Source organism: Condylura cristata, unplaced genomic scaffold, assembly GCF_000260355.1.
Source record: "Condylura cristata isolate star-nosed mole 26May11 unplaced genomic scaffold, ConCri1.0 scaffold00009, whole genome shotgun sequence".
Classification (NCBI taxonomy): domain Eukaryota; kingdom Metazoa; phylum Chordata; class Mammalia; order Eulipotyphla; family Talpidae; genus Condylura; species Condylura cristata.
The window spans coordinates 56,221,140-56,285,881 of NW_004567110.1; the positions used below are offsets into that span (position 1 = coordinate 56,221,140).

Below are 64,742 nucleotides of genomic sequence, written 5' to 3' on the forward strand. Positions count from 1 at the left end.
AAAAAAAAAAAAAAAAAAGACTTTTTATTATAGAGTATTTCAAAGATACACAGCAGAGGAAAGAATAGTAGAGTAGTAGAATGACTCATATACCATAACCACTTCCAGTACCTCAGCAGTTTTATTCTGTCAGCCCCCTGCTCACCCCTACCCCCTTTCCTGGGTATTATTTTGATGCAGTTATTTCATATCATATGTATTTTTGGTGTATTTCTAAAATGTATATTATTTTTAAAGGCATAATTAATGACATGATTAACCTGCAAAAGGTAATACCTTAATATCATCAAATAGTGTTCAGCTCTCCAGTTTCCTTAAATTTTTTGGCACCTTTATGTAATCCAAACCCCAAAAGTCCTGTTAGTTATATCTTTTTTGACCTCCTTTTATTCCACCACCACCCGCACCCACCCCCAATTAAACTTTGTTAAAGAAATGAAAATTTTTTTGGTTTTGATTTTGTGTATAGTTTCCCATTACCTTGGTTCATATAAATGCAACCCCTGTGTAATTGCTTGATATTTCCCTTTCATAGACGATGTAGAATTCAGGTTCTGCTTTTAGCCTTCAAACACTATCCTAAAAGGAAAAGTTGGAAAGATTGAATGTGAAGGAAACAAACACTGAGTTAATTGCCTTAGGCAGTAAGAGTAACTTCTATATGCAGTAAATTTAGACATATGATATATACTTTTTAATTCTTTTCATTGTGGTAAAATTAGGATTCTCTTGATCAGGTATTACCACCTTACGGTTCCCTCCACCAAATTACCCATAGTCCACCACCGTTGTCCATTGTGCTTCTTTCCCTCTTCATTCCCATTCTTCCCTCTTCTCTCCCCCTTTCAGACGCTTAAGTTCTAGAGTCAGTTTTCAAGAGTTAGCCTTTAAGGTTGTGTTTGTCTATCTTAGTTTGTTTCTCTATATTCTACTTAATAATGACGCTATCCAGTATTTATCTTTCTCATTCTGGCTAATTTCACATAGCATCATCTTCTCTAACTCCACTCATTTGCTGCAAATGCCATGAGTTTAACCTTCCTGATAGCTGAGTGGTATTCCACTGTGTATGTGTGGATCTGTATGTATATTTGTGTCTTCATAATTGGTTCAGCTCTTTTTGGGCATTTAGATGGTTTCCATAATCTGGCTGTTGTAAACAATGCTGCAGTGATCATGGGTTTTCTTTCAAATTAATGTTTTTGTGTTCTTCAGGTAGGTACCTACCTAAGAGTGGGATTGCTGAGCGATATGATAGATCCACAAGTCTTGAGAAACCTCTGTAGGTGTTGGACCAGTTTACATTTCCAGCAACAGTGAAGGAAGGTTTCTTTTTCTCTACATCCTCGTCAGCACTTGTTTCTGCTGCTCTTGATCTAGGCGATTCTCACAGGTGTGGGATGGTATCTCATAGAGGATATGATTTGCATTTCCCTGATAATAAAGTGGTGATGAACATTTTTCATGTGCCTGCTGGCCATCTGTATAGACAAATAATCCCTATTTTTGGTGCCATATGATGTTCTGGTCTAACACTAATGTTCACATCATTAACATGTTAAATATTAAAAGGTTTTTTTTTCTGGTATTTTCTTTAAGCCTATGTAATACTTTCATAAACAGAATCAGGATTTTCTTGTTTCGTGTACTGCTACTTAGAAACTAACACTGTTTAAAGGTCTCCCATGTACTTACCGTCACTCCTTTGTAATCATCAGAAGCAAGACGACTTGGAAACAAGCACCACCGTTTAGCCTCCCCCCAGTTGGCGGCCCTGTGGCTTACGTCCAGTCTTTAATGGCACAGCGATGAATGATCTTGTGTGTAATCTTCATGATAAATGCTGCCTTTTGTGTGACAAAAATGGGGCCAATCTGACATTGGGGAGAATCTGCAGTGGTCGGTGGTTCATGGGAGCACCTATCACCTTGCCCCTTCCCAGTGTGAGCCGTGTCCACTGACAGAAACCTTGCATGCATTTCCCTTTCAAATGCTCCTCCCTGAGCAGTCACCTCTTGCTGCCATCATTTCATTTGCCTTTGTCTCCTGAGGTTGCTTGGCTTCATTTTACCGGCAGGGTTGGCACTTACTGAGAGTGTGCATGGTACTCAACTCCACAATAAAGTGTATACGGGTGTGTGTGGATTTGTATATCTGCTCTGGCTGTCAAAACTGTGTTCCTCTTCTCTGAGGCCATTGACATTGTGTGGAAGTGAGAGTTCTCTGTGTGATATTAATAATACTACAAGTTTATGTTAAGATAAAGGAAAAAAAAACTTACCTGCCACATTCTGAACTTATCAAAACTTAACAAACAAATAAGAGAGTAGTTTTTTGTATTACCCAGTTATTGTTTTCTTAAAAGGAAAAAGCCTGCACCTTTTTTGGTACCAAAAAGTGTTTAGAAAAAGATCATTTGAGAAATCCGAAGTATTGATAAAGTCATAAGCCTGATTTTCTGAAATTATAATACATGCTAAAAATATCACAAATTTGCAGAATGCTTCTCAACTTAAATTGTGGCTTACAAGTGCTCACCTCTGAATCTACACCCTAGGAAGGGTCCTGCTGACTACAGCTTTATGTCCTTTAATTCTGCACATGCTCTGCTTTTGCTGCTGCTGGTGATTGAGAGTCTCCTTTTCTCACGTTCTCTATTTCCTTTGACTTCATTTGCTCCCTGCTACCCTAGTACGCTCTTCTAGTGCTCAGTGCTGTGTTCCATCAACTGCCCTCTGTATCCATTTACTACTTTCCAACCTCTCTTGCTTTTTCTTTAAAAAATAAAAAATAAATTTATCTCTGTATACAAAAACTGGGGTATTGACCAGGGGAGGGAGGATTGAGAGGGTTCACCAGAGACCGAGTGGGAAGCAGAATAGGTAGATCTACTAAAATACACTGCTGAGGGGAGCCGTGGGCAAGACATGAGAGGTCTACTGTGCCATGTGGGTCACCTCCCTGGCCAGGGATCGAACTCAGGCCACTGTGGTGATAGCAGTGAGGCTTAACCCCTAGGCCACTAGGGAGGCCCTCTTGCCTTTTCTTTTCTTGGGCTTCTGGGTCAGTCACATTAGTAGGTGATTAGAAGTGGCTGTATAAATAATCCTGAAATGATAGCTGAGTCCAAAGCCAGTCTTGATGTGGCCCTAGTTATTCTTCCTACATCCCTCATTTCTTCCCTTCTCCAGCCCCATTTGAAAGCTCCACCCACATCTGACCTCTGTCCACTCCATTCTGCTGACCCTTCCTTCCCAAATTCTCATTGCCAAAACTTGGAAGAATCTTTTCTAGCAGTTCCCATTATTCTAATCTGTACTTATTTTGTGGCATTTTCTTCTATTTTCTGTTGTCAGTAATTTGTAAATATCATTTTGGAACACCTCCCTCTTAGATTATATGCTCTACGATGGTAGAACTCATGACTGGCTCATTTTCATGTGTTCATGATACCTTGATCATTAAATACAGATTTATTTATCTCAAAGCTTGTACTTACAGCCTGTTTTTAAGAAAGAATCTCTGTGCTGGCATATTAAGGAAGATGAACTTTCTAGACATGACCACAAGATGGCACAGTGACTGCAGTGCCCTAGTATCTGTTGAGGATGGGCCAAGGGAAGAGAACAATGTGTCCTTGATTGCTGGATAGTCCGGGAACATATTAGAAAATTTCAAGTTGAAAGTATCCAGTTAATTCCCAGTCATTCACAAAGGTAATCAAATAGATGGGGCAGTGGTTTTCTTCCTCAGACCCATGTGGCCAACAGATGGAAAACTTCCCTCCTCCCCTCTTTTCTTTTCTTCCGCCTCCTATCCATTCACTAATATTTAAGTCCCTCCCCCTTGAGACCACTGTTCTAGATATTAGGAATACAGAAACAGACAATAAAAGGCTGGATCTTTCCCAGTGGAGTTTATTCTGTGGTCTTCACTGGATCCAATTGCAGATATTGGAGACAGCCCCAGAGTTTCTTTGCTGTGTTTTGTTACTCCTGAAGTTACTTTTCCCCCTTTCCCATAGCCTAAGTTGATGTACCTTTTTTTTTTTAAATTATTCAAGCAGGTTTCAGTGTAAAAAGGACTATCAGTCATGTATTGCTGTGACCATTTTGTTTTAGCCAAGATTGTCTGTGGCCTTCCACAGAAAGTTCCTTCACTTAAACAAGAATTGACCTGTGTTCTCTTCACAGTTAAAGTTACTGAGATTCAGAAAGGCCCCAAAACACATCTAATATTGCATAGGTAAATACATGGCAAAATAGCTTTCATTGTATTATGAGCAGTATCAATACCAGTACATTTTTTAATAACAATAGTCCAGTGTTAATGGCTGGTATCTATAGATGAGTTTGACTATGCTGTTGCTGAAGGTAACTGAAAAGGTAGATCTAATGCCAATTTACGTAGTTCAAGTTATAGCTAGTACTTCTACAAGAGGTAAGCACAGATGTAAAAATAGTAGAAATGAGTATTTAGAAGCTTCAGACATCACACGCTGCTTGTTTTAAAACCTTGAGGAGTTACGACTAGAGCAGCCCTGTTGCAGTGTGTCTTATAGCTGACTCATTTGTTTCTACCATGGGCTCCCCAACCTGTATGCGTTCCTCCTGCCCTGATCGCACCACCATCCTGGCTGTGCCAGAAGGGATTCAGTTCCACACCCCACTTTCCAACTCTTGCTTCAGTTTCAGGAGGATGAGAGTGGATATTTTATGAAAGAGACATCCCCATATTAAAGAATTCAGTGTGGCCCATTTTTTCTAATGTGTAACTGTTTTCTCTGATTTTTAGTAATCTTAATATTTTCAGAGGTGCGTTATAGTCTTTACGCCGGTAAGCCACAGGCAGGGGTTCTGATAGACATAGTTACATATTACCCAAATTACCATGGAGTTCAACGCACAAGATGACAATTGGCTCCACCTGGATCAGGGTGATTTTTTTTATTTTAGCTGTGATTTAGAGTAATCTGTGACTCTGAGCACCATGAAATTTAAGATACATTCTGTTTATCTCATAGAGATGAGAGCAAAAGTGTACTCCTTCACCAGATGCCATTTTTCACATAAATCTCACATTACATAGAAGTGTATACTCTTCTTCAAATGAACCGTTCCCATTTGATTGTCTTTCAAAGATTTCTTTGGGTCAGTGATTCATGATTCTATATAGGGAATATGGGAAGGGGGTGGAGAAGTGGCCTTATTTTGTGAGTGTGTATCAAACCATTTAGGAACCACACTTATTTCTAAATATAAGAGCTTTGCATCTTGAGCCCTCAGAAATACATTAGAGACTAGAATACATCACTTTAATTCTTACAGTACTGCATGACAAGTCAATTATTCACATCCTGTAGAGGAACTGCTGAAGAAATTAACTTGTCCAAAGTTATGCTAAGGGTTCAGCAGGATCAAAACTCAGTTCTGACTCCTAAAAGCAAGTCCTTTGTCTTGCACCACCATTTCCCCTGTACTTCTCTGGGCTCTGTGAATCCTTTTAGGATTTGTATTTTGAGGCCCTCTCCAGGTCAACATGTTTAAGGGCCGTTTTCAAGACAATTGCCAGAACTGTATTGATTGAGATAATGGAAAGACCTTTCTGTAACACATGTCCTGGTCACAGTGGGGAGAGTGTATGCATCCTGCAGTGGAAAGGGGACTGCCCAGGTCCACGCTGAGGCTCAAAGGATCCTGAAGATCTGATGGTTTTGTCCTTTGTGTTAACCACTTGTCAGCAAACAGCAAAGGCCTAAGTGAGCATATAATTGAGGGGTATCGAACTTCTTTTAGAAAAAGCTAACCTAAATAAAAGTGGGAACAATAGTCACCACTGAATTTTGTTTCTGAAAACAACAAAGGCACACAAAAATTGGGTTGTTTTCTTAATCTGAAAGCATGGCTGGAGGTGAGAGTGAGGGAGAAAAGTGTATGGAAACCTACATTCAGAATAATTTTAAAATGTTCTGCTCTTGGTAACATGATACTTAAAAGGCTCCTCCACCCATGTCAAGTTTCATAGTTCATTCTCTCTTACTTTTGGATCTAAAAATAGCAAATTGTCTGAAGTTACCCAAACCCATCCTGTAGTTTCTTATTCCTCTACCTTGAGTACCTGCCCTATTTGCCTAGTCTTACTTGTTCTTTCATTATCTTGGCTGGAGCAGTGCTTCCTTTATATTTTTAATTAATCAGAAGCAAACCAACCAATTAGCATAACATGGCCCTTTTTAAGATTTCAGCTAGTTAGCATATTTTAAGGGTCTATACAGAGGCTGAATTAAAATGCTTCAGTGGGCATTTCCTTTGGTATTTGATAAATGGAACTAATCCCAGATGTGTTTATTATTTGTGGAGTTCAGTTAGAGGGTATTCTTGGATCCTTTAAATCATATAGTATGATGTCTGTGAAGCAACAGGTGAACTCCACCAGCTTCCTCTAAGGGCAACAGCTGAGAATGTGACTAAAATCTGCCTAAATGTGTGTTTTTTCCAATAAGGATTAAATGTGACTCTTACATTAAGGCTATACTCTTTCTCTATAATCTTGTATTTTTCTGTGTTCAAAAGATTTTAGTCATTTTGAGTCATTGCCTTTATGAAGGATTTTAGTTTATCATTTCACAGAAATGTGGTTTTGTTTGTTTTGCAGACTTCAGTAAATTCATATGAAACTTTTTCATTAATTTAAAGTTTTTCTCAATATGAAAACTTGGTCTTTCTATAGCTTTAAGCAGGTAGAATTGATCTTTAGTAAGTTGTACACATTAAAATGTGCAGTTTGCCAAGTTGTGACATATGTTTATACCCCTGAAACCATCTCTACAACCAACATAGTGAGCATAGCCATCATTCCCCACAGTTTGCTCATGCACTCCTTGGAGTGCTCCCTCCAGTTTCTGCCTCCTGTCCCCACATGATCATTGAGTTGCTGCCTGTCATGATAGGTATAAAATATGTACTTTTTTTTATCTGACTTCTTTCATTCAGCATTTTTTGAGGTTTATCCATGTTATTGGGTATAATCTTTACTTGCTGATTAGTAATACATTATATATATCTACTTATTACTATTTTCTCCAGTCACACATTGATGGACACTTAAACTGTATCTAGTTTTTTATTATAAATAAAGCTGCTGTGAATATTCATATAAGTTTCCATATAGACCTTTTCATATCTCTTGGGTAAAAAAACACACATGGAGGCCCTCTCTGGTGGCACAGCTGGCTAAAGCACAGCATTATGAAGCTATCCAAAGCCACTGTAGCACAAGTTTGATCCCCAGTCAGGGAGGTGACCCACATGATGCAGCAGACCTCTGTGGACCTGCCTGCTGCTCCCCTCTGTATTTCAGTACATCTGCCTGTTCTGTTCCCCACTCTGTCTCTGGTGAATCCTCTCACCCCCCTGCCCAACTCTGACCTGTGCCCTGGTTCTTATATGCAAAAATAAATAAATCTTTAAAAAAAAAAAAAAGCTAGGTATGAAATGGTCCATGTTTAATGTTTTTAAAAAGTGTCAGACTGTTTTCTAAAGTTCTGCCATTTTTATAATCTCACCAGTGGTATATGAATTTTGTTAGCTTTACAATCTCACCAGAACTTGGTGTAGTCAGATCATCAGACTTTTTTAACTTTAGTCACACTAATGGGTAGGTAGCACTAATAGTGGTATTCACTTGTATTTCCCTAGTGACCAGTGATGTTGAATGTTTTCATGTCCTTATTTGCTACCTGTGTATCTTCACTGGTGAAATGTCTTTTCAGACATTGCCATTTTTTTTTTTTAAAGATTTATTTATTTATTCATACAGAACTGGGGTACAGGCCAGAGATGCGGAGGGTGAGAGGATTCACCAGAGACAGAGTGGGGAGCAGAACAGGCAGATCGACGAAGTACACTGCTGAGGGGAGCAGCGGGCGGGTCAAGAGAGGTCTGCCAGCCATGTGGTCACCTCCGGGGCAGGCGGGAATCGAACTCATGCGGAAGCGGCCCTAGATTCTCAGTGCTGTGCTTTAACCCGCTGCGCCACCAGGGAGGGCCCATTGCCATTTTTTTAATGGGTGATTATATTTGAATTTTGGAAGTTCTTTATGAGATCCATGCTTTGCAGAAATTTTCCCCTAATCTTCTGGTGTCTTTTCATTCTCTCTTTCAATGTTTTCTTTTGAAGATCAGTTTAAATTGTTGATGAATCCAATTTCTCAATTTGTTACTTTGTAGGTTGTGTTTTGGTGTTACAGCCAGTGATGTATTAACTTTATTAACTGTTAGATTTTACATTTATGTTTATGATCCATTTAGGGTTAAGCATCTGTGAGGTATAGATCCAGATTCATCTTTAAAAAGGACAGCAAAGCCCTCCCCGGTGGTACAACAGATTAGGACACAGCACTGCAAGGTGGCTGCAGTCGCTTAAGTGTAAGTTCGCTCCCCACCCCGGAGGTGACCACATGGCGTGGCAGACCTCTCATGTCTCGCCTGCTGCTCCCCTCAGCAGTGTACTTCATCTATCTGCCTGTTCTGCACCCTGCTCTGTCTCTGGCGAATCCTCTCACCCCCCTGTATTTCTGGCCTGTACCCCAGCTCTGTATGCATAAATAAATAAGTCTTTTTAAAAATTGTTTAAAAAAAGGACAACAAACTTTTAGCACAATTTATTGAAAAGCTACTTTTGGGGTTTTTTTTTTCTAATTACAAAACTAAAATATTTGTAAAATAGAGAAGGGTAAAAAGTCTGTATCTTAACAAATTTTTATTGTTTACCTATATATTACCTATTGCTTGGGGTAGGATATAACTATTCCAAAAAATATCCTAAGTGTGTAGTTTACAAAATTGAAAGCATAACATACATACTTGTCCTATGTCCTTTTTTAAAGTTTAGCATTATTTCAGTAACTCCCCCAGGTGGTCTAGTATTCTTTAAATGCATGATTTTTTAAAAAGATTTATTTATGTATGCATACAAAGCTGGGATACAGGCCAAAGATGCAGGGGCGGTGAGTGGAGTCACCAGAGACAGAGTGGAGAGCAGAACAGGCCGACTGACAAGTACACTGCTGAAGGGAGCAGCGGGCTGGTCAGGAGAGGTCTGCCATATGTGGATCACCTCCCTGGCAGGCGGGATAGAACTCATACTAAAGTGGCTTTAGCTTCTTAGTGCTATGCCACCACGGAGGGCATAAATGCATAATTTTTAATGACTACATAGTTATTTTGACATCTAAGCATATCCCATTACCCCTTTTATTAGACATGATCAATTTTTATTATTGAAATGTACTTTGCTTACATTTAAATATTTGTTTTCCATCCTTTTGTGTTTAAATTAAACAAATTACCAAGTCAATATACATGAATATTTAAGATTTTGATTATATAGTTCTACAATATATTCCAGAAACATTTCAACAATTTTACTCCTACCACCAGTGACTACAAAATTTAATTCTTTATATCAGATTTTGTTTGTTTTGTAAAACCCTGAAGGATGACCCTAGATACCCTTGTTCTCCATAGTGTCCTTCTTAGCCACTGCTCTGTCCCCCAGCCAGGTAATCTGCTGCTCCCTCATTCACCAGGGACAGGAACCTGCTACTTGACACTGGCCTAGTAAAGCAAACTTCATGCAGCCCTTGCTGCTTGTACCAAAAAAAATTACCAGAATGTATTATGCTCCACTTAGATAAGTACCTTTTCTTATCAAAAAAGAAAAAGCTCTCCCTTCTCTCAATTTTCCTAAGCTCCCAGAATTGTCTGTTTTCTTTCCTCTCTCTTTATTTAAGAATAAAGACCCCTAGTGTTTTCTCATCTCTCTCTCACCTGGGATCCTGAGTTCCCCTTCAGCCTGTCACCTGCCTTTTTTTTCAGTGCAAAGCTCAATGAAAGTAAGTGTCCTCTTACAGGAAGTACTTTCCTTGTCAGTCAACTAGCCACCCACATTTAGGTGCATCATCCTCTTCCCTTCTCTCCCACCACCCTACCCTGTAGTATTTCCTGTTGCAGCATGGTGCCTTCGTGCCTGAACTGGGAATTCTATGTAAGACCTGCAGGTGATTCTCTGACTCTTAGCAGTTATCTTTTTGTGGGTTTTGCCACCTTCTTCTTCCTTCTCCTTGAAGCTCAGTGTCTGCCCTCCCTACTAATTACCTGGTTTGCTGATAGGTGGTTACCATGATTACTAACCAGAATTTGGGGTGAAGCTTTCTGTGTGAGTTAACTGTACAACTTTCTTCCTTTTATCCCCTTTTTCACTATTACCGAACAAGTAGGTCGCCTTTGTTTCAGGAAGTGCTTGGTTTCCCTGCTTTTCAGCTCTGCCCTGCACTACTTCAACACACATTTCTGTCTCACTGGAACAAGCACGCCCTCTTTCCTCACCTCTCCCCTGGTTTTCCTCCTTCCCTTTCCCCATTCCCAGTATTATGCTCAGTATGTTTTGATCTGGTCAGTGGCCTACAATAGCCTCATTTCTCATGTAGGGGGAACCTGAGTGTGAGTTGTCTCGTCCTTTTGGGTTTCAGTGTACTTTTCTCACTTGAAAGCTTACATTGTCTGTAAACTGCACTTTACTGTAGTCAGAGTTGTCTTAGAATCTGTGATGACCCACAGCTCTGTGGGATCTTCTGGCTAACTGATATGCCTCCCACATGCACTGCCTTTTATTCCTTTTTTATTTACATCCTTCAATGATAAAAATTACCAAACATCCATGGATTTGTCACTCTAATACTGCCTTCAAGACAGGTTTTATTTTATTTACTGGTAACACAGCTTAACTTGACATAAAAATTTCTATCTGGCATCTGCAACTAGTTGGTAACTGTTCTAGTGTGGGAGCTGTATCTGTTTGCAGCCCCAGTGATTGAATTCGGTGTCATAGGTAATAGATGTAGGTACTATTTATCACGTCATTGTTAATTATCTTAATGGAGTGGTAGCTACATACAGTTGAATGTTGACTCTCTGACCTAGGAAAATGAAGCAGATGATTTCTTCGTAGAACTCCTGACATTCTTGTTCTCTCTTGGTTAATTAGCCCATAGAGAGTCTTTGGTTGAGGATAATTCAAAACATTGAGTACTTCAGAATACACTTCAGATTTTCCCTGTGTGATGCTGAAGATGGACTTGCCACCTGCACAGTCCCATGAAAATGAATAATAGTCTCATCATAAAGACTGATAAGTCGGGAGCTGAGTAGTTGTCCATCTTATTCTGTCTCTACTTTTGGGTACCAATTATTTGCACCCTGTCCTGTGAACAGATGGCCCAAGGGAAACATTCATCAGGCAGGATTTCTCCCTCAGCTACTGTTCAAAACAAGATACACACTTTCAAAGACTTTTCTAAAAACTGTGGTACAGAAAAAAAATTAACTGTTTAGAATACAAATGAAGAAAATGTTCAGTAATTTGGGGTGATGGCAATAAACTTGAAAGATACTTTGCCAGATAAAAATATGAACAATAAAGATAACTGATTTGGGGGCAATATACAAATTTAGGGTTGTTTACTTGTTTAATGTTCATTTCACAGTGTCCTATAAATACTTTGTTTCACGTTTATTTCTAACAAGATTTTGGAATTAATTTTCCGATAAAGTATAAATATGAGTAGGTGATAATGAGTCAAAACCATTTCACTCATGTGCCTTTAACTAGGTTGGGTCTGAGATTCGGAATTTTAAACTAACTCTTCTTTTCTTTTTAGGTTGCGCCTTGGTGCTGCATTGGCGGTATTTTGGCACCAGAATGCTTCATTCTATGATGGTCTTTTGATAAGGTTACCTTGCTAGAGTTTGGAGCAGGGCTTCAGGTAGGTGGCTTTTACCATTATATGGCATGACTTTCAAAGTGATTGATTATTCGAGTTATATTTAAGATATAATATTAAAAGCTTTGAAAAGCATGCCACATAATAAGCATGCCACTTACTGTTTTAAGGTCTATTAATATATATTGTGTTCAGCAGGATCTCATTAATAGTTATAGTGTAAAGGAAGGACTGGAATACTGGCAAGTACACTCTTCCTTACTCTGCACAAAATGTGTAACTGCTGCAAAAGCTTATTTGTTCACATTCCCCAAAAAAGCCCACAGATGAACTCTTAAGCTCTTCTCTGAATCTTGGGATAGAATCTTCCATAGTACCAACATACCTTTTTCAGTCTGCTGGGTAGGATCTGATTAACAATGGGCATGAGAGAGAAGCTCCCTCTACTCCCTGGAAAAGACAGAGCTAGGAATCAGGAACACAGCAGGACCACAGTTTGCTACTCTTGTTGGAAAAAGGACACACAGGAGAGTGTAGGTTTCCTGTAGCTGCAGCTAAGGGACACAGAATCGAGATGTAGCAATACTTGGAAACCAGGCCCACGTGGAGCTGGCCCCAGGTAAGTCTGTCAGCAGGACTTCACACACAAGATGGAGGTTTAGATGCCAGGACCCTCAGCAGCCCTAGGATGGGAAGACTGTTGGAAACAAAGCTGGCTGTGCCAAGTATCAGAAGAGGGTTTCGAGCTCCTAAACTCCACAGCCGCCAGGCAGGGATCCAGCCCTCGGGGAAGAAGGACACAGGCTGAGCGCCAGACGGGGCCTCACAGTACATATGTACAGCTTTGTAACCAAATAAAAGGTTCATAAATTAACCTGGCTAAAGTTCTCTATGAGCACAGCATTCAATGGAAATTAAGCGTTACAATTAAGTCAGCATAAATCTTCAGCCTCTTGTATATTATAAACACTTAAAATATATGAAAAGCTGTTAATGGTTTTTTATTGTTACAGGTTAAGGGACTTTTTTTCTTCTCCTTTGTAGTTTTTAAACTTGTTAATAAGGAAGCTGGTTTTTAACAACTAGGAAAAAAAAATGTTACCAATTTTACTTAGCCAATTTTATGCTGATTTTCTCCTTTTGATTTCTGAAAGCAATCAAAAATGTCCTCTCATATTTCGCCTTCATCTTTACATTTTAATTTCACATGAAGAACATCTCAAAGGTTTTGAATTTCCTTTTCTCACTTGACCTTACTATAGTATTACATAGACTATTTCCAGGTGATAAATTATAATCAAAACAAGTTGCATGTGCTTAAGAAGCTATGGGATGCATGTGCTTAAGGAGCCAAAAGCAGAAATGTTCTGGAAATTCAGGCTGGCTAGGAGCCACCCAGGTGTGTCTGAGCCTGTCAGGGACACCTGCACACCTTTGAGCAGCATGTGCCTCAGTCTCCCTAGCTTTCAACACCCATTGACAGCAGCAGGACAGACTCCCAGGTGGTGGGATGCTGTGTTACGTTTTTGCCCCTCCACCCAAACAAACCAGCAGTTTCATTCTCTGGGTTTCTCTTCAGAGCCTGCTTTAAACAGGTTTGAGAATTCAAGATCTCCAAAACACACTTAGCTGCTTTTTGTAATTTCTGTTCCTTCAAGGAATTCTGGTTGTGTTCAACCAATATTTATCAGACTCTACCACTGCTAGGGCTCTCACCAGGTGCTGGGAATCTTGGGGTGAAGAATAGTTTCCCTGGAGGTGAATTTAGAGTCCTGAGGAAGAGACAGGTGATTTCAGGAAGATCGTGAGAGCAATATCACAGGTACACGACTGAGAGAAGCTAAATTCTGAAGTTCATTCTTGTGCAGGTAGAATCACTTGAATACAGTTAAGTTTCTTCTGATTAGTATAACTGGCAAAATGTGTGTGTCCTCTGGAGGCAGAGGGAGCGGCTACCCCCAATTTGGCAGTTTTACCTAGAACTGATATGAGTACACCTATGTGGGAATAAATAAAAGCTGCTTCCTGTAGTTTGGTCCAGGACAGCCATTTGGATATAACTTAAGGAGTAACAGTGATGACATGAATAGACCCTGACCTGGTTGGGGGTTCTGTTTTTATTACATTGTTTAGTAGTAGTCAAGATTTTGTACACACTTAACATTTATATCTTATTGAATACACAACACAAGCCTCTGCTTAACAGTTCATTTTGAACTGGCTTATTATCTGCATGATTATCTGCATGAACTTTTAAAATTAAGCAAAACTTTATCACTTTGGCTTTTAATGTGTACTATTTCTACCTTCCCATTTGAATTTATTACAGATTCAGTATGAGGGCTCGGACCCTAGATTATCCAGCAGCTGTAATTTTAATAGGCTGAATGAAATCATGTCCTCCAAATGTTTAGAGTCCTTCAGTGTGAACATTTCCATAGTGTCAAGCATGCTTTTTGTAACCCCAGGAAGTTAAGGAGTTTGTGGTAATAAAAACATAAACAACTCTTCACAAATTGGGAGATTTTTTTTTGGGAGATTGTGCTGACCTGTGATGTACTTCCTTTATAATTCTAGCCAGGGCACTAATATTTTGGAAATGCTTTATATCAAAACAAAACCTCTGAAATTAAAGTTTTGATTAAGCAATTATGCTTTCTGTTCACATGTCATTGTTGTTCTTTGCTTTCTCAGGCATCATTGCTTCCTTTTTATACAATTCCTCTCATTTCCTGTTTGTAAATACTGACTGCCCTTTGCTAAGAAAATAAGAATACCCTGGTGAACCTCTTATTTGTGTGTTTTTTTTGGTTTTTTTTTTTTTTTTCATAAAGAATGTGCAGTCATGGGGGCATTTGGGGGATGCAGGGAAATCCAGTGTAGTAGTAAAAATGCTAAATTACAAGTTAGGTACCATTAAAAGAGAAGTAAAAATTTTGACCTATCATGACATTTCTTCTGTAAAATAATTAACCAAGGAAGATATTTATGAATTGGAAGATAAAATTTATTTGAATATCCTATCTTCAGCATTTATCTCTCTGGGTATAGTAGGAAATGAGCAAACAGCTGTACCCACATGCAGGGTCACCCAAAAAGGAACTTAATTGTATCTACCAAAAAAATGACATTGGAATTTTTGTGTTCCAGTTTGGAATTGTTGCCTTTTCTATCTATCCTTAAATAAATCTGCTATTTCCCTTTACTTCTGTTTGCTTTTGCTATAATATTGTATATTATTATTGTATATTAGATATAAAGCTTTCTAAATATCAGTAAGAATGACTTTTATGATAAATTTCAAAATGATTGTCCTAGAACTATAAAATAACATCAAACTATCAAATATAGTAATGACAAAAGGACATCCTTTTTAAGTTAATTTTAGTTAGCTGTGACATTCACTACAGGAAAATAAATACTGCACCAATTTTCATTGTTTCAGGGAACAGTGAGTTGTTTGGGTCTCTACTGCAACATAAGCATTTCTGACAGTCTCTGCTCTTTTCCATTTGCTGCTCCTCAGTGGGCACACTTCCATTCTGCTCTCCTTGTGACTACCTGCAGCCTCTTGCAATCACCTAATGAACCTTCTAGTCCGGGCCAACATGGGCACCAGCATGGGCATGTTTCCAGTTTAGCAACTTTTGATAGGATGGAGGGACCACTTTATACTAATCAATTCCTTAGCAATAAGATAAATCAGATAACTCTTTCTTTCTGAAACAAACGTTTTAGAAGCTTTTATTGTTGCAGTTGCTATTGTTTTAGTCGAAGACTATAGCTCTTACGTTTCAAAAATATTTTGTTGGCTGAGTTTGTTATACCAACTTATACTAATACTGTACTCCTTTTGATTTGAGTATAGGTATATATATTCTATGCTTATTTATGTGCTGATTGAGCAAGCCTCTCATTCATTTTGTTGCTGGAAGGCACTTGCCCTGCTTTAATTTTTTCATTCTGAAATTTGAGCATTAATTTTTCTTTTTTCTAATGGTAACAGCAGATACAATTCCTGCACCGTGCTACTGACAGTTTACTTTAAAATCTCTTAGGTTTTCATAGTTGCAAGGATTTTCCCTCTTATTTCTTCTCTAATAAGTGATTTTACAGATCTATAGAAATTGAATGCTATAAAAATTTCCACCTTATCATACAGGATCAAAAAAATGTTCTGAGCATGCAGTTGCCCTTCAAAATTGACTGTCTTCAATTATGTTATCTTGTTGATAGAACCTTTCACAATATGCAAAGCTCTGTTGTTTTATACAGTAAATGAAAGTATTAACTACTGGTAAGTTTTCTTTTGCAAGCTACCTTATTTTTATTCTATATGAAAAAACATGTTTTAAACTGATGTTGACATTTTCTGCATTTATTTACAAATGGTGTTCTGTGGTTGCATATGAGTATAAAACTTGGATTATCAATGCTTTTTGCCTCTTAATTAGCAATGTCTGTGTTTGACTTTTAAATATGAAATCATTATTGATTCAGGTAAGTGTTATAAATATTCACAACTGTTACAGAAATGACTATCAGAACTGTGAAATTTAAAATATAGAAATAGTTTCAATACAGGCCTATTCTTTCTGCCTTCATCTTCATGAGGATTCGTTTTAGTAGACCCTCTGATGTATGATTCATTTTTGCTTGTTATTTTTCACTGTGAGTCACTGTTTTAGTATGTAAAACATAGGGAAATAAACCTCTGTGTGTACAGGCCTACTCAGTCTTCTCTTTAATTATTGTTTTTATATATGCAAAGTTGCCCCAGAAAAAAATGTTTGTGTTGGTACCAGCAAAAGCAGGGAGGATTTTTTGAAATACTTTTATCTCCAATGATTTGAAATGTACATGTGTACATTTTCCACTTTGCTTCACAATTCTTCAGGCCAAGGGAAAGACCTTTAATCATTTAAAAAGTATAGTAACCAACTTTTGATATTAAAAATGGAAAAATGGGTATTGTACCCATGTTGTAGGCTTTTAGAATTGTGGTTACAATGCTTAAAAAAAAAAAAAAACTTTGTTAATCCTTTAAAAAAGAATACACACATTTTAACATTATGCAAAATTAGGATTACATACAAACTATTTTTCTTGTGTTTATTATATCAAAGAGAATAATAGTGAACTCTGTCAAACTCCTGGTTTTCCCTTGTTTTGGGAAATAGCTAGCAGTCCTTTGGAATTATTTGGCCAAACATGAGACTGACAGTGTTAGGCTGAATTTAATGAAAGTTAACTATGACTTTGGGATTGTGTTTCATGATAAAATGAATGAAAAATCTGGCTTTATTATTTCATTTCATACTGTAAAATATGTAATAGATAATTTGTAAGCTATTGTAATATTTCAAATCAAAATATGTTATTTTGAGATATATTTAAAACTTAAACTCTAAAGTATTTTTATAAGTGCCATTGAACAGTAAGCGAAAATAAATTAATGAGTGTATTTTGAATGCAATAAAATCATATTCATAAGGAAAGGAAGAAAAAAATACCTATTTGCTTACTAGTCACTGATGGCTTTAAATTTTTTTCCTACCCAAACCGTTGTCTACTTAGAATAGCTGTTACTTAACTTTTGTTTAAATTATTTAAAATTTACTTTGCAAACTGTATTAAAAGAAGCTTTTTAAGTCTTAAATCTCTTTCCTTTTGGGAGTCAGCTATGACAGCTCAGAGAGAGAAAATAGACACTAACCCCATCCTTGTCTTTTAAACCATAAATGACACAATCTGTCCACTCACAAGTTGATTTGCCAGCCTGTCCTAGAATATACTCAGATAAGGGTAAAATAGAAAAGAGTATAAGCTAGTAAGATCTTGAGCTTCGTTGAGCTTCTTACATTAAAATGCCAATAATAATAAATGTAACTACCTGTCAGGTCCTTTGAATTCCAGGGAGATAATAAAGATGTAAATAAACACTATGCTTATACTGTATTTACATTATTAAAATAAAATGATACACAAAACAGGCTTTCATATTCCTTATTACCCTACCAAAACTCAGTTATGTGCCCTGGGCAAGTAAGTATTTACAAAGTTAACTTTATTATTTTGCAATTTTGATGTGCAAAGTTCAGTTCTTCCATTTATGCATGCCCTGTGCTTACAAAAGAATGGAGCTTTTGCTTTCACTTTTTAAGCATCTTTTATTGGTTTAAATTTTTATTTTTCTTATCTTTTAAACTATGAGAAAATGCTGCTTTCAGATATACTTGTAGTGTTTCTATAATGATGCTTGAATGTCCTCTATTAATTATTTTATTTTCATCACCAAATTCTTTAAAGTACGGGAACATTTTTATATTGGGGAAATGCATCATTTAGCTTGTCATTGGTGAATCCTTATATTATCATGTTTTGACTATTTGATTTGTATCAGACCTCTGAAGTTCTATTATGATTTCTGGTTAATCTTTATAATATTTCAAGTTTACTAACTTTCCTGTGTGCCATGTATACTGTCTTATAGATCATCCTGTTTTTTTCTGCCTTTTGACTATTATTCTTTTCAAGTTTTTTGTTCAGCCAAGAATTATTATGGTTTTATCTTTGTGTTCTTAGTCTGCTGGGATCATGCTACAAATGGACATTGTTGAGAAATACCACATTTTTCAACAATGATCTCTTAAAACCAAATGACACTTTCTTCCTAACACCCCCTTCCAGTATTTACTTCCCTTGCATGCTTTTGAAATCTAAAGAGCACAGCGTTGTTGCTACATTTCAGCAATTCTTGCAGCATTCTGAGAAGTGAATTGACAGGTACTGCAGGTACCAAAAATGTATTCAGAGAAGCCTAAGTTGCACAAGTTTGTGCAGTGTGGACTGTGAGTGCTTCCATCAGGTGTTGCTGTGCTTTGGTGAGGTTCCAGATGCACTGTCTCAGGAGATAACTTAGCGTTTCTCTTCCATGATATTATGAATGAAATTTTCATCAGTTTGGTTTACCCATAGTAACCCTAATATCCATTTCTTTTAGTAGACAAATTAGATTTTAAAATTGTAATGAATTTGGGAAAGAAGTGGGGAATCATTCAGCATCACAAAATGCCATTTATATAGGTAATACTATTTTACTTTTTGTGTCTGCATTTATGTGGTCCTGTAAATGTGCTTAGAACTAATAATTTGCAATTGGTGAAAATTAATGCATGACTCATAAGCAGAATATGGAATGTAAGCATGTGCCATGAAATTGCAATTCTTTATCCTTTATTTTCCATCATTTACATGCTGTTCTATTTAGAGTGTAGTCCATCCTTATTTTTTTTTGTTTCATAGATTGGCCAAAATGGGAAGGACTGGATTCCACTCTCTTCCACGAAGAGTCAATGGAACTGGCTAAGATCAAGGTCTGAGGCTTTTTCCATCTGTCATCAGGTATTCGTTGAACAAAAATCACTACAATTCTATGCATGTAACTTTAAAGTACTGTACTTGTTTGATATACATATCATGAATGTAAAATTTGATTTGATATTGAACTCACATTATCCTATAGTTTAAATGTTCCTGTAACTAATTTGAGTTTTGTAATATATTAAAATAAAAAGGTATTATTAGCCATTAAAGATTTTCAGCTGGTCTTAGAAAAGTGTAATATTTGAAATCTGCAATTCTTCATTGCTCAGTATGTACATCAAAGATAATAATACCTCAAGGATTATTACTCCATATTATCACCAATTTTAATATAATCAATATTTATATATTGTTTCATGTTGCACTTTTAGTACATTTTTTTTCAAAATAGAGAAATGATCACTGTTCTCAATTGGAATTCTCTGCCCATGACAAGTATGACCAGTCTTTAAAATATTTCTGGATATTAGTTATCTATAGGTATTTAAATACCCTGTACTCTGTGCTATTTTACAACTGAAAAATTTACCAGCTTGTTTTTCACAATTATCAATAGGTGGATAAAAGTGTCATGTTAGAAAATCATGTAATCAGAAGTACTTTTTTTCCTTTATTGCTTTATACCAGTTTACAATGTCATTACTGGTTATTGCAGAATAGCTATTTAGATGTTTCTGAGAGAGGGGCTGTCACTTAAATGAGAATATATCAGGAAAACTTCAAACAATTCCCTGAGATTCAGAAAATCTAAAACCAGAGGAGACAGACTATATTAGCATTAGTAATGTCAGTTGTTTTAATTGTGTTAATGTCACTTTTAAACTGCAGAGGGGTACTTAGACAATTTGAACAGCATGAAAGAAAGCTTTGCCTGCCTGTATCTGCTACATATGTAAACCAAATCCTAACTAAGTTACCTACATGGTTACACTGTAAATGAGTGGATAATTTTCTATTTTGCTATTTTAGTAACAGCCTTTACATTAAAATGCATTAATGTACACTTCGTTTTTAAAATATAGGAATTTAGAGTTTCTGCAAGAGTATAACTGAAATTTGCAAAATGTCAGTATTATACATAAAATTTGTCAAGGTGCATGTCCGTACCAAAACACATGTAATATAAAGAAATTGGTTTTCATTGGTTTCTGAATGTATCATAAGGTAAAAAGTGCACTCGATTAGTAGTTGATGAGTCATTTAGCCAGTGTATAAAAATTACATCTTTTTAAAGAGGTTACAAGTATTATTTTCTGTCTCTTAAAAGTACATCGCTAAATAAACTAGCATTCATGATAAGTAGTTTAACTCTTATGTAAATTGGATCTTAAAGGAATTGATTTTCTTACTCTGAAAAATATAGTGGATGATATTTACTATCTCTTATCTATGAATTTTCAAAGGTTTCAGTCAGCTTTCAATTTTTTTGTTTAAATAAACATTCTTTGCTGTAAGTTATGTACCATTTCATTTTTCTCGCAACACTAATAAGGAATTGAAACTGACACACCTTTAAACCAACCTGAAACACCTCTTAATGATGTATCCTTGTACTGTGCTCTAAACCAGTAGTCCCACAGGTGTGCCACACAGGGCTTACAGGTGTGTCAAAGACTGATCCCCTCAGCTTTGGGAAGGCCTCATGACCCTGACTTACCCATTGATCTCAGTGTGCCCCATGGACAAGACCATTTTCTATGATGAGGAAAATTACTCCAATTGAATTTTCATCCAAAATGACAAGGCCATACCCCTCACCTGACATACAACAACAGGTTTTACCATTTCAAGAACACACATTTGTTATGAAGATAAGTCATTTCTACTCCTGACTCAGAAACCCTTCTGTATGTAATGACACTGGTATAAAGAGTGATTTCCACTTGGGTGGCAGGCCCAACTCTTTTAGGCCTCTGAAAGTGCTTCTTCTTCCATGGACTAAATGGTTCACAAGGTGTCCTAAAGAGTTATTAGTTGTTTATATTTTCTTTTAATACAGGATGTGACTAAAGCCAATTTGTACAAATTAAAAAGATTTTTAGACTTTAAAATATTTGTTTTATATTTATTTTCCATCAGATATATGTTCTGTAGTTCCTTATGCAAATTCAAGCTCAGTAAAACCACTTTTAATGTTGTCTTTTGCTTCATGAAAGTTCCCCAAAAAATCACTACTGCTTTCCCTAAGTGCAAATGCTTGACAAGTGGAATTTCAGGGTACGTGTGGACTGTTCATTCTGAGCAATGCATTGATATGTATTTTGACTAGTATAAAGAAGCCTACAGATATTACATTAGACCAGCTGAATCCATTATATGGTTTCTTTTTTAATTCAAAAGCATCACATAACAAATAAAATTTTTTAAAATTAAGTTTAGTTACAAACTAGTTGTTTCTTATTTTTTTTTCCAGTCCCTTTTTGCTTTCTTTTACGACCACATGAAACTTGAGAAGCCACCTAAAGCTAAATCATTTAGTGGAGTTGGGCAGTTCCCAAGTGTCCAACAAGAAGGCCTGGTTTAGGCTGCGATGGCCACTGTCATTCCTGGTGATTTGTCAGAAGTAAGAGATACCCAGAAAGTCCCTTCAGGGAAACGTAAGCGTGGTGAAACCAAACCAAGAAAAAACTTTCCTTGCCAACTGTGTGACAAGGCCTTTAACAGTGTTGAGAAATTAAAGGTTCACTCCTACTCTCACACAGGAGAGAGGCCCTACAAGTGCATACAACAAGACTGCACCAAGGCCTTTGTTTCTAAGTACAAATTACAAAGGTATTCAACTCTATTTGTCTTTCAGATTATATTTTCTATAATGTTGGCCATTTGAGGCCATTGTAAACGTATATATTTGTATACACATTTTTTAGCTAACTTGCAGAGAGGAAATGTTAAGTATAGATTAGACAATGGCTAGCTTTGGTATTCTAAGTCACATACTTATATGTGTTGGTATCTTTAAGTTTTTTAAATGAAGTGCTTTATGGCAGTAGAGTTTCCATTTGTACAAAGAAATTACAAGAAAAGGGCATGGACATTGCGTGAGTATATTCAGTCTTGCTCATTTTGTTGTAATAGCTAAAAACCAGCAAAAACTAAAGTGGCAACTTAAGGACTCAAGTTCTGCAGTGTTTAGGTATGTTAACTATCCTTGTAGCATATGTATTAAGTTAAGAAGTGTCCATTGTTAGGGAAATTCTGTTTTAGCAGAGTAGTTTAGCTTCCATTTGAAAACTGAGTACATACCATTTTTATCATGAAACTTACAGAATATGTCTGTGTTTAAAGGCACATGGCTACTCACTCTCCTGAGAAAACCCACAAGTGTAATTATTGTGAGAAAATGTTTCACCGAAAAGATCATTTGAAAAATCACCTCCATACACATGACCCTAACAAAGAGACGTTCAAGTGTGAAGAATGTGGCAAGAACTACAACACGAAGCTTGGATTCAAGCGTCACTTGGCCTTGCATGCTGCAACAAGTGGTGACCTCACCTGCAAGGTCTGTTTGCAGACTTTCGAAAGCACAGGAGTGCTTCTGGAGCACCTTAAATCTCATGCAGGCAAGTCATCAGGCGGGATTAAAGAGAAAAAGCACCAGTGCGAGCACTGTGATCGCCGGTTCTACACCCGGAAAGATGTCCGGAGGCACATGGTGGTGCACACTGGAAGAAAGGACTTCCTCTGTCAGTATTGTGCACAGAGATTTGGGCGGAAGGATCACCTGACTCGACACATGAAGAAGAGTCACAATCAAGAACTTCTTAAGGTCAAAACAGAACCAGTGGATTTTCTGGACCCATTTACCTGCAATGTTTCTGTGCCTATAAAAGATGAGCTCCTTCCGGTGATGTCCTTACCTTCCAGTGAACTGTTATCAAAGCCATTCACAAACACTTTGCAGTTAAATCTCTATAACACTCCATTTCAGTCCATGCAGAGCTCGGGGTCCACCCACCAAATGATCACAACTTTACCTTTGGGAATGACATGCCCAATAGATATGGACGCTGTCCATCCTTCTCACCACCTTGCTTTCAAATACCCATTCAGTTCTACCTCATATGCAATTTCTATTCCTGAAAAAGAACAGCCATTAAAGGGGGAAATTGAGAGTTATCTGATGGAGCTTCAAGGTGGTGTGCCCTCTTCCTCCCAAGATTCTCAAGCATCGTCATCTAAACTAGGGTTAGACCCTCAGATTGGGTCCCTAGATGATGGTGCAGGGGACCTCTCCCTCTCAAAAAGCTCCATTTCTATCAGTGACCCCCTAAACACACCAGCATTGGATTTTTCTCAGTTGTTTAACTTCATACCATTAAATGGCCCTCCCTATAATCCCATATCAGTGGGGAGCCTTGGAATGAGCTATTCCCAAGAAGAAGCACATTCTTCTGTCTCTCAGCTCCCCCAGCAAACACAGGATCTTCAGGATCCTGCCAGTACCATAGGTCTGGGCTCTCTGCACTCACTGTCAGCAGCTTTCACAAGTAGTCTAAGCACAAGCACCACCCTGCCACGTTTCCATCAAGCTTTTCAGTAGGAGCGCGAGACGTTGATATATTACAAAACGTACGTGTAGCTCTGCTTTAAGACACCATTGTTATTTTAGTGCCTACTTTAAGACAGTATAAAAATTCCTGCTTTTGTATAGTACCAATTTTCATTAAGCCAGTATAAAAATAGAAACTAGCTTTTTAAATGAGCTTTGGAACCATTTGTGTTCAGTTATGTTTACCTGGGTATTTTGTCCTGATTCACTGCCAATTGTCATATTTTAAGATCATTTTTTCATTTAGAAAAGCCATTATCAGTAAAGCCTTACAGGTCCCATGTTCATACTACATTTAGATCTTAAAGTCTTCATTTTTGTCCAGTAACAATGGCTGTACCTTTTGACATTTGGCTCATGCAGTGGAATGTACATTTTCCAAAATGTATATGAATCACTCAAGAGTTTTAAAATTTTTTACTAGTTTATGAGTGGATTCATAATCAGACAATTCAAATGATTAAGAATCCACTTGGAGAGAGATTAGGTGTTTCTTAGGTGTACCATAATTTCAGGTCAGTATATTTTGAAGGCAGGCTTGCTGTTGTCTGATGCAAATGCTTGCTGTCTTTATGATGCACATATAAGGAAAAACAAAATCTGAACACAAACCACCAGTATTTAGAGCAAAAAGAGACTCTTAGCAAGGTGACACAGCATTCCATGTTACTTAATAGCTGTCTTTAAATTAGTACACAGGATATTTTGCCACTCTTCACATTTCTTTAACTTGCTCCCTTTCCATTCAATAATATGAATAGTGGATGGGATTGGAGTCGTCAGAGGGAGTGCATAGTTCTCTTGTTGTGACCAAAGGGTAGGTCAAGTACAGCCAGCAATTTTATTTTGACTGTCAGTTCAACCTTTGTCCAGAATCTAGTGCCAGCGTAGGACACAGATGCTACCTGTGTCGATTCCAGAGTGGACGGCTTATAGGATATGGTAGACTCCTGGACAGAGAGACAGACATGAAGCACAAAGTTCAACTTGGAATCTTGTCTAGAGATCATGTCCTCTGTTGCCAGGGTCAGAAACTGGACTCTTAAGAGTTAAGTACAGGTATATCCCTTAGTATCTATTGCTTTTTGCTGAATTTGGTAAGGTTTTCTTTCCCTTAGGAGTCAAAGCCGAAAACAAAATAATGGTCTTAACCCCAGAGGTGTCTTTCTCATTCAGTGTTAATTCATCTTTTCATGCTCTTTTCAGATGGATAAGTTAAAGTAAATGCATTAAGAAACTACTTGAGGACTGACCAACAAAAAATATATACAGTAAAACCCCACTTTTACACATTGCTGGGAAAGGGAGTGAATGTTGCAAATAAGTTGAATTTATGGAGGGAGAAAAAGTAAAGTAAAATGAGCATTATCTAGTTAACATGAAGATAACATTATCTTCACTGAATACAATATTTACCACAGGCTTTCCTCATGTTAGACAACCACCATCATTTTCTCAAAGATCAAACAATTATATATATATATATATATATATATATATTAGTATCATATCACTTGGCACATCAACCTTAGAAACATTACCTGTTAAGCACTTGTTAACACCTTATTTGGGGACCCTGTCTTTTGGGGTGGGTATGAGGGTGGAAGGTTTATAGAAAAGTATATGTCTCTTAAAAAAGAAGAAAATATTTCTGAGCACTCATTAGCCCAAATGGAGGCTTCTTTTGCTTCCCTAGGGCCAACTATCACTGCAGATTGTGTTTACCAAGAATACTAAAAATGAGTGCAGGTTACTGAATATAATACATTATTTAAAATATGTGGGAATAGTATAACTTGTGGAGAGATGTAAATTGTAATAATGTAAATGGGGGTTTCACTATATATATTATAAATATATATATATACACACACACATATATCACACTTCATAGAATCAGAGTTGCTCTCTTAAGGAGCTTTGACTCCTGATATTTTATCATGCTCCTATTTTTTTTTAATCCTAGGAGCAGTAGTTTTTATACTTATGTATTTAAATTTTATTATTAAAATTACATTTTATTAAAAAAGTGTGTTCCAAAGGCATTAAAATTATATATGTTAATAAGGAAATACATTTAAAAATTTTCAAACTGCTCCTAAACTTTTGATTAGGAGAATATTTGCTCTGAAAGTAGGCTTTTAGCTCTGCTTTATTACTGCTTCCTTTAGTTTCTATGAAACAGATTGCTTACCTAAATCATTAATTGAATGATTAGTGTTCAATATTGCTTTAATCACCATTTTAAAAAAGAAAAAAAGAAAAAAATTTGGTGACAGAGCATAAACAGAAAACCTATTTTTAAGTAGAAATCACAAATAGAAAGTGTGGAAGCACTATTTTGTCAAAAATTTGCTGACGAAATCAAATTAATGAGCTAAGACATTGGCCTTAGTAGGCTATCTTTCACTGCTAATAACAAAATACAAGGGAGTACTACGATTTACTAAATAGGCATTTTGGAAATGGGGAATGGCACCATATAGATAAATATATGTTTAGCCTAATTCTCGCCCTGCATAGAATTCAAATAGATGGAGGCACAGCTTTCAGGGCAACAGTGTGAATTAAAACTTTAGTGTCTTAATATTCTATATGTACACCTCTTTGACTGTTGCTGGCCCACAGACTTGAAATAACACCTCCAAATGAGAGGGAATTCAGCTAATTTGTTTTTAAATTGACTATAATGGTCACTAAACCCTTACTGAGAGAATTTTTATTAAAGAAAGGCAGACTGATTTATTTCAATTGCACAATGATCTAACAAGATGTAACACAGAATTGGCTCTTTTTTTCCCCCTAGGAAAGAAATGACATTTGTTTTATGTCAACTGGATGTGATTAAAACTAATTATTGCCAATGCTGTTTTCATTCTCTGCTGACCAGAATCATCTTCCTTAAAGGTTCTGGTAGTGCCTTTGCTTGATTTGGGGGAAAAAAAGAAAGAAGATCGTCATTAAGTAAAATATGTCGGTTTAGAATTTGGAGCTCGGACAAGATATTGAACGTCATTCAGTTTGAAATTCCACATGTATGTACAAATTAGGTCACCAGACACAGAAGCATGCGTGTGGAAGGATCTCACCCTTGTGAGCAATATTAGCCATTCATGCATGCAAATATCTTTATAGTTACTGATCACTTAAAATTTGCATTTTAAAATCCTATTACCAAGTTCAGGTTTTCAAAATTTCTGTTGTCCTGGCTGATCATGCACCACTCTTAGTGCAACTTCTTAATTTCATTTAGTGTTTTAAGCTATGTATTTTTGCCTATTTGTTGCTTATGCTTTATTATTTTTAGTCATTTTTGGAATATGGTGATATATTGTGTTAATTTGGACAGTGGCGGTTTTTAAAAACCATATACTGAATGAAACATGAGCCAGAGCTGATTGCTTTATTAAGCTAATAATGAATGTTAAAGAGTACATATTTTCAGGATTATGCATCTAGTAAGCAATACACCTATATAGGCCAATATTTTTTTAAAAAATAGAGCTTGGTCAACCTCTATTCTACACATATTACAAGATATAGCACTTTCAAACGAATCTAAACTTTTACAGAACTTTCTTATAGGTTATGCCTTTTATTTTAAGACTTATTATAATTTGTTTCAAGTGCCATTAGATGATATATATGTAGGCCTTTGATATATAATGCTTTGTGTTCAAAGTGGTAGATGGTATTTTAAACAGGTACATTTTTACAGTGTTTTCTTATCAATTTGCTATATTGCACAGAATCAGTGTGTCTTTTCATACAGTTTTACAATGGTTTATTTTTTTACAAGGTTTACGTGTCTCAAAACACACTGTCTTCCCAGTATGTAAGTTAAAATATACCAGTTCACCCAAGTTACTTCTAGCCTACTGAGATCCATATGACGCTGGAGGAGATCTTTTTAATGTTGAGTATTCTTCATTAGCAACAACAGCCTGTTAGCCTCTGACAACTGAGTGCCTGCGTTGACTTTGTATTTTTCTTACAGTGTCAGTAGCCATGTCTACAACACAGATAGTGTGTTGTGATTTCATAGCTCTACAGAAGTTGTGTTGTGTAGTTTTGTGCTAGTCTATACAGAACTCCTTTGTGATCATATAAAACAAGCGATGCCACCAACATTGGTAAAGACACACTCAGATCATCCCGAAGCCCCTCTGCAATATTATAAACCTTCTGCGGATGGAAGGCAGTGTCTTTTGATAAGTTATCTAGTTCTAGAAATGACAGGACTGTTGCTAATATATAAAACACTTCATTGTATAAGCTTCAGTGGTACAGATGAACCATAATGAATGTTTATCTTCTCAGAAACACTCCTTCACTATCATGTTGGATCATGCTGCTAATGTAACTTGGGATACAACTCTTCATGGTGCTACAAACTTCTCTATCTCATTCAGTTGTATTTTTTTATCCATAGAAAAAAGGACTACAGTAGGTATAAAGGTGTACAATATATTTTTATACTGTGACTTACTTTGTCATTAACAGACTTTTACACCACCCACCACAATGTATTCATGTGCACTTGCAAAAGGAAATCTTGGATGTGCAAATGTTATCAGAACAAACCCAGCTTTTGTCCACAATGTGACTGTAGCTCAAAATGAAAACTGGGCTTTACGATATAGTGTGGAGTGAAGAACACGCTGTATGTTACTAACAGCCCTTTGAATATGACAAAAACTGGGAATCCATTAGGAAATGGATTGCATTCTGCCTGAGCATAAGCTGGACTGCTGAAATTGTATTTTTAGCTGATGAAAAGTGTTTGGACTAGTACTCTAAAAATGTTCTAATGGTAAAGTTTTGAGTCAAACTAGAAAAGAAAAAATCTGCATTCCAGGCTGAATTTTTGTATATTTTTATTGCCTTTAAAATCGCTCTTCTGTGATATCGGGAAATCAAGTGGCTTATCATGTATATCATGTACTTAAAATGTATTCACAAACTACTGTTGTATTTGTATAAAATATAGACAAAGATCGTATTTTTGTGTGTGTATAAGCTCTGTAAAATAGCAATCACATTATGAAGCTGCAGTTATACTACATTTTAAACATCCACATCCAAAGAAGCAGGCTATTTATTGTCCAATTGCCCAGATATAAAATATTCATTTGCTGCTAATTAAACAATAGTGCTGCAGCTTCTTGTGGCCTACAGTGTTAATGTTTGCTGTAAGAAAAAGATATGTGAACTCCACAAAATATATGAATAAAATTATAGAATGGCTTTAGATAATCTTTCTGAAATTTTAACAGATGATAAATTTCTATTTGGTAAAACATTTTCTTTACTTTGGATTGGAAATATTGATAAATTTTATATATTTGCTAAATACAAGATTCTAGACACTGGCTCTAGGACATACTTTGTTGTTGAAATGTACAGTTCTAGAGTTTCTTTGTTTTGTTTTAAAACTTTTGTACCTTTTAAGGAAGGATAGAAATTGTAAATAAAAAAGTCAAAACATGATGCATCAAAACTTTAATCTAAACGAGAATTCAAAAGAGAATTCCAAAAAAGATGTCAGAATGTATAAAATTGATAATGTCCCTTGTTTTTGAGATATAATTGGCATTAATGTTCCTGTAACACTATCATGAAAATTTGCCTTTTAGAAGGACTAACTGTTGGTCTAAAACATTGCTAAAACCCTCGACAGTTCATCTGAACCAAAACTTGAGGCACACTTTAATTACATCTAAAACTCACCAGGTAATTAGTAATGCAGCTTCAGAAAGAGAAAGATTCAGAAAATTCAATTAATATTTTATCCAGGTACCAACTGTAGAAGTAATTTTTCATGTCTCGCATCTCGGTATGATAGGCAAACTTCCTCCCTGGACTTTCTTAAGGCTCTACTACTTTCATAAAGGGCAAAACAAAACAGTGATTCCACTGTTGGCAGGGCCTCTTTTCACATGTTTAATTCCAGAAATCTGGAGGTACTTGTTAATTCTTAACATTAACACTAAATACATTTTTATTTAAATTCATGCATATGAAATTCATAGACTTCATAGAGCAAAAATAATAAGCAAAAATCCTTTTGCTTATTGTTAGAATACTCTGAAAAGAGTATGTTTAAGATTAATTCACTTGAGGTATAATCTCTTTAACAGAAATTAGGGATGTAGTTTGCTTATTGCATCATAGAACCAACGTCACTAAATAACTCAGAAGATTAAATGAAAAGTATTATGTTGATGGTTTATCATTAAGGGAAGGAAATGTTCTTTCCCTTAGACAACTTGAGTTTTGCTATCACTTTTCTTTAATTGAACATTTACTCAAATATTTCTTACGTACCTAAGGCACAGCTTTATGCTAAGTCCTAGGGGTGTCCCAACAAAGTCAGCTTTATTAGAATTCATTATTTTTTTTATTGACATGATATTTTGATACCTCCATCAGGTATTGCCATCATTTTGCACTGACCACCTAATCACCCAGAGTCTACCACCACTGTCCATTTTGCCAAGTCAGCTTTATGGAAGCATTTGAGTGAAGAAAGCAGATTCATTGTCTCAAGGAAGGCTTGTATTGAGCCCGACCCAGTTACCCTTTTTCCTATATCAAAATGTAGGTGTTTTTTTTTTTTAAACAATTTCAGCCTAAAACAAAATAACAAACCCAGAAGTCCTGATGTCACTGGCATCCTATTCAACACAAAGGTCAATAATAAATCCTACTCTGAAGATGCCTCTAGCATCTTTTCTACCTCTAGCCTTCAGACTCCAGCATAACCTCAGTTCTTTAGGTCTCCTGCCTGCTCTCCCTACACATTTTGGACTTTCCAACCATCACAATCACATGCTTAGCTGAATTCTTAATTCTCTGTGTACACAGCCTGTCTCTTTCTCTGGAGAACTCTGCCTAATACAGCTAGTCTCAATTTTCACTAGAGTTGGTGATTTTACCATCAAGAACATAGAAATATTTTTCTCTCTGATAGATTGTTAGCACAGAAAACAAAAAACCAGGTTCTAATTGCTTTTTTAAAAAGAGGAAGAAAGAGCACAATTTAAGAGGGTGAGGGTTACCCTATGTATAAGGAAGTTCTCAGTATCTTCTGTTCAATACTTGAATTTTCACTGCCACTGCATATGAAAATGGTTTTCTCCTAATGAGCAGGTAGCCTTTTTTTTTTTTTTTAAGATTCATTTATTCATATAGAACTGGGGTACAAGCCAGAGAGGCGGAGAGTGAGAGAATTCACCAAAGACAGAGCGGGGAGCAGAACAGGCAGATCTTTGAAGTATACTGCTGAGGGGAGCAGTGGGCGGGTCAGGAGAGGTCTGCCTGGCCATGTGGATCTCCTGGGGCTGGTGGTAATGGAACTCCTGCGGAAGTGGCTTAAGCTTCTTAGTGCTGTGCTTTAACCTGCTGCGCCACCAGGGAGGGCCCAGATAGCCTTTTTTAAAAATGTAAAAGTTAATAGAAGGAGGCTTGCAATGGAAACCAATGTTAATTACAGACATACAAGTACTATGATTAAAAATAAATTAATCTTTTTTGACAACAAGTAGGTAGTCCATTTGTAGAACCTCACCGTCAAGGCACTGTGTTCTGAAGGGATAAGAATCGGAAGTGCAATGTCTCTTCACGTAAGGTATGTTATGATGCTAGAGATTTGGGAAATATTTAACTTTTGGTTTATTTGTAATTAGAGAACTTTAATCTTCGGTCATTCAATGTTGTCTGTGGAATCTGTAGTCTTTTAAGAATGAAGCTGTTTCTAAAAATACCTAATTGATCTATTAGTATTTGTAACACTCGATGCAATTTCTAAACCGGTTCCTATAACCAGATTTTCGTGCCCTAGGAATGTTCATTGTGTAAATAGTGTGATAACCTAAGCTGTAGCCTACTTAGGATTTTAAGATCTGTATGCTTTTGCAACGAGAAAATAAATGGTGATTAGTAGCTGTAACAAATGTAAATCCTCACAGACCATTTGTCCAAAGACTTCAGGCAGACAGGTATAACTCATCCCCAGACAAATTACCTTTTGCAGTAAGGGCTACTTACTGTTGTATTCTGTCACAATCTTTCTTATAATATTTCCATATTAATTCCTAAATTGTGCATTTACTAAGAGGGCTTCAGGTTAGTATAAGTCAGTGATTTGACGGACCTGAAAAATTCTTTTCCATTCCTAACAGTATACCCATTTCCTCCTCCTATTTTTGTCCTTTTTATATGAAGTTGCTCACTGTTCTGTGCATCTCCACCTCTTTGCCTACAGTTTCCTGTTCCTCATCCTGACAAACAGAATCCTAAAAAAACAGTGGGCACCTACTATAACCAGGTATTATCCCAAGTGTTGGCGATACAGCATTCAACAAGCCCAAGTTCCTATTTTGTGCAGTTTACATTCTGTTGAGTTGTTTTCCCAAGGAGAAAAGTGAAAAGGTTTCCTTATCCTAGTCAGTACACTCCCCCAAAATACACTGACCCTACTGAGAATTCCACTTCCTTGTTTGTTTCCAGCATACAGGGTTATGTCTCAAAAGTGGACAACTCTGCCCACCACCCCATACTGCAGACCCCACTGATGCCACGCCATTGCCACATTTAGAGGCTGCAGACCCAGTTCCAATGAGTGAAGTCCAAACATTGGTTGTGAAGAGATCGCCACTGACCATGAACACTAGGATGAGCTGCTGCCCTCTTCTGTCCCCGGCCTTCCCGTCCCCCCTTCCTCTTGGCTACCCAAACAGGAGCGAGATCTCATGATAGGATTCTGGCTTCCAAGCCACTGAGCTATCTGGTACAAATGCAACATTGACACAGACCAGTAACAAGATCAAGCACAGCCAAATCCAGGATGAGAATGTCAGAAACAAACCTGAGACAGGAATCCAGAATTGAGTGCAGGAGCAACAGCCAGACCCTCCTAGGAAAGGAGGCTTTGAGGATGCAGGGAGCATATAAGAAAACTTGAAACCTGTGAATGCCCCACGGGTATTTTTGAAACATTCATGAGACATAAAAATTGATCATGTTTTACAAGTGTTGGCGAGGATATGGAGAAAAAGAAACTCTCCTGCACTGCTGGTGGGAATGCAAACGAGTACAACCACTATGGGAAAATGTTTGGAGGTTCCTCAAACTGCTAAACATGGAGCTTCCATATGACCCAGCAATCCCACTTCTAGGTATCTACCCAAAAGACACAAAAACACTGATTCAAAAAGACACCTTTACAATTGGAGAGACATGGAAACAGCCCAAATGCCCAAAAGTAGATGACTGGGTTAAAAAGATGTGATACATATACACAATGGAATATTACTCAGCAACCAAAAAAATAAACACATGCCTTTTGCAGCAACCTGGGTGGAGCAGGAGAAGATCATGCTTCGTGAAATAAGCCAGAAAGAAAAGGAAAAATACCAGATGGTTTCACTCATAGCAGGAGTATAATGGACCAGGCAAGAAAATAATAATGATGAACAGCTATATACCAGAGACATTTTATGGGGTTGGAGTGGGGAATAGGATCAAAAACAGTGTGGGGAGGGAAATGCACTGGACTATGGTGATGGCACATGGGTGATTTGGTGATGGGAAGCCCATGGGGATTACAACTGAGATGAAAAAATGCACAAAATGATGTAAAAATAAATGATTATATATTTTTTTAAAAGTTGAGCATGTTTAAATCACAAAAGGCAAACAATAAATTCTTCTCCCAAACTGGCAGAAATTTTTATTCCCCAAAACCTCTGAAATTCTTACAGATATTATCATGTGCCTTTTCTAAAACAGTAGTATCAATTTATTATTTTTCCCCAATTGTTAGTAAAGATCGCATTTTATATGCATTTATTCTTCTCTAAAGTGCTATTTAAGTGTTTCTTTTTCCAGATGGATGTTACTATCATATTGTCAATTCATAATTAGGATCTTGAAATAGCTTAAGGATTTTCAGAGCACTGTTTGATGCAAATCTCAGCTAAATAAGCAAAATTTTCTAAATATTGCCAGCACAACTCATCAGGAAACATATTAATTATATTTACTACACCAACATTAATCACTGACTACAAGCTTCTTTAAATGGATTTATTTACATATCTTAATAGAACGATACGGCTGGGCAATTTTGACCCCTGTAACAATGCCTTCGTAAGACTCTATGATTATAGGCCCTTCTTCATTGAGCTATGGGGTCATATATTCTAGAAAGTAGAATTCATAGATTGAAGAATATTTGAAATTTGAATTTAAAGGAATCTTGCCAGATTGTTTTCTAAAAACTACTACAGTGTTCAGTTATTATAACATTTCACATTTCTGTAAGAATCTGTAAAATTATTATCCCCCCACCTCCCTGAACCTGTCAGTAATAAACAGTATATCTTCTTTTATCCGTTCCTTTAGTGTCCGTTCCTGGACACTAGTAAATTTGAGTATCTTTTCATCTATTTGATAATCATTTGGATTTTCTCTTCTGTGATCTTCCTATTCATTTACCCTGCTCACTTTCACTAGATGTGTATTTTTGATTCATCTGTAAATTTACTTTTTATAATATATTGATCATTTGTCATATCTGTATTATAAGTTCTTCCAGCAATATCACTTTTTTATTTACTTAGTATCATGCAATATCATAGATACCATTTTTAAAGTTTAGCTTTGATATAATCGGATGTGACTTTTTTTTACCTCTAGATTTCCAGGCTTGATTATGCAGGATAGATTCTCAGAAATAAAATTACTGGGTTGAAAGTGTATCATAGATTTTCTTAGAAGATTTTTATTGTTTTAATATTTAGATATAGTTTTAAGTCTATTTGTTTTTATATCAGGTGTAAGATGTAAAAGTAAGATTTTAAATTTTTCTGGAAGAGTAAACAGTTATGCTGGGATTAACTGTTTTCTAGCTTAGCCTCACTGAACTTCCACATTTGTTGAATGTTGACTTGTAACTGGGATTTAATTCTAGATTCTCTGCTTCCATTCCACTGATCTATTGAACATGGAATACCAATACTGATTTGCTGAAAGTAATTCTAATAATCTGATAACTAGTATGGCAGTCTACACTCTGCTGATCCTTTCCATGGTTTTCTTAGCTTTCCTCATAGGCATTTGTTCAACATAATTTTAAGAATGTCTTATTTGATGAACTCAAAATATATAGAAACAATTATTGTTGACCCAAATGTAGAAAAAGAGGGAACCCTCATACTTTATTGGTGGGAATATAAATTAGAATAGTCACTATGAAAACAGTATAGAGAATTGCAAAAAAAAAAATTAATAGAATTACCATATGATCCAACTATTCCACTTTTGGATTTTTATCCAAAGAATATGAAGACATCAGAACAAAGATCTGTGCACCCCTGCGTTCATTGCAACAACATTTGGAACAATGTGGATGGACACTGAGGGGATTATACTAAATGAGATAGCCAGATAGAGAAAGATAAATACTGTATACCTAATATGTGGAATATAAAAAAATTTCAAGCAAACAAAAACTTATAGATCTGAGAATAAATTGGTGGTTACCAGAATTACCATATGATCCAACTATTCCACTTTTGGATTTTTATCCAAAGAATATGAAGACATCAGAACAAAGATCTGTGCACCCCTGCGTTCATTGCAACAACATTTGGAACAATGTGGATGGACACTGAGGGGATTATACTAAATGAGATAGCCAGATAGAGAAAGATAAATACTGTATACCTAATATGTGGAATATAAAAAAATTTCAAGCAAACAAAAACTTAGAGATCTGAGAATAAATTGGTGGTTACCAGAGGGGAGGAGCAAGAGAAGTGGGTGAAACAGCTAAAGGGAATCCATTGTATGGTGGAGGATGGAAGCTAGACTTTTCCAGGGGATTAAGAGGTAGTGTTTACAGATGTAATTATAATTTAGCTCTACAACTAAAGCATACATGGTTTATGTTATAAACCATTGTTACCGCAGTAAAAACATTAAGCCCTGTTTTTTCTTAACCTCAGTTCTAATTGGAAGTGTCTAGTATTTAGATGTAAATTTTAAGTGAATGACTTGTCATGTTAACTGGAATTTAAGTGAATTGATTTGTCATTCTAGATCCAAGAAACAGGAGAGATTTACATTATTTTAAGATTTTGCTTAATATCATTTAATAGTGCAGATTCCAAAGTTCGGCACTCAGTCTTTCTGGTTAAAATTTTTCCTATGTAATTTAAAATGTCTTTCCATTTCACGTCTAGACTTTTATTGCTAGAACACAGGAGAGCAGTTGACTTAACATTTATTGCCTATCAGCTTAACCAAATTTGCTCAAGTATCCTAAATGGTAGATCTTTCCCCCACTATTCGTTGACTTTTTTATTCTTTTTTCACTTTATTGTCTTACTATTACTAGAAGTGTACATTCATGCAATCCGGAAAAAACAAAAAACATACTTTTTATTTATTTCCTAATGTCCATGCATTCACTTCGTGTTCTTGTTTAACAGTACTTACTAAAATCTCCAATAATATATTAAATAATTAATGGTGATAGGCATCGCTTTTCATTTCTGATGTTAACCGCAACGGGTTCAGTGTTTTGATCTTTCAGATCTTTGCTGCTACTTTTTGGGAACTCCGCGTATGTTACTATAAACTGATCTATTACTGAAGAACTTTATAGTCTGTAAACAGTGCAAAACAATAGTGGGGGCCACCAGCGTGGGGAGACTGAACTAGTAAAGGTGACCGCCCAGACCCTCCCCGCAGGGTGAATTGGGCGGGGGCGCCCGGCGCCGGGGCCTCCGCGAACGCAGGGCTGTGGGCACGGCCAGGGGCGGAGCAGGACCGTCTCCCCCTAACCCTACCCCCACCTCCACCCCTACCCCGCCCCTTATCCACTCTCCCAACCCCGCCGACCCTCTGCTGCCTGTAGCCCCAGGGCCTGGTGGGGCTGAGAGCGCTTGGAGATCCGAGGATCCCTGTCCCGCGGGCCGCGGCGCAGGCCAGGGGTTCCGCTGCGCCCCGTGCCAAAAATCCCAGCGAGTGGGCACCTCTGATGCCGGGGAATTCGTGCCTTTCTCGGTCCCTGCCCCTCAAACAAACAACCTCCCCACCCACTTTCCTAGACTGCCGCGGCGCCCGGGGATCGCAGCGCTCGGCCGTACCTGGCTGAGAGCCCCGGCGGGACTCGGACTGGGCGGGCCGCAGGCCTGCAGCTCTGGACGCCGGGACTGCCCACGTCCGCGGGGCCGCCTCGGGGAACTTGGCCTAACTAGGGGCGAGCAGCGTCGGTGGGGTGCCCCGCCTCAGCGCCTGCTGAACAGAAACTCCCTCCCAGCACGCAGATGCTCATCTTTATCTCACTGAAGAATTAACAAGTTTGGCTGCTGAATTCTAGGAAATGCCTTTTCAGCATTTGTTGATATGTCCTTCGAGGTTTTCTTTAGTTTATTGATACGTTTTCGTTTTATATTGAAATACCTTTGTATTATTCCTGGAACAGTCTCTGCTTAGTGAGTGATATATTGCTGAATTTTATTTGCCAATATTTTGCTTCATGTTCGACTCCATATTACTCTAAGTACATAGTGTCCTTTATACTTATTCACTTGGAATTTCAGTTATTCTGATTTAGACTGACTGAAGAAGGAGAAAGGATGGGAGGGGAGAGTGGACAGTGGACGGTAGGCGAAAGGATGGGGTAGGGGCTGGAGGGGTCATCTTTTCCCCACTGTAGAACAGTTGATCCATCAGAAATCAGGGGCCTTTTGCTCTCCCATTTTCATCGGCCTAGTGTTCATTCAAATGCCTGTCTTTTGCCCAGTGTTGGTATTTGGGATTGCTAGGAAATCAAACATTTCCTAGATGTTCACATTTGCTGCTTCAAGATTTGCATGTTGTGGTTCTCTTCGGATGCTTTCGGTCTTCTGGGCCTCCCTCCTACAATTGAAGTTGACAGACCCAAATCCCTCATAATCCATTTGTGATGTTATCAGCCTCTTTTTGCTTGCTTGAATTGAGTGTGGGATAATTTACAATTGGTTTTTAATTTTTCAATTAATTGAACAGTCTTTTTCTCTAATGGGTTAATTCAGTTCATATTGAGACTTAGATTTGATTATTTTTAAGTTTACTGTATAGTTATTACTTATAACTTTCTTTAAGAAATGATTGACTTAGAAAAAAGACATGTCTGACTTTTTTATCATATTTTTGTGAGTTTGAGTTGTTGATATCATTTGTTTATCTTGTTCATTTCCATGTTCTTTTATATGTTTTTGTCCTATTAATCATTACTGTTCCATTTACCCTATTTTATTGAGCAGTGTCTCCAAATTTTCCTTTTATTTACAGGCAGAAATACCACATGTTTACCGACCTGATTCACTCCCCACACACACTAATTCTTCCCTACTCACCCCCTCCACCCTGGTCCTCAGAAACTAATCATGCATACATCTCCTAACACACTACCCAGACAACTCCAGTATTTTTCAAACAGTTTAATATTTTTACTATGTTAATTATCATTAATAATTATTATTATTAATAACATTATTGTGATAAGTATAATTTATAGTTATTGTCATGATCATTTAATAAAGTGTTTTAGTCCAATAATGTATTATTAAATTCTGGAATTTTATTTGGTTCTTTTTTAAATGTCTCCTCTTTTTTAAATGAGATTTTCTACTGGTTCAAGCATACTTATTTCTATCTTTGTGTCACCACTGCGCCTTCTCAGAGGCAGCCTCTGCAGATCACCTTTTAGCTTGGCTATGACTTACACATACTGTTTCTTTGTATTTTAAGTTATTTGGTGATTGCGTTATGTTTCTCTAAAGAGTATAGGTTGATTGGTTGATTTGAGCCTTGTCTTCTCTATGGTGGGATGCAGCGAATACAGAGAAGTATTTTGGTTTGGTTCTGGTTTTGGTTTGGCCTTAGTTTAAATTGGGCTGCTTAGAGTTGAAATTTCAGGGTTTAGAAAATAGGACAAAGTTTATACACAGAATGTGCCTCCTCTCTGGCTCTCCCCTCTCTGGGCTTCTTGCCCTTCACTTTCTGGCTCCTGCTTTCCCTCCAAATTCTGTGGTCTGAATTTTCAAATCAGAAAGACTACCGGGTTTTATCAGTTTTACTTGCCCATAGGGAGAATAATAAACTCGGGAACAAATTTTATTTGTGTTGGTTTATAATACCTGCATCTGAAAAAGCTATGAAATCTGTTAAATCTTAGGGAAAGTTTCTCTACTTTTATGTGTTTTCTTGGTTTGCTGTTTATGACCTTTGCTTACAGTATGACGTGTTCTTTTTTTGTTTTTTTCATCTGTAATCTGTCTACATGGCAAAGATTCTGTGGAGTTAGTAAATGGACTAACAAGTCTATGATTTGTCTTCTAACAGACTTTCACACTGTCTTCCAAATGACTTTATTATAGTTTTTATTTCCATGAGTAATGAACAAGAGTTACAGTTGCCTCATATCTTCCCAGTATTTTGACATTGCCGGATTTTAGGCTTTTAGCTGGTGTTTTGATTTTCATTTTCCTACAATAAACGATGTTGAGGACTTTATCATATGCTTATTTGCCTTCTTTATGTCATCATTAGTAAAATGTCATCTATAGTAAAATATCGGTCAACAGTTAATGGCCACATTGAAGGGACACAGAAGAACTGGCTGAGATGACTTAGAAAATCGAGAGACCAGAGACCATGACACCTTGTGTTATCAGGCCTTTGAGGGCAACTAGTTCCCCAGAGCTTCAGCCATAGCAAAGACAAGTCCATCCCGGATCTCAGACCTCCTGGTAGTGGCAGTAGTCCTTGAATTTATCAATGGTTGTATATTATCTATATGGGACAGATTATCCTTGGCTCTCATAGGAAAAGGAATTTCAATCTAAGGTGATCAGGTTCTCCTGATTTTAAAACAAGAAAGCTAGCAGTAGTAAGATTGTGACTTAAATTTAGAGTTCTACATCCCATGATTATTAGTACAGAATAGAAGTTATGGTGCATACATTTGCAAGTGGTTTCCAAAGTGGTAGGTTATTATTAGAAGAAATATTACTTTAAGTTGGCCAAAATGCATATGAATTGCCCAGGAAAAAAATTTGCATACAAAATTAGAAAAAGCCCACTCCAAAATCAAACAAATTCAATAGGATGCATACTTTGAGTGATACTGGAAGCATTCGAGCTGGAAATGATAGAATAGTTTCCCTGCAAGAACTTAATAAAGCCATACTTAGGAGTCTCTCTAAATTAAAGAAACTACGGAAGTTAGCTAAATACCTAAGAGTACAGAATTTCCAACTGTTCCTTCATTATAACCAGAGCTGCCAGGCACTGACATTCTTGCTGCCTCCTCCTCCTTTGCCAAAACAAAACAAAAGGGTTCCATTCTAGAATTTCTGTGACACATCAACCACCCCCCTTCAAGAAAAGATCATAGTCATACTTTTGCCTTACTTTTGCTCCATGATCAAAATGAGAAGTTAGAGCCATCCTTGAGGAATTTCCAGTTACATCTGAGGATTTGAACAGTTTCACTAAAGAATTTGAACGAACTATTATAGTGTACAAGCCCAGCTTCTCAGACTTGTACTTGCTCCTTTTGAAAGTAAAAGTAAAGAATGATTAGGAAAGTTCTTTCCTTTTTGACTCTTGTCTGGGGATAAGAGATCAGATCATATTCTCCCTTGTGATCACCCTCAAGAGTTTGTTTTCAGTATTTTCTCATGTGCTGAATTTTAGTTATATGTTGTGTGCTGTGACTTCTATTTGGCTATAAATCAAAAGATGTCAAAATTGAGGTTTAGGTAAGGGTAGCTCTACCTCCAGGAGCTGTCTTCTGTGTTGATATGAAAAAGGAAAAATCTGATTATGCACTATGCAAAAGCTATTGCCAAGGAAATCTTAGAAGCCAAACTTGGGTGGGTAAGGATGAAATGTTAAAAACCATTACAGTGGGCCCTCCCTGGTGGCGCAGCGGGTTAAAGCACTACACTAAGAAGCTTAAGCCACTTCCGCATGAGTTCGATTCCCGCCTGCCCCGAGGAGATCCACATGGCAAGGTAGACCTCTCCTGACCCGCCCGCCGTTCCCCTCAGCGGTGTACTTCGTCGATCTGCCTGTTCTGCTCCCCGCTATGTCTCTGGTGAATCCTCTCACCCTCCGCATCTCTGGCCTGTACCCCAGTTCTTTATGAATAAATAAATCTTTAAAAAAAAAAAAAACCATTACAGTGCTTGCCCCCACAGACAGGTGTCTCCCACACCAGCATAAGTTGGTCACAGATGGGTTAGATACTGCCCACCTATTACAAGAAATACCCATGAATCTTCAGAAGTTCACTAAACAAAACACAGCCCCAACCCACAGCATATCCCTCTTAGATTATAATTCTGGTGCAATAAATCCAAGATTTATCTGAAAATTGCTTATCTCTCTTTTTCTTTCATTGTGTTTTATGCAGGGGGTGAACTTCTGTATGTCTGGATAAGTTTTTTACAAATGCTTATTGGGGCCCTCCATGGTGGCACAGCGGGTTAAAGCACCACACTGAGAATCTAAAAGCCACTTCCTCATGAGTTCGATTCCCGCCTGCCCCGGAGGTGACCACATGGCGTGGCAGACCTCTCCTGACCCGTCCGCTGCTCCCTGAGCAGTGTACTTCGTCGATCTGCCTGTTCTGCTCCCCACTCTGTCTCTGGTGAATCCTCTCACCCTCCACATCTCTGGCCTGTACCCCAGTTCTATATGAATAAATAAATAAATCTTTAAAAAAAATGCTTATTGGTTGGCTAAAGTGCTACTGAATGAGAAAACTTCTAGTTGGGCCTATGAAAAATTCAGAGTTCTCAATCTAAATTTCTTATTAGAAGATGGGGTTAATTAAAAAAAGAAAAGAAATAATGAATGAAAACGTAGAGAAAATTTTGGCTAGCCTTAGGGACTTTTTTTAAATGAAAATACAGAAATCAGACTTAACATCATGTCTCAACAAAGAATATGGCCTTTCTTGCTTTACAAACTTTTGTCAATAAATTGGATCTTTAATAGCAAGATGCCTTTAAGTTTACAGAAACTAAATCTTTGAGTTTTCCAAACTGTACACTAAAGTCAAATTTAAAGAGAAAGAAAAAAATCTGGCCTTGAGAAGCAGGAGTATATTTCTGGGATGCAAACTTCCTTTCCCCACCTTTTTAGAACCAAAGAGCCATTCTTTAAAATGCAAATTCAAGGAGTGTTTTTTTTTTATCTAAAGAAAAATAAAGAAAGACTATTTAAAATTGAATCAATGAAAAGTCTTGTGCCTTCATATACATTGATAGTCCAACTGCTATTTCTAGTACATGTGAATGAAATTTTAAATAAAAAACTAAGAGATCTCTGTAAATATATTTGTGTAACATCTGCTTGTTTTTTTTTCACCTTTGAGTGACTGTTAGAATTAATTCATGTATAATTAATTTACAGAAGTTACCCATATAATTTCAAACTTCAGAAATATAATAGAAACTACCTTAAAATTTAATGGTTTGATTTAAAACATGTATTTCTTTAGAGTTATAATTTGATATATAATACTTTTACTCTATTTGTGTCAGTTCATCAGAATTGGCTCATGTTATCTAACAAGAAAAATAATTGATTTGATTTTATGAAGTTTTGTGATGAGAATAACAAGCCCAAGATTGGCTCATGTTTGTTAAGCACACCAAGACTAGTTTTGTCCCTGCTTGAAAAATATATATATAAATAGGATAACATTTTGGCAGGCAAAATAAACAACAGATTCTTTCAGGCAAGGACCTTACTTTTAATTCCAAGTTTATTGGATTGGGGATTCCATCCCTAGGATAAAAACTAAAATCTCTGGGATATTTTGATGCAATTTTAAAATAGCCATCTATTGAATCTGCTGTGTTTTGTTTTATCTTGTTTTGCTTTAACACTACTTAGGTAAAAGTAATTTTTGAGGCCCTCCCTGGTGGCGCAGCAGGGTAAAGCACAGCACTAAGAAGCTAAAGCCATTGCAGCATGAGTTCAATTCCCGCCTGCCCCGGAGGTGACCACATGGTGTGGCAGACCTCTCCTGACCCGCCCGCTGCTCCCCTCAGCAGTGTACTTCATTGATCTGCCTGTTCTGCTCCCCACTCTGTCTCTGGTGAAGTCTTTCGCCACCCCTGAGCCTCTGGCCTGTACCCCAGTTCTGTATGCACAAATAAATAAATCTTTTTTAAAAAATTAAGATAATAATGACTATTATGTACAAAACATAATCAGAATTTTGACCCAAGTAAAGTGACTCTCAAGCAATATTTTGAAACAGTAGGTGGGTATAGTAACTATGAATACCTACCTGTCAGATCAGTAAAGACAGAACAGTATTTTTGGAAGATGGACCCAAAATAATTCTAAAATCCATCATGATGTCTGCACTAATGTTATACTTCCCAGGGTTAGTCCAAGCCAGTGACCACATGTCACAGAAACACTAAAGCCAGTTCATTCCTAAGAGACAAAGGATTCTTCTAACATGCAGCTTTGACATGAAGATTTCATCTATCATATTGAAACTTCATAGATGCCTGCAGGCTCTCGAAGACTCTTCCACCCAACCTTTCTCTTTTCCCTATGTCCTTCCCAAGGACCAGAGCTTCATCATGGTCTGATACTGTATAAATTCTTACATTATGAGAAATTGAAAACAGACAAAATTTGGTTGTCCAGCAGGAACTGTGTATATTAATCTTATGAATGTAATGTTGCATTTTGTCATTGCATATGAACCAGATGGTAGCTAAATGAAACTTTTATGCAAAACTTGGGAAATTCATTTGCTTAATGCTCCCTTAACCCTCTCTTCTCATAAGATTGATTCTATGAATTATTTTCTAAGGCATAACTATCTCAAGAATAAAATAACCTCTTGGCTGAAAGCCATCACCTTCTAAGAAAACTACCAACTAGTCACGCTAATAACTTCCCAGAACTTAAAACAAATTAACTGATATATATATAATTATAAAATATCATAACATGAGTTATTATAACTTTAGAAGAACTTAATTAGATTTGCATTTCCCTAATAGTAAGTGGTGATGAGCACTTCTTCATGTGTTTATTGGCCATCTTGTACATCTTTTTTGCAGAAGTGATGATGTAGCTCTTCTGCCCATTTTTTGATCAGGTAATCTCATTTTATTTTTGTTGAATTGCATGAGTTCTATATATATTTATCAGTCCTTTATTAGATGAATTATGTGCATATTATTTTTCCCATTCATGATCTTACCAGTGAGAATGGACAACATCCAAAAGACCAGAAAGAACAAATGTTAGTGAGAATGTCAGCAAACAGAACCCTCTTACACTGCTGATGGGAACATAGACTGGTCCAACCACTAAGGAAAACAGTATGAAGGATTCTCAAAATATTAAAAATAGATCTACTAGGTGACCCAGCAATTCCACACCTAGGTATCGGCTTGAAAAGTACGAAAACACTTATTTGAAGGAATAATGTACTCCCTATTCATTGCAGCCTCTTTTTTTTTTTTTTAAGATTATTTATTTATGCATACAGAACTGGGATACAGGCCAGGGAGTGAGAGGATTCACCAGAGACAGCACAGGGAGCAGAACAGGCCAACTGATGTACACTGTTGAGGGGAGCAGCAGGTGGGCCAGGAGAGGTCTGCCACACCTCCAGGGACTGGGGATCGAACTCATGCTGAAATGGCTTTAGCGTCTTAGTGCTGTGCTTTAGCCCACTGCACCACCAGTGAGGGCCTGCAGCCCTATTTTTAATAGCCAAATCATAGAAACAGCCCAAGTACTCCAGGACAGGCGCAATAGATCAGAAAAATGTGGTATACACTCACACACACAGGAATACTACTAGCTATAAATCAGGATGAACTCCTGACATTTAGAACAGCATGGATGGAACTGAAGAGGATAATATTAAGTGAAATAAGTCAAAAGTAGAAAGATAGATACCAGGTAGTCTCACTTATATGTGAAATATAGAGAAGAATAACAAAGGGTCCATCAAAACCAAAACAATAATAACCTCTTAACATCTGACAGCAAAACTGAGACAACCTGAATGGGAAGGTGGTCAGGGATAAGTGTGGGAAGGAAAGGATCCATTGGAACATAGTGGAGGATTATTGGGGTGTTGGTTATCAGGCAGGGTGTGATAATATACATTTGTAGGTAGCTCACCCTACAACCTGCAGAGCAAACACAAAGATGTAAACTTACTTTACCACAATAAACATAATTTGTAAAAAAGTAAATAAAAATAAATTGTTTGAAACAAAATAAAAAGAAATTGACAATCTATCCAGATGTATAAAATGCTGGCCAAAAAAATTAAATATTAAAAAAATTGTCAGCAAACAAGTAATTATACTAATTTTGTTTGGAACTGAAATTTTAAGTGTAAGAGAAAGGGGAAGAAAGGTATAAAATCAAAATTTTGATGAGGAACTATGTTAAAACTCAAGTAGAAATCTCAATACAAATCCATACTTTAAATTTAAAAAGCTTATGCTTTTCCATTCTTTCAGCTAAAACTGTAGTGGGAGACTGAGGCCAAGTTCTGTTGCAGGTGGTGCCTCTCCAAGAGATGGTTGGTGTGAAGACAAAACAACCTCAAGGATAATGTTTAAAAGTCTCACTTTTGAGGAGGGGCTACCTTGGAGAGGAAATGGAGTGATTGGAACAGAAAAAAGAAGGAGAGGGAGAAGGAAGAAGGTTGTTTGCCGGGGCTTCAGGATACAAGGTTTCAGCTCAGGGTTTGGAGTTTCTTCAGCATTTTGGGGGCCCATGGATTTGAACGCTGGGACTAGGTGATATTGAAGAAGGTTGTTGAGGACCTCTGAAGGTGGAGGCCAGAGGCTTTGCAAGTAGCCGAGGTACTGAAATGGTTCCTAGTTTTTGCTGTGGATACAGCCTGGCTTAGCCGCTTGAGTGAGGCCTTTGTTGGGTCATTTGGTAGCTGTGGCTGCTGTCCTAACTGTCACTCATCTGATGCTGTACTGAAGCATCCTCCAGCCCTGGAAGAGTCTCCTGTTGTGTTTGCTGTTGTCTTTGTGAATTAAACCTGGCCTGGAGTCTGGCTCCAGTGTGCCCCAGGTCAGCAGAAGCAGGAGGGCGCCATCTTGCACGTGCAGCCTATTATTTGGGAGAGGAGCTCATTGGCAGGAAGATGCCGTAATGCAGGACAGTACTGGATACGACCTTGGGTAAAGTAAACGGCTATTATTGACCTCAGTAACCCTTGTTTATCCCGTTTGTTAAATAAACCCCTTTGCTGTTGTTTCCTGTGTCTGAGTGGGCTTACAATTGTGCACACAGGTGAAGGACCCACAGAATTTGGTAAAGTATTTGTGTTACAGGGCAGGAAGAGAGGGACACCACTGAACCCCCAAACCTGCCTGCTCTAAATAGGTTCTGCCGTCCGCCACATCAAGACAAAACAGTTTTAATGGAAAGGAACTTTAATACAATGAGTATACTATACAGAAAAGACGAAGAAAATAATTTCTAAATCAAACACCTGAAGTTACCCATCCCCTCGTGGGTAAAAGTCCACCCGAAAGGAATTGGTCTAAAGCATGGCTTGAAAGCCCGCCACAAGATGAAAGCACCTTCTGGTTGGGACCCATGGAAAAGGGTCAGAAATGGCCAGACAAATCTGGGAAGAAAAATCAAAATCAAAATCAATATAAATGCTACCATAGTCAACCTCCCCATGTGTCTCTCACCCACATCTCTTTCAACCAGCAAAGGGCCAAGAAATAAATACGTTTCTTTATCTCATGTGCATCTTTGTTCATGTGCTCTAGCCTCATATTTTATCAAATTCCAGCTTTTGATTGCTAGTACTGAACTATAAATGTGGTTTAAAAAAGGTTTCTCACATATATGTATGCAATTTTTAAAAAAGTGCAAATTTTTAACTTATTTAAGTGATATTTATTTTTATGAATTTAAATGACTTGCAATGACTTGATACACTAATCAAAATGTACTTGCTGTGTATTTCCTGTGTCCAGTTATAAATGCTGTATAGGTAAGGAGCAGGGCACTAAGAGATTGTTTCACGATCACATGACTCACATATTTTTTAAATTTTCATTTGCATTATTCTACTATTTTGAAAAAGCAATTATTTTGCTCTGAGATTTTATGGATGCTTGTTAGCCTAAAAAAAAAAAAAAAAGTGGCCCTCCCTGGTGGCGCAGCGGGTTAAAGCACAGCACTGAGAATCTAAAGCAGCCTCCGCATGAGTTCGATTCCCGACTGCCCCGGAGGTGAATGGCGTGGCAGGCCTCTCCTGACCCGCCCGCTGCTCCCCTCAGCAGTGTTTTTCAGTCAATCTGCCTATTCTGCTCCCCACTGTGTCTGGTGAATCCTCTCACCCAAACACACACCTCCAACCTGAACCCCAGTTTTTGCATGTATAAATAAATAAATCTTCAAAAAAAATTTAGTCTAACAAAAACAGGAACCAAATTAATAATCTGTAGCTTTCTGAAAGAAACAACCAAGTGTTGCAAAGTTGGAAGAAAAGAAAACCAATAATGCATTACCTTTTTCCTTACTAACTGAATACCTTTGTAAGATATGACCTCACTTTGCTAAAACAAGATTGAGATTTTTCACATCTAGAAAGCAATTTTTAAACAAAAGAATATACTAGATGATAAATTTGCTATTGACCAAAGTTGCATTTATGAGCTGAAATGTAAATATGAAATTAACTCATTTGCTCCAAGATGCAATAAACTCAATACTGCAAAGGGCTAATGATGTCAGTGCAAATAGTTACTCTTTAATCTTTGTGTTAATGGAAAGCTAAATGATAATAGTAAAAATCTGGAGTTTACAAAGTTGTCACAAAGAATCATGTGTAAACCCATACACTTCCACAAAAATGAAATATTAGACCAAATACTTAAGAAGCAATGTGTTTGGTCCTGCCTTCCTCAACAGATCAAAATGCATCAGTTCAGTCTGTGGGGTAAATATGTGGACATTTACCTGACACTGAGTAGAATTAAATATAAGCAACCACTCCCAATTTCTCCACATCCTCTCAATTTTTGGATTTAATTTCCATAAAAGTTAAAAAAAATAGTTGCTTGTGCTGAAATTGTCATCCACTCAAGATCAAATATTGATAGGATATCAATATACAAATGTTTTTATAACAAGAGATAATAAACACCTGACAACATGTTTAATGCCCAAAACTTACAAAGAACTCATATAATTCAGCAACATAGAAGAACCCAATTGAAAAATAAATCAGCAGAGAATCTGACACTTCTCCAAAGAATATACACAGAGGGGAAACAGATACATGAAAAGTTGCTCATCATCTCTAACTATCAGAGAAATGTAAATCAAAACAATAAGAGATCACGTCAGATGGATGAAGATGACTATTATCAAAAGATAAGGGGCCCTCCCTGGTGGCACAACAGGTTAAAAAGCAGCACTGTGAAGTTCTCTGCAGCCACTGCAGCATGAGTTCAATCCCCCTCCAGGGAGATGACCCACATGGCTGGCAGACCTCTCCTGACCCACCTGCTGCTCCCCTCAGCAGTGTACTTCAGTATGTCTGCCTGTTCTGCTCCCCAACCTGAGTCTGATGGATCATCTCACTCCCCCCCCAGCCTGTACCCCAGTTCTTGTGTGCATAAATAAATAAATCTTTTTTTAAAAAAATGTAGGGGAAGTAGCATAGATTGCTGTCAGATATTCTTATTATTATTATCTTATTAATATTATTATTATTTATGAATACAATTATGTTTATCTCTGGATTTTGTGATGGTTCACTTCTTGAAATTTGGAATCTTGTGCTTTCTCGTCAAAAAAAAAATACTTTCATATTTAATGTTTAAATAGTTCTTAAAGAAGGTCTCACTCCCTGCCCCCAACTTGTTATAAGCTTAAAGCCTCACAAAACTTCGATCTTCCTGGCCAGATATAAGAGAAAAACCAAAGTGCTCTCTATATATTGTACTGACATGGAGACACGTTGTGATATATTGCTAGGTGTTAAATTCAAATTTCAGAATAATACTAAAAATGCAGTGAAGTAAAAAAAAAGGTTTTTTTCAAGTCTGACTATATTTTAACAAAGCACGTGTATGCATTTATATCATCATTTTTTAAGTTATAAAAAAGTAAATGTGAAACTTTTCTACCTAAATTTATAGCAACACAACACGTCAACGACCCCAGCAGGCTTATTCCTTTCCCATCTGCACATGCTAGCAGCTGGCTGTAACCTGAGCTCGCTGGAACAGCTCCCTCTGGGAATGCCCCAGTCTCTTGGGGCGAGAGCAGAGATGGGGCGGGTCAGAAGTGGTCCTTTCTGCGTTGTAGCGACCTTTTGTGACATTTTCAAATATCTTCCAAAAGATTACATAACGATTCCAAATTGAAATGATTTTTTGTTAAAGATTTATTTATATGCATACAGAACTGAGATACAGGTCAGAGATGCAGAGACAGAGAGGATTCACCAGAGACAGAGTGGGAAGCAGAACCAGCAGATTGACTTAAGTACACTGCTGAGGGGAGCAGCGGGCGGGTCAGGAGAGGTCTGCCGCGCCATGTGGGTCAGCTCTCAGTAGGGGAATCAAACTCCTGCTGCAGCTGCTTCAGCTAGCTTCGCAGTGCTGCTCTTTAACCCGTTGCGCCACCGAGAAGGGCCCCTAAATTGAAATGAAATTCTATGTACACAGAACGGGCGAGGAAACAAAGGCGGCGCACAGTTCGCGATCGGCAGCAAGTCCTCCTCGAGGGTACTCTCTCGTTCTCACGCTTCCCAGAACCCGAAAAAGCACCCCCCAACGCGGACGAAACCGCCGACTTCCGAGGAGACACGCAGGCTTCTCCTCCAGCGAGCCCTCGGGAGCCAAGCGGAGCAGCTGAGATGTCCGCGGCCTGGGCTTCTGGGCAGAGGACGCCCCCTCGGGGCCTGGGCGCGGGAAGGCGTCAGCGGGCACGCGCTGCCCAGCACCCGCGCAGTCCCGGCAGCAGCGTTCACGCGTCGGTAAACCGAAAGCCTCGGATTTCACCAAAGTGAATGCCCGCTCACAGGGTCCCTCAATGTTAGAAATCAAGTCCAAAAGCTACTAATTATGGCATCATTTGCCACACGGGCAGGCTATACTTGGGAGAACTATACTGTTTTCTGCCTGATCCTGAAGTGTGTCTGAAGAGTAATGCTGCCATTGAAAGAGTAGAAAATAAAAAACCTTTGCACCAAAAATCAGAGAACCATTGGGTGCTACAGGTTGTGCCTGCACCTGCACACATCTTTTTACTTCCTCTGCTTTGTTTCATCTACAATTCTAGGGTAAAAGTGCCTCCGACCCGGTTATCCATACATTTGTCGATCTGCCTGTATTTGGAGATGGCATTTGATCAGTAACCCTCCGTATGAAACAAGGCAATATGCTTTCATGTCCTTAACTTCAAGTAAAATTTAAATGTAGGGAAAAAATACTCAAACTTTGATTGGTCTATCTTATAATAAAATCAGTTACTTCAGTCCTGGTTGAATAGGCTTGAAATCAATGCCACTAACAAATCTGTTTATTATTGTACAGGTTCTCATGCATTGGTTTTTATGGAGTTCAGGTGTTATTAAAAATCCTGCTAATCCTGATAAGAATTGTGAGATAAGCATACTTTCCTCATTTTGCAGGTGAGGAAACTCTGAGACACTAAGAAAGCCAGTTCAACCAGTGGCTGTTAAAATGGATATTCAATTAAATATTTTTCACCAGATTGACGGATAATAAAGCTTGGGGTTTGTGAATGTACAGTGTGCCATATTTTCATTAATGCCATAAAAGATTATGAAACTAAGAAAATCAGACTTTGAAAACCAAATTGCTTAAGCTATTATCTTTAAAGGTTGTATGACACCATACCACATCATTTTGTATTATGTGTAATTCCAAGATTGTAAGTAAGGTTCTCAGTGACTCTTATTTGCCTAATATTCACATCACTGCAAATACCACACAATAATTTCAGAGCCAGGCATTCAAATATGTGGTGTTTTATGAATAAATTTTGCAATATAGTTTCATAAAATCTAATTCTATTACTTTCTTATTTTGCTCTATTTGCTGTCATCCATTTCTATTTGGGGTTTAGTATAATTGCCTACACTTGCCTTTCTATTAAAATATTCCAAAGCTTATATTTTTCAGACTTTACTTTGTTAAACTAGACAGTATTTGTGTATTCCAAAGTAATAATATGCTAATTTCTTACATGGAAAATTGAAATCTAAACAGTTTAAATATTATACACTATATTATGTTCTAAAGCTAACAGGTAGCAGAGTAGAGAAATCAATCCTATCCTAGGTTGCCAGTCTGCAAATTGCTTTTTTCAGTATCTTCTCAGAACTAATATACTTTGGAAGCATACACCTATTAACACCAATGAGCTCTAAGTCAGTCACTAAGTCAGAATGGAAATTTACCACGTTTTTTTTTTTTTAATGTAGATCCTAATTAACAAGGTAATATTGTTTGTCTTTTACAAAGATATGGTATGAAAAATTTTATAACAAAAATTAGAAAGGAAGAAATTGTCATTGGGTGGCAAGATCCTGAATTTCAATCCCTAATTTTCCACATTAGATATAACACTTAGTGGTGTGTGCCTTTTTTTCTTCAATTTTTCCTCGTCTACAATTCTCTCTAGGTTATTACTTGAGGCTCATATCATCAATCTAAGCCATTTTTGTTCTCTTTTTCCTCCCCTAACTCTGCTTCAAAACTTCTATAACTCATTTGCTGCAAAGTCTAGACCCTCTCTCCCAAGTAAGCTTACTGGGTGGGCTAAACTACCATGGAACAGAAGAGTTGTGAGGAAGTTGATATGTTGCTAAAAAGTCTTGCTAGTTTGCTACACAAACAGAATAGAGTGTCAGAGAATTTTCCTTTCCCCTAATGAATTTAGAAGGTATGTATTTTGACCTGTATCATTGATTCTATTTGGATCAATTACTTGGAGTTTACAATTTTTTATCCTTATATGAATATTGCACCTAATTATCCCCATAATCAGTTAAACAAATGTCAGCTGTTCACATTTCAGCTCTTTCTGCCAATAACTGCTGGAAGTGATTTAATGCAGCTGGAGAACAACACTGACAATCATTATAGCCTGGGAAGTGTGAAATAATTTCATTGTACTGTTGTGATCTCCTTAGTCGAAGGACTGATGTTTAGAAGATGAGACTTGGAGAAAAACAAAACAAAACAACCTTTTCTTAGCATTAAAGAAATAACGTAAAAGAAGGGTGAATCTGGAGGCAAGTTGGGACTGCTTATCTGGTGAACTCTTCCCGAGAACTGTTTTCATAAGAATTCACTTTCAGCGTTGAAAGGAAATGCTTTCATCTGAAAGGGATTGTTGTACTTCATTTAGACTTCCCCCATCTGATAAAAACTGCTATGTAACAGACGCGGCTTATTTGGGGGAAATGAGGGAGAGGAGAAAAACGTTGGGGTGAGCAAAGGACTCATCAGCCATGCTTCCACATTCACAGAGGTTTGCATATTCTTTTCGCTTCCCGGCACTTCTTGGGTTCACTTTAGAGAAAGGATGCCCTCACCACTTCCACTGCGCTCCTACCTCGCTGGTGAGTTTTCCCCCTTGGTGGACTCGCGACCTTGCAGCAGCCCTTCTGAGCAACCAGGGAAGCTGTGTCTGGGGGCCACTCCGCCCAGGGCCCCACGGCTACCCCGCCGGCTGGCCTGGTGCTCCATTGACTGGGAACAGGTGTGCATCCTGCACAGGCTGGGAACTGGGGGCTTTGGCTCAGTGTACAAGGCAACTTACCACGGGGTTCCGGTGGCCATAAAACAGGTGAGCAAGTGCACCAAGAACCGACTGGCATCCCAAAGGAGTTTCTGGGCTGAGCTCAACGTGGCCAAGCTCCGCCATGACAACATCGTGAGGGTGGTGGCGGCCAGCACCCACACGCCTGCCGGCTTTAACAGTCTGGGCACCATAATCATGGAGTTTGGTGGCAATGTCACTTTACACCAAGTCATATACGGAGCGACCAGGTGCTCTGAGGAGGTGGGGGAACTCTATGGTTGTGCCAAAGAGCAATTAAATTTGAAGACGTGTCTAAAGTATTCCCTGGATGTAGTGAATGGTTTGCTTTTCCTTCACTCACAAAGCATCGTGCATTTGGATTTGAAGCCTGCCAACATTTTGATCAGTGAACAGGATGTCTGCAAAATTGGCGACTTTGGTTGCTCTGAAAAACTGGAAGATGTACTATGTTTAAAGACTCCTTACCACCTAGGCGGCACTTACACCCACCGAGCCCCAGAGCTCCTAAAAGGAGAGACCATCACGCCCAAAGCGGACATTTATTCTTTCGCTATCACTCTGTGGCAAATGACCACCAAGGAGGTGCCTTACTCAGGGGAGCGTGATTATGTCCTCTACGCGGTAGTGGCCTGTAATCTTAGGCCCTCGCTCTCCCAGGCTGTCTTCACAGATTCCATGCCTGGGAAAAGACTTGAGAAGATCATTGGCAGCTGCTGGAGGACCAGTGCTTTGCAAAGGCCAAATGCAGAACTTCTGCTGATTGACCTCAACTCATTAAAAGCTGACTTTTACTGATTCTGACCCTGTATCAAGATAAGCTTTTCCTCCCTATTCCTTTATAAAGAAATAATGTCAAAAAATATATAGGACAAAGTTTTAGAAAATAAAGTTATTGTCTACTCCTGGATTCAACTGCTTTTTCTTAAGGCAAAGAGCAGAGCGACCATTCTAATAGCTGTTCCAGTACTGTGGGCTACTAACCTTTGTTCTCATAGCTAATGCACTTACTTAAACAGTTACATAATATTGCACTTACTCATTTATTACAGGTTTCTCCCACTACCCCAAAGTAGTCCTCTTTATATAATTCATTAGGTTATGGTTTGGATCTGGGAAGGAGGGTTTTCCCGTATAAGTTAATGATAATAGTATTCCCAAACAGCAGAGTTCTACTTTTGGATGGGAGGCAAGGGAATAAAAACAGAGAGAGAGCTGTATTGACAAAACCAATTTGTCCAAAGTAGAACTGAATTATAAAATACCCAAAATTTCTATAAATTCAAATAAGATGGGTTGTAACCACAGCCTAAACTTGAACTATTAAGTTTACCTGTTCCCAGCCTGAACAAAAGCTTCTTTAAAAAAAGATGAACTTTTCTCCTCCTCCCCAAACTTTTTGTTTGTAATGACTCTCACGCATACAATTGACAAATTAAGGTAAATTTATTTCTAAAGGAATAATGTTATTTTGAACATGTGCATGCATGAATAGAAAACTTTTGCTGAAAGACTTCTAAATTGGCTTTTTACCTGTTACTTTCCTCAAAAATAGATAACAAAAGGAAGATGATGTGATGTCAGGGGAAAACGATACCCTTGAAGAATAGTAAACTGTAACCTTTGTCCCTTCAGGTGTTACTGTTGTTCTCCCACCACCATAGCACCTGTCCACCATCACTATAGTTTCTTGGACTTTTTCCCTCTTCTCTGCCATAGGCCTCATATCCATGGTCAGCTTGCAAGTTCTTTTTCCTGGCCCTTTGTGGAGTTTCTCTATATTCTGCATGTAAGTGAAAGTATCTGATATTTGTCTTTTCCTTCTGACTTATTTCACTTAGAGTTATCCCTTCCAGTTCCATTCATGTTGCTGCAGATGGCATGAACTTGCATTTTTTGATCACAGAGTACTATTCCATTGTGTATATGTCACATTTCCTTGATCCAGTCATTGGTTCTGGGGTATAATAAAGTTTTCAACTTAAAAAAAAAAAATGTAACCTTTGGATGAAAGAGAGCAGAGAAGTAGAACCTGACTATCATCTAGAGATCAAGGCCATGCATGTTGGTATATAAAACGGTTGCTAATTTAAATGCGTAAAGAGCACATCGTCATTAAGCAATGTTGAGTACCATTGAGCAACAACTTCAGCATGGTGATGGCAAAGGTATTACAGTGAGTCCAACAGATCAGTGGCTTGATGGAAGCTGTGCTTGAATATAAAGGAAAGCGGGAGAAGCAGAAACTTTAAAAGGGTTAAGAAACATGGAAATCTTTTTTTTTATGATTAAAAAATGGAAATCTTTTTTGAATTTTCTGCTTTGATTTGGTTTAAGAATAAAGAACGTAAGTTTATTCATGAAAGCAGTGAGAAGAGGCAGGAGAGTAAAGATCAAAAACTGTAGAAGAGATGAAAGTGGTAGCTAAGCTGGGAGATGGACCTAGAAAGAAAGGCCATGTTTTTCTGGAATGTGTGCAAAAATGATGTGACCCCTGCTATTATAGGTAAGTTTCAATTAGGAAGAGGAGAGGCTGTGGAAGTTCACATCTGTTAACTTTTGTTGTTTGTTTTTTTTCTGCTAAGAATGATTAAGGGTAGGTGTCGACAAAAAGATTTTTTTTTTTTTAGATTTATTTATGTATATAGCATTGGGGTACAGGTCAGAGGTGCAGGAGTGGTGGGAGGATTCACCAGAGACAGAGTGGGGAGCAGACGTAGCACATGATCCTCAGTGGGAGAGACAGGAGAGGTCTTCTGTGCCGTGTGGGTCAGCTCTGGGACCAGAGATCGAACTCACACTGTATCAACTGTGGTTAGCTTCATAGTGCTGCGCTTCAATGGACTGAACCACCAGGAAGGGCTCTGTAAACTATTCTTGCAGGAAGTAAAAGACTTCCATGACTATTAAGATGTTGGCAAATGTTGCTAGCTCTTGTCCAACTTGGAGAACAAAGGAGCCATATACCAATAAATAATTCTCTCCTCTGTTTATTGTAGCAACAGGAGTTCGTGTTGGCAAGTTTAAGATTTAGTGAATCAAAATAATTTAAATGGATCAGTTTGTCCCATCAAGTACATTAAAATGGGTTCTAGCTATGCAGAAAACCTCATTAACAGACTGAGCTACATGAGAATCACCCATTAAAGGCATTAAAGTCTAGAATTTACTTTCAGGATGAAAATGGTCATAACTTATATTTAAGAAGTTTCTTTTCTCCTGGAAGCATAGAGAGTGACAAAGACAATAGAGGTGGGGGGAACTTATAAACTTCATGATGAGTCACACTAGAAGACGTAAATGTACAAACTCCATACTTTGCAGTGATGCCGAATGACTGGACACAGCAAGTAGTCTCTATAGGCCAGGAAGTGACACCCAGGAGAGGACTGAGGGTCCTATCAGTGGCAGACCCCAGAAAGACATGACAAAAATAGGTCCATACCCATTATGGAGTATAAAAATTGAAGAAATCCCTGAGAACAAGGCTGAAATAAATCGAGCAGAGCTTACAAGAGATGATAGAAAAAGAAGGAGCCAAGAGCACTAAAGAGGCCCTTGCCATGGCAGACCTCAGAGTGGCAGAAAAAATGGCCCAAACATGAGAACCTCCCACTGAGAGTGGGATCAGGGGACATAGGACAAGCACAGGAGCCTTCTGAACCTACTTAGTTTGGAGAAAGAAAAAGATATGACTGTTTGGAGGAACAGAATGCTGTCTTTGAAGAAAACAAAGATGTTTTTAGAGAGGAAGGGAATCTTTGGGTCATAGAAAATTACCCAAATGGGAGAGAAATGAATCTATGGATTGCTTTATCTGTAGGTGCTGAGTCATCAGGTTTTTGTTTTTTTTTAAAGATTTATTTATTTATTCATACAGAACTGGGGTATAAGCCAGAAGTGCAGGGGGGGTAAGAGGATTCACCAGAGACAAGAGTGGTAAACAGAACAGGCAGATCGATGAAGGGGATCTGCTGTGGCGAGCTGCCTAAGGGTCAGGAGAGGTCTGCCTCGCCATGTGGATCACCTCCGGTGCGGGTGGGGATCGAACTCATGCGGAAATGACTTTAGCTTCTTAGTGCTGTGCTTTAACCCGCTGCGCCACCAGGGAGGGCCTCATCAGGTTTTTTTAAGGTTAACAAATTAGAGGTAAAAGCATATTTAACAGTACAGAGATAAATAGCAAAATAATACTGGTGGTTGAAATTGGGGTAGGAGAGAAGAAGAATGAGAGGAAAGCATACATGCCGTCAATATGATCACAGAAGTGAGCCCATAGATATTGCCTGGTGTTAAGAAAATTATATCCAGGCAGGTAATAGATGACAAATATAACAAATACTCTATGTCAAAATCAGAACTACCTAGACAAGACAAAAAGGCAACAGAACAAATACAGGATGGAAAACAACAATATAAATGAAAAAATAATATTAAATGTTAATTAAGAACATGTTTGTCACATCAATAAATGTAAATGGCTTAACTCACCATTTTCAAACTCATTGCTATAAAACATACTTCTTGAAAAAGTATATCAAGAAATGGAAACCAATAGGAGTCAAAGCCAAAGAATGATAGCTAATTGTGTTAAAGAATACAACTCACAATGAAGAAATAAAAGTGAGGAATAAGCATGAAGCAAAGGCCATTGCAACAGTTTTCTGACCAGAAATAAAAAGCAATAAAAGGGCAGATGGAAACATGACTAATTGGTTTTTTGTCCAAAACAGATCAGATAGGGGACTCCACCCACAATGAAGTGCCGGGGGAGGATCTAAGAAAACTCCCCTGAGCATAACTAAGAAAAACTAAATTTTGTTCATAGGAAATTTCCTCCGTTCATCACTGGTGACACAGGAGGAACCATAGTTCTTTCACACTGAGGCCTGTGCTTAACTGGAGGATGGGACAGACAAGGGAGATGCTGCCAGAGCAGCAACCACTGCAGTGAGTCGAACAAGTTAGGGTCAGAATACAGACAGTGAGGTGCAGGAGCTGGGCTCAGTGAGTCTCCTTAGTGAGGGGGGACACTTCAGACTTACAACCAAATTGCTATGGGGACCCTTAGTTGAGACTTAGAGTATCCGTCTACCAACAGTGCAGCTGACAGAGCCCCCTCCTCCATCATGCTGGGAGATTGGAGAGTGCTGCTGTCCACTCAGGGAGGAGGCGCCAGGGAGGGGTCTCCACAGTTTGGGCTCTATGAAACAGTAAAATAGAATCTGTTCTGGAGAAAGGGAAGGAGCTGCAGCTTAATTCTCTCCACCTGGAACAGCCCTCCCTTCCCATCAAGACTGTGGCAGAGTTTAAGGGCTCCAACTAGATAAGCACCCCAGTGAGAAAAAAGAAAGTAAGGTGACAGACACATATGGCTAGGGAGCAAGGAACATCTGAACACAGCATGGGAAAGCAAAAGAGAAGAGTAGAAGGTCAGAGACCTCTTTAAAGAGCACAGACTTCAAAGACCTAACAGAGATTTTAGAATACAAGCATAAAAAATTCAAAGTCCTAAAAGGATGACCACACACAGTGGAGAGGTAGGCTTAGGATCTCAAACAGGAACAATAGGACTTCTTCAATAGAGAGCTAGACGACATGAAAACAGCACAAGAGAGTTGTTGAATGAAATAATGAAATGGGAACACGTATGGAAAACAGATTATATGGCCTTAAGCGGGAAGAAGAGAGTATTTTGAAAATTAAAGGCATAAATGTGCAAATAATGCAAATGGAAGAGAGAAATATGGGAACTAGTGACCTTAAATGGAAGACTGAATCAAAAATATTTAACACATATTTTCAGACTCTCCCATCTGGAAAGAAAGGAGTACACATACTTTTCCAGCGCACTTTTCAACATTTTCAAGGATACATGTTACGCTGATACACAAAACAGCCTCTAAAGTATATGAAAGTGAAATTACACCAAGCACCTTTCATGTTCAAATTGGTATAAAGCTAGAAACCACCAAAAAACAAACTCAGGAAAAAAATATCCCAATATCTGGAGGCTAAACAAAATGTTTTGACTAACTCCTGGGTAAATGAAAAAATCAAAGGTGAAATAAAAAACTATCTGGAAACTAATGCAATCGAAGACATGAGGTATCAGATCCTATGAGATGCACTAAAATTGTTATTAAGAGGGAAAGACAGCAATGCAGGCTTGTATTCATAAATAAGAAAAAACTCAAACATTATAATTTTATATCTGTAGGAAACAAACAAAAGAAAAACAAAAAACAAACATAGTAGGATGAAAGGAACAATAAAAATTACAATGGAAATAAAAAAGATGGAAACTCCAAAATAGAAAAGATTGATAAAATCAAGAGTTGATTCTTTGAAAGAATAAAAAAAAGGTGATAAGCTCTTAGCTACACTTAATTAACAAAAAAAAAAAGAGAGAGAGAGAGAGCCCCCACCTTTCTCCCAAAAAGAAAAGATAGGGGGATAGATATATACAGCAGAAATACGAAGGATCGTAAAAGGCTATCAAAGTCTGCATGCAAACAAATTGGACAACCTAAAGAAATAGCTACATTTTTGAATTATTCAACCTTCCAAAACTGAATCAAGATAAAATAGACAGCTCAAACAAATCAATCACAAGCACACAAATTGAAAAAGGAATCAAAATTCTCAATAAGAACAAAGCCCAGGACCAGATTCTACCAAATTTTCAGAGTCTAATACCTATCCTCAAACTCTTTGAAATGTTGAAGAGAGAAGCTCCCAAACACATTTAATGAGGTTAGCGGTACCTCGATCCCAAATCCAAACAAGGACAATACAAAATGAAATAAAATAAGGCGCTCCCTGGTGGCACAAGGGGTAAGAACGCAGCACTGCGAGCTAGCCGCAGCCTCTGCAGTGTGAATTTGATCCCCATCCCTGGAGGTGATCCACATGGCACAGCAGACCTTCCCTGACCCGCCCGCTGCTCCCCTTTGTCTATCTGACTGTTCTGCTCCCCACTCTTCCGTGAATCCTCTCTCCGCCCCTGCACCTCTGGCTTGTACCCCAGTTCTGTATGCATTAATAAAGAAATCTTTAAAAATAAATTAATTTAATTTAATTTTAAAAAATAAAATAAAGCATGGAATAGTACTGCTGATGAATATAGATGCAAAAATCCTCCATAAAATATTGGCAATTTGTGTGGGTTTTTTAATCTCCACTGTATCAACTTTAAAAATGGCATGAAACTAACTACTAGAAGGGAACTAAGGATTTTTGATTAAAATTAAGCTAATGGGCCCTCCCTGGTGGCGCAGTGTTTAGAGCACAGCACTAGGAAGCTAAAACCACTTCAGCATGAGTTTGATCCCTGCCCCAGAGGTGACCCACATGGTGCAGCAGACCTCTCCTGACCCACCCACTGCGCCCTCAGCAGTGTACTTCATCTATCGACTGTTCTGCTCCCCACTCTGTCTCTGGTGAATCCTCTCACTGTCCCTACACCTCTGGCATGTACCACAGTTCTGTAGGCATAAATAAATAAATCTTAAAAAAAAAAATGAAGCTAATGGTGAAAAGCCCATTACCTCTGGCTTTTGTCGCAGCATCAGTTAAGCTTGAATATAGACTTTAAACAGAGTTCCAGAACTCTGAAATCCAGGTATTCTGCAGGTGTCTCCCAGCAATGTCCTTCACTGTGGGTCAGTCTCCTGGGCTAGAGGAGAAAGTGTTTCACAAATACTGCAATTTCCCCAGCATAGTGTTTTTGATTACATCCACATGTTCAGTTGGAACCTAATACACTCAGTAATAAAAAGCTTCCGTGGGGCCCAACAGAAAGCCACCATGTGTCCTTTGATAGTTTCGCTGACCATATATTTACTGGAACCCATGGGCAATTTCACAGTCCGGCCCTCCCTTAGTGCTGATACATAGCTGCTCTAGAGCTTAATGGTGAGCTTTTTCCTTTGGACTTGTACAATGAGCAGGCACTCTGGGCAGTTGGCAACACACTTTCAGCTTTTCTTTTATCCAACACTTTGCTGTTTTGTTTTTGTCTGCAAAGATGTTCCTTCTTGTTTCCTTCAGTCCTTGGGTCCTGCCATGCAGCATCTTTGGATGTGTTTACTTATTGTGGAGGCAACCACCATGACATTGACCCTACTGGTCACATTGATTTCACTCAACGTCTTATCCTCAGGGACCATCCCTTATACTTGACTTTCTACATGACAGGCAAGAGACCTGTAACTGGCTGACTCTCCTGCTTTAGCTCAGAGCCAATGCTATGCTTAATTTCAATTAAAATGAAGCTGATGGTGGTCCCTCCCTGGTGGTGCAGCAGTTTAAAACACAGCACTAAGAAGCTAAAGCCACTTCAGCATGGGTTCTATCCCTGCCCCGGAGGTGATCCACATGGCGCAGCAGACCTCTACTGACCCACCACTGCTCCCCTCAGCAGTGTACTTCATCAGTCAGCCTGTTCTGCTCCCCATTGTGTCTCTGTGAATCCTCTCACCGCCCCTGTACCTCTGGCCTGTACCCCAGTTCTGTGTGCATAAATAAATCAATCTTTTAAAAAAAAATGAAGCTGATGGTGAAAGCCCTTTACCTTCTGATTTTAGTCACCACATCATATAAGATTGAATATAGTTTTTAAACAAAGGTCCAGATCTCTGAAACCCAGGTATCCTGCAGACATCTCCCAGCAATGTCCTTCACTGTTGGTCAGTCTTCTGAGCTAAATAGCACACCATGCTTTGTCTTTGTTCCATACAATTTTCAGATCCACCAACACTCTAGCTGAGCCTCCATCCTCACTGTTGCTCAGTAGGCCTGGGCTGCAGGGTCCCCAAGGATGGACCAGGCCAGCTGCAGTGAGCCTTGCACAGTGTGGGAGTCCCCTACCACTCTCCTGCCTTGTCTTGGATCTCCCACAGTAGAGGTGCTGCTGGGGTAACTTAGTCACTATCACCGTGGCCCCTGTGTCCAGGCCAGACAACTCCATACCATGGGGATTATGTACAACAGCCACCCAAATGTTGTCAAATAGAATCCAACATTATATTTAGAGAATTATCCATCATGACAAAGTAGATTTCATTTCCAAAGACTTAAAGTAGATTCAACATATGCATATCAAACAGTGTTATTCTCCACATCAACAGAAAGAAAGATAAAATGTACAAGGTCATTTTCAATAGATGTTTAAAAAAGCATTTGACAAGATTCAACACCATTTATGACAAAAACCCTTAAAATAGGAGTAAAAGAAATATATCTCAATATTAATAAAGGCCAGCTGTATATGACAAACCCACAACCACCACCATAGTCAGTGATATAAAACTGAAAGCCTTTCCCCTAAGAACAGAAACAGTGCAAAGGTACCCACCTTCATGTCTATAGTTCAACATAGTATTGGAAGCTAAGCCAGAGTAATTGGACAAGAAAGAGACATAAAAAGAGTCCAATTTGGAAAATATTACTATTTGTATATATGCATCATATATGTGTGTATTGCCTGTTGATACTTAGAGAATCCACAAGATTCTACCAAAAAAAAAAATATATATATATATATGAGAGAAGTAATAAATACAATAAAGTGGCTGGATATAAAATTCAGAAATTTGTTGTATTTCTATATGCAAACAATTAATTAGAAAAAGGAAAAATTAAGAAAAGAATCCCATTTACAATTGCATCACAAGCGTGTATCATCTGTGTCATTGTGCGTATTTTATGGTTTGGCTCTAAATCCAAATTTTTAAGAAAAAGAATCCCATTTACAGTTGCAATACTTGGGAGTAAACTTAACAATGGAGGTGGAGTATCTATAGGTGAAATTATAAAACAAAGTCAAAGAAAATTTTAAAAGCTATGAAGAATTGTAGAGATATCCTTGGTGTTTATGAATTAGAAGAATAAACATAATTAAAATGACCACATTGTCCAAAGCAATTTACAGGTTAAATCTCACACCTATTAAAAAACCAATGAAATTTTTCAAAGAAATGAAAAAAAAAATACAATTCTAATCTTATGTCAACTATGAAAGACCCAAATAGCTAAAGCAATCCTGAGAGAAAAATGGAGGAGACACACTCCCAGACTTAAAATGATGCTGCTTAGTGATAGTAATCACAACAGTAAGGTATTGGAACAAAACCAGAAACATAGACTAATTGAATAAAATAAAGAGCTCAGGAAAACCCCACAAATATGGATGGTTAATTTTTTTTGACAAAGACCTAACCATACAATGGAGCAAGGAAAGGCTCTTAACAAATGGTATCAAGAAACTTGAACAGACACTTGCAAAAATAAAAAACGAAAAAGAAAAGAAAAGAAACTAGATGGTTACCTAACTTCATACATAAATTATTTCAAAATGCATTAAAAATTTGGATGGAAGAAGACCCAAGCCATAAAATACACGTAAAATACACATAAAATGACACAGAAGATACACTCCTGGACATCAAGTGCTGAGATGAATTTGGATATGAGACTCCAGTTGCAATGGAAACAAAGGCAAAAATAAATAAACAGAACTACATCAAGCTAAAAAGATTTTATACTTCTAAAAATAAAAATCCACAAAAATAAAAAGTCAACCTATGAGCTGAATAAAATATTTCCATCAGGTATCCAACAAGTTTAATTTCAAAATATATTATGAGCTCATATAACACAACAACAAAAATACAAGCAACCCAATCACAAAATGGGCCAAAGAATTAGATATTTCTCCAATGAATAATAAAGGCCTAATATGATAGAGTCTTCCTGTTACTGAAACATCTGCATAATATATTTTTAAATTAAAACCAAGGTCTAAAGCAGGGAGTGCAAATGCTGCTTTTAGTGAAAGAAGTTCTCTATATCCATATGTATTTATATTTACATTGGAACTCTAAAAGGAAAAATAAAGATAACAATTTATAGTAGGAAAAAAGATAGCGCAGAATTAATAATAAAATGTTTTCTCTGAATGTCTTTCATATCAATTTGTTTTTTGAAATGTGAATGTTCGCATAATTTAGCAATAGAGCAAAAACCAGGACCTTAAATATTTCACCACCTGCAATGGCAATGATGGCAGAGCATCCTCTACCCTTAATCTTCATTATTTCAAGTGTCTAAACTATTTTATCTAATTCCTAAAAATTATTACATTGAAGTCATTACTTAGTAGAAATATGAAAATAGTGTATTTGAAGGTGATTTTTTTTTAAAGATTTATTTATTCATACAGAACTGGGGTACAGGCCAGAGGCTCAGGGGCTGCGAGAGGCTTCACCAGAGACAGAGTGGGGAGCAGAACAGGCAGATCGACGAAGTACACTGCTGAGGGGAGCAGCGGGCGGGTCAGGAGAGGTCTGCCACGCCATGTGGTCACCTCCAGGGAAGGCGGGAATCAAACTCATGCAGAAGTGGCTTTAGCTTCTCAGTGTTGTGCTTTAACCCACTGCACCACCAGGGAGGACCTGAAGGTGATATTTAAAGGGACACAAATAAGGTAGCAAATAAATATAAAGTGGTGCCTAACCCTGAGAAAAGGGACTAGGGCATGTACTTACCCCTTTCCTACCATAATTTTGATCATAAAATAAGTCTTACCCACATATTCATATATTCAACAAATACAATACATACATTATCATCCAATTTTCTCTCAGTACCATGGCACAGTGGGTGAAAGCAGAAGCACAGACATAAACCCAAAATTTATATTACATTCTAGTTGAGATGGTCATGTAATACTAACTTTGAGATTTTTGTGGGTACTGATTTCGTTCTGATATACTACAAAAATTTCAATTGCCTGACAAATGTTCTTAGAAAATGTTGAAACTTCCAGCAAATGGTAAAGGGTAAAATATAGTCATTTAATCTCTATTCCCTCTGAAGATCTCCAATATGTGATAGTACATGAATTTTGTGTAAAATGAAAGACACATAAAAGAGAAATATATAGAAAGAAAATTTGTGAATCTGGAAAGTTCAGTGTACCCTGGAAAGTTTAATCTGTAGCCAATAATGAGATAGACTGAGATTCAACCTGAACTGAGCCATTTACCTCCCAAAGGTTTTAGCATTGGGAATTTAAGTTCACAGAACTTAAAGAGACAATCAAGTTAATAC

General features: G+C 37.8%; 2 protein-coding genes across 2 annotated transcripts; both read left to right on the forward strand.

Moving 5' to 3' along the window:
• The first annotated feature begins 11,720 nt into the window (after window positions 1-11,720).
• PLAG1 (pleiomorphic adenoma gene 1) lies at window positions 11,721-25,181 on the forward strand. Its single transcript, XM_004679867.2, has 4 exons — window positions 11,721-11,824; window positions 19,088-19,186; window positions 21,582-21,940; window positions 22,454-25,181. The coding sequence occupies exons 3-4, from the start codon at window positions 21,699-21,701 to the stop codon at window positions 23,709-23,711; spliced, it is 1,500 nt and encodes a 499-aa protein (XP_004679924.1). The 5' UTR covers window positions 11,721-11,824; window positions 19,088-19,186; window positions 21,582-21,698; the 3' UTR covers window positions 23,712-25,181.
• A 27,210-nt stretch (window positions 25,182-52,391) lies between these two features.
• MOS (v-mos Moloney murine sarcoma viral oncogene homolog) lies at window positions 52,392-53,426 on the forward strand. The gene has a single exon (XM_004680037.1). The coding sequence runs from the start codon at window positions 52,392-52,394 to the stop codon at window positions 53,424-53,426; it is 1,035 nt and encodes a 344-aa protein (XP_004680094.1).
• The last annotated feature ends 11,316 nt before the right edge of the window (window positions 53,427-64,742 follow it).

Coding starts and splice junctions, on each gene's coding strand:
- PLAG1 (XM_004679867.2), top strand. CDS start 21,699: ATGGCCACTGTCATTCCTGGTGATTTGTCAGAAGTAAGAGATACCCAG. Junction 21,941..22,453: donor TCTAAGTACAAATTACAAAG/GTATTCAACTCT, acceptor CTGTGTTTAAAG/GCACATGGCTACTCACTCTC.
- MOS (XM_004680037.1), top strand. CDS start 52,392: ATGCCCTCACCACTTCCACTGCGCTCCTACCTCGCTGGTGAGTTTTCC.